The sequence below is a fragment of the Bufo bufo genome, chromosome 6 (assembly GCF_905171765.1).
Source record: "Bufo bufo chromosome 6, aBufBuf1.1, whole genome shotgun sequence".
NCBI lineage: Eukaryota > Metazoa > Chordata > Amphibia > Anura > Bufonidae > Bufo > Bufo bufo.
Window position 1 is genome coordinate 316,297,108 of NC_053394.1, and position 72,089 is coordinate 316,369,196.

Here is a 72,089-nt window from a genome sequence, read left to right on the forward strand (position 1 = left end):
TATGCCTAAATTTGCATAAGATAAAGAATCTACAAAAAAAACCTTGTCGAAAAGCCAGCTTGCTCCCTGAGGAGGCAGAAAGAAAGTACATGGAGAAATCATTGGCTAGATCCACTCATCCATTGATTTTAATGCCCAACCAATCTCTGGGGCAAAGCTAAACAACAACAAAAGTATTGACTTGCAGGCACTATGCTGTAACCCATTTAGTTTGTAAGCAAAGCATATGGTATTAGTACACAAAAAAAGTTCTGTACAGACTTCTAGTTTTTTACTATTTAGAAAACCCGCTAACACTGAAAAGGCCAGTTACCAGATGTTTTGGCTACTTTAGACTTATAATCACCCTTATCCAATCGCTTCTCCTTATCTACCATCACCAATTCAGAAAACATTAGGAACCACGTGAAAATGAATTTGTTACTACAGTATATCAATTTTTATTGACTTCTGAAGTCAAATGCATGCCCAAACCATACATACCATACGAGTCTTAAGCATATGTTAGGAAGACAGATAGTCTGCCAGATCATCGCTATCGAGCAAACGTAGTAACGCTTGCTAGCGATGATCTGGCAGTGTTATACTGTCGCCGTTTACTCAATTTATCAGCATTCATGAGCTCATTCATCGCGCAACTGGAATCATCAGGTTTAAAAATCATCATTTGCCGGCTACAGATTGTGCTGTGTAATCACAATCTGCTGCTGGCAAACAGTTATCAGTATGGGGAAAAGAGATGGCATAAGCGATCACTACTCCCTATACTGTGGAGGAGATTGCTGCATATAATAGCAGCGGCCTCCTCCGCTAACGAGCAACAGGATTACCAGGAAGACACACTTCTCTCCGGACAGTTGCCTGCTAATCTGAAGGTCTACTAAAGCCTTTAGAATAATGTAGCCTATGGTCCAACCAAACTGATTATCTCAGGTTGGGATTGAGAACTACCTGAGGAATTACCCGAGACCTTACATATAACACGTAACACTTTACTAATGTTCTCATAAACAAATTCTGTTGGCTGGGATTGAGAACCACTTGGGAACACCACGTCTGATTTATTATGTTTAGCAGGTCCAATATCAGACACATTTTGTGACCAAGCCTGAAAACAAGAAGACTCACCATCTAGTAGAATCTGTGGAACTAAGGAATCCATGGAGCTCGCTCTGATCACAGTTGATGATGTTGGTATCTGTGTAGAAAGCACATGGACATCCTGAACTAGACTGCATATAACTTTGTCACATTTGCAATGCCGGTGTCCTCCTTGCCATCTACCAGATTTATCCGAGTCGCTGTAGGATCTGGAATGTCTAAAAAAGGATCTACAGGAGGACTTCAGATTGTAATGGGAATGCTGGTGAGGTGCAATTGCTTAAAGGGCATTTGTCAGCAGATTTGTAGCTATGAAACTGGCTGACCTGTTACATGTGCACTTGGCAGCTGAAGGCATCTGTGTTGGTCCCATGTTCAAATGTGCCTGCAATACTCTCTCAATACTAAGTCTTAATATATGCAAATGAACCTCTAGGAGCAATAGGCTCAGATCTCTCTTCAATAGCAATGCCCCCTATTGATCCTAGAGGCTCATATGCATATATTCCCCTTTAAAGGGGAAATCAGTCTTAAATGGTCACTAAATTTTCTAACAACTTTGCATAAATCAACAGTACAAGCGACCATAAGAAACGTTGAAATATGTTATATCAGTGATTAATGTCTACAGTAGTTCTCCTGTTATCAGCTGTTATTTGTATGTCACCAGAGTGATTGAACAATTTGATACCATTTCAGAGATCAATGGAACTTTTACACAGGCTGACAATCTGGCCAAATATCGGAGATGAGCGTTTGTTGAAACACTCATTTCCAATAATTGACTTATGTAAACCCTATCAATGGCAAACACTCGTTCATCATGTCTTTTGGCCAGCACCTAAAATTATTTCTTCTGTGCAGGAGATCACCCTGTGGAACTGTATGAGGATTAGTGATTGCTGCAGCAATTGCTAATCCCTATACAGAGGAGAGGATTGCTGCATGTAAATGCAGCTCTCATCTCCCTGATGATCAGGTTATTATCGTAAGTGTTTTGTTCATTTTCGATAACTACCTGCGAAATCGGTCTGTCCAAAAGGACGTTAAAAATGTAAAGATGTATTGTACCCACTTCCAACATCCGGAGCCACACTTCATCAATACCGTCATGTTGCGACCTTGCATATAGAAGACTAAGTCATCTGTGTGCAAATGGTATCAATTCCTTCTACTGAACATCAACATGCCCACTTGTATTAGACTTGGAGATGAACTGCCATCATGGAATCAAATCAAACTTCACAGCCTAAGGGCTCATGCACACGACCGTATGTACTTTGTGGTCCGAAAAAAAACAGATCTGCAAAAAATACGGATGATGTCTGTGTGCATTCCGTATTTTGTGGAACGGAACAGCTGGCCCCTAATGGAACAGTACTATACTTGTCCATAATGCGAACAATAATAGGACATGTTCTATTTATTTGCAGAACAGACATACGGAATCTGAATTCACACTGAGTAACTTCAGTTTTTTTTGCGGACCCATTGAAATAAATGGTTCCGCATACGGTCAGCAAAAAAAATAGAACAGACACGGAAAGAAAATACTTTTGTGTGCATGAGCCCTAAATAACAAAATCTCTCACAATTACCTCTCAGACAGAGCTTGCACCTAAAAAGTCTGGTTAAACCAAGAAATTGATAAGACAATGGCCACACAACCTGAACCCAGGGAACCACAGCAGATTTACCATTATTTTTTTGCTTTACCAAATGTACAGAATGTGATATCTGAATTGATACAAACCATCCCGGACTTGTTTAGGAAACAGATGATTAGATAAATCTGTTTGTACTGGTTTGGCTTAGGCATAAGACTTTGATAAATCGGCCTCTCTGCTCCCTAATATTTAACACAGATGGCGAGGCGAAGCCATGACAGTATCCGACAAGGTTACGTTGAACTGTTATAAACGCCTGGTGCAGAAAGACCCCTTTTTCTTTTTTTTTTGGTTTGCACGTCACGTCATATATGTTCAGTGACGGGTCTCCCGGTGGGAGGTCTGTTTCTAAGGCTGTGCTGAGTAATCTCATTATTTACACAAATTCTGTATTTGTGCAGGAAAAGGCTCCGCTTCCTGAAATCCTGTTCTCGCTTAATTCCCACTCAGCTGCTTGTGCTGTTTTAATAAAAGCTCAGCGAGAGGATGGAGAGTACGATTCTGTGCATGCTCACAAGCACGCTGTGTCTGTTCACTTGGGGTAAGCTTGTTTGTCCTGCTATGTCTCCTCTTTCATTTAGACATAGATTGGTCAGCACATCTGTTTAGCGTAACCTTTTCTTTCTTTTTTTTTTTTGCGTTACTTCCTTGAGAGTCAGTTTCTAGAAAAAAATATATCTAAGTGCAAAACTTTAGGGAAGCATCTTTGCATTGCTATGCATTGTCTTACACAAGCATGTTGCAGCCTTCTTCTTCCATTGTAATACTTCACCTTGAAACGAGCAACTTTCTCCAGAATGAGCTGCAATTCAAATGAGTCTCATGCCACTATTATCCTGTGATTAACACTTCTGCTGCTGTTGGAGAAGGTAAGCACCATACTATATGGTTTAGAAAAAAAAAAGTGCTGAACTATTGGAAAGTGTCATTCTTGCTCCAGGGGATTTTTCTTGTAGGAAGCGGCTTTCTTGTTCTCTCAAGCTGGTAATCTCTTGCAAAAGAATCACAGAGCTGCTTCTCATTAGAGCTGTTTGAAGACCATGTTTTCTTGTTTGCATGAACTTGTGTACAATACATGGATGAGTGCATGACATTTCTATGGTCCTGTCTTGTGCTTGCAGCCCTGTTCAATCGTGTAAGGTAATGTTTCCTCCAAAAAGTGAGTCTAGCAACATTTGGAGGAGTGTTACGTTTGAGATATATGGGTGGTTTCACGCTACGTTTAAAAAAAATATATATTGTATTTTTTTCGTCTGCATTTGTTTTTGGACCAAAAAATACTGCAGTCAGATGTTACATGTAGGCCCCAAAGGAAATTAGAAAGTGCCCTACAAACAATGCGTATTTTGTAGTGGTATTTTTAAGACAGTTTCCAAGCAACTTTGGTCACTGCATTTTTTTTCAAATCACCATATGTTCTGCATGTGGTGTTTTTTTTTTTTCAGGTGTTTTCTCATAGCCTTCTCTATAGGAAAAAGTAAAATACGTGTGGCAAAAAAAACCACCACCCCAAAAAAGCCCTTGTAAAAATGAATTTAATGAAAAAAAAAACCACCCTATTAGATTTAATGAAAAGTTGCTCAGTGCCTTCCCAATTATATCATTAAGAGCCAAATTTCCATGTCGAACTGTGCAGTGATTGATAGATCGACTGTGTAAAGAAATACAAACACCTACAACTTTCTGCTAATCAGTAAATGTAAGCGTGCGACCACACGGCGCGGCTTGATATTGAAGGTGCAGCTGCGGTCTTCATTAGTTTAGAGCCCGCTGCACCCATACTGCAGCACAGTAACCACAGCATGCCCACAACACGCCATAGCAATTTAACTGATTGTTACCTGTAGAGTGAACACTGCAGTGAATAAGATTGTATAAGTCAATTTGGATTACACTGTCAAAATCAGTTAAAAGTGCTACAAAAGTCTAGGTGTACCTTCAGCCTACAAGTCTTTGAGGGTCAGACGCCTCAGGTGTAGTATTTTATTATTGCTCATCGCCATCATATTGCATATTTTACAGAGGCAGTGTGGATCTAATAAATAGGATGGGAATGTATTGAGCTCTGTTCACACTAGTGTCATGGTTTCACGTATAATAATAGGGTGCTTATAATGGGATCCTTCATGTTTCTGTTTGAGTTTCAGGGCAAGAGTTTGAGTTTTAAAGGGCAAGAATAGTCCTGTCATTAAAACTAGGCACATTTTTGACAGAATGGCCAATAAGGCATAGTGTACAGAGCCATATTTTCTACACTGTATGGTATTGAAAACTATTACTATATTATTACATTCCGTATACTTTTACTTTATTATCGCAACTATAATCTTCAATGTAAAAAAAAAAATAGCTGAACCCACCAGATAACAAGATAAGGGAAGGTTTTACTGTATTGTGGTTTCGAATTACCTGTTAATCCATATGATCCTAGAAAGAAGCTATAAAATAGTATATCATGCACCACTTTATATTAGCATCAAGTTGTATTCTCCATGAACCACAACAGTTTAGGTAACAGCACCACCAATGAGACCAGGTGAGTGAGGCGATTGCCTCAGGCAGTGCTAGGTAGGGGCAAGAGGGGGGACAGCCGAAGGGAGAAGGGCTGAAGGAAAGAGGTTAGGTTAGAAATTGGCATTAGGAAGGGGGGGGGGGCACGTTGTTTCAGTTTTCGCCTCAGGCAGCAGAAAGGCTAGGTGCACCCCTGGGTAGCAGACATAAAATGGCAGAAACGGAATTAGACTTTTCCAGCCAGGGCAAAAATTCTAGTCCTGTATTCAAATACCCTGTCCAAGCAAAAGTGACTTGTTGGCACCCCCCACCAGGCACAGGGCATGCAAGGCATAAGCCCCAGTTGCACCTCTCTAACTATATACCTGTATAATGGGGCATCATTTGCTTTTAAAACAGAGTCTATCAACCTGGATGTAAAGAAGCTAAATTAAGATAGAAAGTGACAAAGCCACCAGGTGAATATTCTCTAGGTACCTATATAAGCTGCTATAAGTAGTTTCCACGTATTTTCTTTCCATGTCCTTTCCGTTTTGCGGACTGTATTCGGAACCATTCATTTCAATGGGTCCGCAAAAAGAACAGACGTTACTCCGTGTTAGAGATTAGCAAATTTTTCTAAAATTCGATTTGGCCGGTTCACCGAATTCTCTGAAAAAATTTGGTTCAATCCGAATTTATTCGTTGCGAATTGCGTTAAAAAACTGCTATTTCCTGGCTGCAGAGAGCCTTTATAGTGGTGTAGAACACTGTGCCTTGCAGTAACACGCATAGGGAGTCTGCTGTGGTAGTGAAACAATACTGTGAGTCAGTATGACATGCAGATGACAGGCGTCACTCTTAGAATCAATGCACACTTCACTTATTTGGGCAGTCACGGGGCCACAGCTGACCAAATAACTCATGTGAACTCAGCCTTACATGTCGATGTTGGCGTCAAGAAGAAGTGCACTCCTTTTACACCATCGTCAGCTGATTCCACATAGATGTCTACAGAACCTGTTCTATGAAAAAAGGTTATACAAGTAGAGCCCCCCCACAGAGTGGAGAGGGTATCAGCAGTAAGGTTGTGTTGATGTCACTGATTATTTTGCCCTTCCTCTGATCGGCCAGAACAATAATCCCCCAAAAACGGATCCTGTCTGTGGAGTATCCGCCTTCATTCGGTCAGCATTTGGTCAGTAATCCATCAGTATTGCTAATGCCCAAAAAAAAACAGGAATGGATCCAAAACAGAGATGACACGTGAATGGAATATTTGCATGTCTTCTGTCTTTTGTTGTACCCACTCCTGCTTTTGGCTACCAAATCACAAGCCAATTCTGATGGGACCATACAGGCCTTACAGCTGCTACACAGACAGGATCCGTTGTGCGTCTCATTTTTCCTTCCTTCTGACAGATCAGAAGAAGGATCAAATAATTGATGATGTCAGCCAGGCCGAAAGGCAAAATAGTGTCCTAGTCATAAAGTGGGGAGAGTGGCACAATGACAGAGTGTGGAGGTGGCGGCAGCAGCATCAGGAGGAGGCCACAGAGTGGTACAGTGTGGGGAGGGTGGGAACAGCATGAGAAGTCAACAGAGTGACAGTGTGGAGGTGGCGGTAGCATCAGGAGGCCACAGAGTGGCAAGGTGACAGTGTGGAGGTGGCAGCAGCATGAGACCATAGAGTGGCAAGGTAACATAGTGTGGATGTGGCAGCAGCATCAGGAGGGCACAGAGTGGCAAGGTGATATAGTGTGGAGGTGGCAGAAGAATGAGGAGACCACAGAATGACCCACCTACCCACAGAGTGGGTAGGTGGGTTGCTATAAAGAGACCTGCTGAAGATGTAAGAAGGAGCACTTGGCATCAGATGTGTGGCATCAGGCGGATGGCAGCATCAGATTAGTAGCTGAGGCAGGTAGCCAGAAGAAACCGGACTCTTTTGTCAAAGTGATGGTGTGGTACCATGGATGATCTAGTTTTATGCATCAGGCATTGGGGGGTGGAAATCCTGGCTGATCCACGCCTGATTCAGCTTGACAAAAGTCAGTCTCTCCACATTTTGGGTGGACAGGCGAGTTCTTCTTGGGGTAACTATGGCCCCCGCCGCACTAAACACCCGCTCTGATACCACACTACTGGCCGGGCAGGACAGCTTTTCCAGGGCAAACTCTGCCAGTTGCGGCCACAAATCCAGTTTGGCTGCCCAGTAGTCCAGTGGATCTTCAATGACGGCTGGCAGGGTGTACTCCAAGTATGCCACCACCTGCTGGTTCAGGTTCTACTCTATGTCTATCTCTAGACTCAGGCTGCTGCTGAAGGAGCTGGCACTGTTCCTGCCACCACACCCCTCCCCAGCAGCCATGGCAGTGGAGCGTGAGGGCCCTTCTGGTCAGACCTGTGAGAGGGTGGATGATGGCACAGATAGGCAGCGGCCAATTAAATACATAGAATGTCTCTATAGTAGTTCAGTTTGTCCTCCCTCTCAGCGGGTGTAAAAAAAAAAGGAACCCATTTTGGACCGGTAGCGAGGGTCCAACAAGTTGGATAGCCAGAAGTCATCTCTCTGCTGAATGGTGACAATTCGGCTGTCACTACGCAAGCAAGTGAGCATGCAGCGGGCCATTTGCGCAAGTGACTCGGGGGGACTTCCTGCCTCCATCTCCACTGCATACTGCCACGGTGTGCCTGGGTCATCTGCCTCGTCTTCCTCATCTCCCTCTTGCTCCTCCGGCTGCTCCTGCTCCTCCTCTCCTGTCACCTGTGTATAAAAACCACCCATTTCCCTACACATTGCTTGTGCTCCACTGTCCTCTTCCTCCTCCAGTTCAGCTCCCACAGGGCTCATGTGGCTGTGAGATCTAGGCGCCAGTTAGGGGGTCATGCTGCACAGTCTGACACTGGCCGCACTGATTGAGCTGTGTCAGACTGTGCAGGGACACACTCCCAAGTGGTAACACCCAGCTGTACCTTTATTGATAAACTTGTAGCAGGAATTATAGAGGCATGGTACAACATAGAGCCACAAGAATAGATGCCCCGGTGTTGTTATTTCAAGGGAGTGCAATTATTTACTTAAAGGGGTTGTCCAGGTTCAGAGCTGAACCCGGACATACCTCAATTTTCAGCCCGGCAGCCCCCCGGACTTGAGCATCAGAGCAGATCATGCTCCGATGCTCTCCTTTGCCCTGCGCTAAATCGCGCAGGGCAAAGGCATTTTTTGGAGATCCGGTGACGTACCGGGGCTCTCCATGGGGCTGCCAGGAAGCCCGGTGACGTCACCGGCACTGATGGGTGGGATTTAGCGCTGTCCAGTAAAATGGCTAGAGCAGCACTAAAGCCCACCCATCAAAGCCGGTGACGTCACCGAACGCACTGCCGGGCGTGTTATAAAAAAAAAAGAGACCTTGCCCTGCGCGATTTAGCTCCAATGCTAGCCTCAGGGGGTTGCCTTGGTGAAAATAAGGGTATGTCCAGGTTCAGCTCTGAACCCGGACAACCCCTTTAAACAGACATATCTGTAGCGGTGATGGGTCCTCTGTAAACAGACATGGCTTCCATAAAAAACACAACATATTTTCTGTCACGATTTGGTTTGTAAATGGTCCCCAACTGCACCTGAAAAAGGTCTGCTCACAGACATCTCAACGGGAGGTGCATGGAGAAGATAGTATGGGCATCCTGCCAACATAGGTTTAGATCTTCACACACAATCAGTGCCCCTGCAGATCTCAGGCTATATCTCAGCTTAATGTTTAGGGGATAAGTGTGTGTTCATTTTATGTTATTTTGTATTTGTTTATCTGCTCCTGTATAAGATGCCTGAAGAAGGCAGCCGCCGGTAGTTTAAGTAAGGCTACATTCGCATCTCCATTTGGTCAGACCCGGCAGGCTGTTCTGGCCGAGAGCAGTCTGCTGAAGTTTACCTGATTCAGCAGTGCTGGATACTACCGTTCACCAACGGACCCCAGATGATATAATGGGGTCTGGCGGGGATCTGACCGCTCTCCAGGATGAGTGGCGAGTTTCGGCTGGACACGTGAACGTAGCCTAACCCACCCCTTTTGTTACACTTCGCATAATACACTAAGGATTGGTTGCTTCTCTATAGACATATGCACTTTGGCGGGTCATTTATTATAGTTATTTGTCGCATATTTTGTCGTAAAGTGGTTTTGCAGCAAAATCTTTGACTTTCCCCTGCTCACACCACTTTTCTGAGGTAGCAGAAAAAAGGGTTATGGCATGGGCAGGGAAGAGGATCCGTCTCATTCATCATTTTTCACCCCAGTTTTAGTGTGAAAAATGGTCTTAAACTACGCCAGCAAGGGAGCTGACATAGTAATGGCCTGTGCCTGTTCATAACATAGGCGCATCTGCCGCAAGCGCATGGGGATTAAGACCAGCGTTTAAATCACTGAACCTAATAAATGACCCCCTATGTTTCTTCTTACATATTAACAGTAGCAGGATAGCCAATATAGTACTGACACATTAAAACTGTTGCACTGGGCAGCATACAAATTGAGGTAGTACTAAACTATCACTATCGATTGCTGGGAGGGAACGATTCCCTCACAAAAATCGCTTGTTGATCTGCCTGGTGATCGCTGAATGCTTCGCTGATGAGCAGGCAATTATCGGGAAGGAACGCTTTCTTCTCTATAATTTGCAGCTCGTCTGGCACGTGTAAAGTGCTTTAAAGGGTATCCCACGTCCCACGAAAAATATTCAGCAGTTTTTAAACCAGCAACAGGATCTGAATATTTTTGTAATTGCATGTAATAACATAAAATCAATCTGAAATTAGAGGATGTGCCGGTGCTTCATAACCTGGCCATTTTATAGCACTGCCAGCTGCATATGTGGCAGAACCCCCCCCCCCCCCCCCCCCCCCCCCCTGTCCACTGGTAACACCCAATTAGAAATTCATTAATAAACTTCTAGTATCAATAACAGAGGAGCAGAACATATATAAAAATATGCTCCAGAATCATTATTGCATGAGGAACGTAAGCGGTTACTAAAACATGCATGTCAAGAGAGGTGACAGGTCCCTGATAACATGTCTATACATGCAGATGCAAATGTTTGCATTGTGTATAAGTTATTGTAATAGCATTTTACAAGAAATTCAGTTCTAATGAATTTCTAAAGGTATCTGTTCACTTTGCTGTTACATTATAATCTTAATGCTAACTCGAATTTAGTGTAATAACTAGCATTTTGGGGATACCAGTACATTAAAAGAGAATACCCTTTAAATAATTATTTGATTAGCATTTGTTAGGGTACTATTAAATGTGCTGTTTAAGCCACAGTTACCGCTAATTGCTGAGCAGCACCTGGTCTTGCCACTTAAAACATAGGCGTAGTCCAGGTACACCTGCCAGGTGCGTACATAAGTAATTAATGTACATCTGGCCATTATTTGACTTGTAGCTGGCATTTTTTGAGCAGAGATTTTCCTCTTCAGGTTCCATCTCTCAGTTCTATCTGATGTAGCAGGTAAGGCTAGCTGTTATGATGTCTCCCATAGATTGCATATGAAGAAACCAGGATATTCAGTTTCCTAACTCTCCCTAATTCGCTCAGATAAAATTATTTTTACCCCTCTAAACAGCAGATTATCAGTACTGTCTTTTCACATTGTGTCTGCAGTGTATATTTACTGTGCATATATTAAATGAGGTCAAAAGACTGTTATTTTGGCCCCCATACGGCTAGTATCATAAAGGAACACTGACTTTTACTGTATATAGAGGCATCCAGTTTATTTTTTTAAGTATGCGATATATAATTTTTTTTTTATGTGGCCATGGGGGTCAGATGCCATTCAGTGGCATCCATATTTCCAAGTTTTCCATCTGGAAGTACTCTGAAAGGAAACCTTGGATGGACACTACAGATGAAAATGTTGCAGACATTGAAAAGAGCCAAAGAAAAGGTATGAAGATCAAAATGATGGTGTTGACAAGCCCAAAACAATAACCCTAAGGAAAACTTTGAAAACAAATTTAGCATGAAAAGGTCAGGGCTAAGGGTAGTATTCAGGTCAAAAACAGCTAAGGGAGTGAAATACAGATTGCCAGGACACAAAAAACGTGGTCTTTGTGTAATTTATTCATCACCATTCTTTACAATGGTCAATAAAAATACAAGAATTTAGCTCACATGCATTGTATACCGGTAGGTATAAAACCACCAATAATTAAGCAACGAATCATTTCAAAAATTGCATAAAAATAGCAGAATTAACAAACACAAGCCATCAAATAAATACTTCAAGTATGATAAAAGAAAAGCCATTCAGAATGTAGACTGGTGAAACCTGGAATGAGTATTAGCTTGCAGACAGTGTTTTGAAGACAGAAATTGTTGAATTCTCTTTATAAGGCTAGGGCTGCACGGCTACAGCTGGATTGCAGAGTAGCAGTGATCCCATAGAAATGAATAGGATCACAGCGTGAGGCGCAAAAAATAATCCGACAGTGTCACCATGTAGCCCTAGCCTAAATGAGGTCCTGAGCTGCAACATGTTTACATTGTACTTTGTGAGATCCCTCAGTAAGCAGGTGAAGGTCCAAACGAGGAAGATTACCTATGTAGACGGTGTACCGAAGTGGGCTCCCCAGGATACAGTGAAGTAATGAACAAGGAAAGCAATCCCAACACCAGCTTTTGCCAAAACAGAATTTTACATAAACGTGGTAATGAACACAACCACAAATTCGGGAAACCTCCAATAGATTTACATACACCTAGCCCGAAGGCTGAGACCCCTTGTGCCGCACAGCGTGGCGCCTTCCGATGGAGTCCTTGCAATGAACAATAGCAACAATTGTGGCGTGACGCAAACAGAGACCTTATCTAACTAACTACAGGCCTGGTCTCAGTCTCTAGGTGCCAACACTGTAATTAGGTGCGTGCACGATCTTACCGACCCGAGTCTGCTCTGCCTCCGCTGGTGACTCTGAACCAAACAAATGCCTCTCCAACAAGCATGCGGTACCGCAATGTATGTAGCTTTGCTCCTCAGTTCTCATCAGCGTTCCTGGAAGCAATCCTCGCTCCTCTGGTCAGGATCAGGGTCTTGGACAGGATCAGCTTCACTTAGCTGTTGTTCTGGTCACTGAGGGATGCTCTCACACCTGGATGCCGTCGGATCCTCTGCTGACACAGTTGCTCAGTCTCAGCTTCCTCTAAGATGGCTGCTTCCTTTCTCTTCCTGTCCAGGCTCTATGTAACTCATGAATAGGAAAATATATGCAGTCTGTAGCTGTGTTTAGGAAACAGCGGCATCTTGTGGCCAAACAGAAGAATGTCAGTCCAGATCATTTAATTTAATCTACACAAACAGTGTTCATACAAGGAGAGCTGTTTCCTCATCTCAGACCTACAAATAAGGCCTCATGCACACAACGGTTGTTTTGGTCCGGATCCGAGCTGCATTTTTGGCAGCTCGGATGCGGACCCTTTTACTTCAATAGGGCCGTGTGCTGTCTGCATCCGTTGCTCCGTTCTGTGGCCCCGCAAAGAAAAAAAAACATAGAACGTGTCCTATTCTTGTCCGTTTTGTGAGCAGCCCGTTCCTTTCCGCAAATAGCGGAACGCACACAGCCTGCAGCCTTTGTCTTTACAGGCAAAACATGTTAAAATCTGCAAGTTACAACTACTTGTGAATATAGCCTTTGGGCCTATTCACATGGGCTGATACACAGGGCAATAAACTGTTCATTCTCGATCATTGCTTACTTGTGTGAGCTGCATTTTCATGTAACAATTACCGTCTCTATATTTTACTGTGACCTATGTATCCTCACACAGATTGTTTGTCGACAGCATATTTCTGTATACACAGTGTGGTGTGCTGTCAACAAACAGTGTTAGGTGATGCATAAATCATAGATTACCTGACAAACGGTGACCAGCAGCAATTGTTAAGAATGAGCAGTTGTAGGAATGTTTTTTTCCAACAATAGTCCAGATAATCGGCCCATGTGAATGATCCCTCAAGGAAATATCAGTGTAGATATAGGCATCCTTACTATGGAGGCAGGACATGCAACTGCTATGGGGCCTAAAGGGAGGGTCAGCACTGAAGTCCTTCTCCCAACATATATTCACTGCTTTTTCTGGCAACCACCACTTGAAAGAGCTCAGCGCAAAGAAATGATATATATACAGCTTCCATTCAACTGAATAAATTCCTATGCACTGAGCTCCCCCTAGTGGTGGCTGCAGGCAGACCGTTTTATTATATACTGTGTGAAGGGATATTTATCAGTGTGTTTATAACAGTTGTTTATTGTAAATACATTGGTGTTCAGTATCAGTTTATTTATCAAGCACCTGTTCTACATTTTTCTGGCATACACGGAGGGCAAATTTTTTTTTATGACATTTTTTTCTGTTACAAATTTCTTCCACTTAATAAAAGAAAAATCACAAATTTGTCAGAAATCTGGAAAGCAGTATTTTGTGTTCCATGTTCCCTGTGAGTATATATGACGCATAAGTACTAGGAGACTGGATGGAGCAGGCGATACATACTAGGTTTTGCTAAGGGGCCCTAAGAGATGTGTGTATCTTTTAATCACTACACTAACCCAGCTCCTCCAAAATGTGGCTGTCTAGTGAACCACAAAGATGTTACAGTTCATATCTGGGTGTTCTCACCATTTAAAAATAATAGGCAGGTTTACTGGTGCCAGAACTCTGACACCAATGCTTTTTGTTACAATGGCGGTTCATGGCCACCACTGTCCCATGTGCATAGGTGCCAGCTTCCTGTGTGTGAATTAGGGCTATTGCTCATTGTATGTCTCCTCAGTTGCAGCACTGCAAGGGTTAACCTTCTCTTGCTCTGTGCGCTGCTGCTAGGCTGATTCCAATTGCCCATCAGCCTGGGCTATATAATTTGTGCTATTTCTCTTACTCCTTGCCTGAGATTTAGGTCTTTTTAGATCTTGCTAGGTCTCCCTAGCTTGCTAGAGACTGTAAAAGAGCTATAATCCATTTGTCTGCCTGCATACTGACTTCTGCCTACTCCGCGGATTCTGACTCTCTGCCGCCTGACCTTACTCATGCCTGTTCACCGTACCGTCCCTGTGCCACCTGCCCTGACCTTTGGACTGTTTTACATATTTGCACAAACTCTGCCTGCCCTGACATCTGCCTGTTTCTGACTATGAATTTGCCTGTTCCCTCAGTGCCATGCACCAGTGTCTCTGACCCTCATGGGTCAGCAGCCAACTATACAGAGATTGCTCCTGGAGGTAGAAGCCTGGTCCTGGAGGTAGAAGCCTGGTGTTTTCCCTGGAGTAAAGACCAGAACCCTGTATAGCGGTTAAAGAGTGAATAAAAGTGAGCCACCAGGATAATGCCCTTAGGTTTAACCGTAAGCCAAATCCAGGGGCTGTCACGGTGGTTCCACAATCATTATCCATAACACTTGCACTAGATTTATTAAGGGCTTTAAACACTTCTTTGCTTCATGGGAAATGGGACTGTCACGGGGTTCCAAAGGTGCACTCGGTCCCCCATTGCCCGCAGACCTGTTGCTTAGCTTTGGGAATGAGGATTTGTGCTTGACCTCATTCCCAGGGCGGCTTTGCTGGCTGGGTGGCTCCCTGCTCCTAGTCTGCCTTGAGCGCCGAGCTGATCACTCGGTGCTCGACTGGTTGGCCTGTTGGTCATGTGACGCTGGCCACGTCACATGACCCTCACTCCCCACTATAAATACAGGCAGTCTGCTGGCCACAGGTTGCCTGTTAATTTCTAGGTTCCTGGCTATTTGTTGGACTACTGAATACTTACCTGATCCTGTTCCCTGACGATCCTCTGCCTGCTCCTCCTGTACTGCGGATCCATCCTGGTATTGTGACCTCGGCTACCACCTGACTACTCTCTTAGGACTCCTCTTGTACTTCGCTACTCTCCTGGTATTTGACCCCAGCTTCTCCTGACCATTCTTTGCTTAATCCGTTGTACTGCGTAGCTCTCTTGGTTCTGACCCGGTCCGTTCATGTTCCGTATTTTGTCTTGTCTGTCTTCCCTGCACATATCCTAAGTTAGGGACTGCCGTCCAGTTGTCCCCTGTCATCAGGACTCGTGAGGCAAGTAGGCAGGGCCAGGGGTGAGGGTGGAGCGCAGTGGTCACTACCCTTCCCCCTGTGTGTGTGTGTGTGTGTACGCGACCGTTACAGGGACATGACTTCTTATGTGACACAATCCCCCATTATGTGCCAGAATTCTGGGGTAAAATTCTGGCATGAAGTAAGGCAACTAATAGGTGGCATACATTTAGACTAGAGGTGCACCAGATTTATTGCCTAGAATCAGTCACTATGATATATCTGGTGCATTTTTAGATTGTACAGTTTAACTGAGGTGAGTGAATTTCACAAAATTCATTTCGGACCCCATTTGGTCAAATCTGTGGAAATTCTATTTGGTCCAAATAAATATTTGGTCCAAATTGAGAGTGCCTTGATTGCCCTGCATACCCTTTTCAAATTCTTTAATGCCAAGACAGCATTAGTAATGTCAAAGTGACAGCAACATACAGAATACAGCTATGGGTAAATAACTGGTAGCCAACTGGGAACTCCCTGCAATGCAGGATTTTTTATTTATTTTTTATTAAGAAATAGTCCAAAAATTATACCTTTTGGCGGGCAGATGCCTTCTTCTCTGCCTTCTAAAATGGTGGCCCCCATTTTTAGCGGTTTGTGAGGGACGAATCCCAAAAGTTGTGCATTTGCCAAAATTATAATTTTTTAGGAAATTTGCAACAAATTTGATTTGTGTGGAACTGATTAGCTCATCTCTAATAAGTACTAATATGAAAAGATTTTTACACAGATTAATATAAATTAAAAACAGAACTAACCCACCAGTTTTTCCATTACTTCTGACATCCAAATTATACATGTTTGCTACAAAACTTAGAAACTTAGAAACTCTACCCACTTAGAAATACCATACATATCTCTATTATTTAAAAACTGTACTTACTGTGCTTTACTAATGCACCTTCTGAAAAGGTTTCAGAATGGGCTAAAGCAAATCAAGTGTAACCTCCGGAACATGCCAGATTTGGCATTAGAGGCCCTTTAAAATGATAAATTCAAGTTTCTAGTATAATCAAATTCACTTGGCAATGTAATTACTTCACAAATAAGGAGCAGATGAATAAAAAAAATATACATATCAGAATTTTAAGGTTTTTAAAATTAGAAACATGATTATCTACAAGATGAAATATATTCCATGGACTGCCAAGCTCAATAGCTCTAAGTGAGTTAATTATACGTTCAGGTTTGTAATTTTTTCGTTGATAAGAATCACTAAAGAGGGTTCTCCTGAAATATACACACAGTAGGAAGACAAGGGGGGAGATTTGTCATCTCCCTACTCCACTTTTCTCTCCAAAAAAAGTTGCAGACCCTGTATTTCTGAATTTTTAAACACCATTGTGACAAAATATTGTTGCAACAGGTGTTTATACGCCACCCTCACCACTTTCTGAAAAGGTGTGGTGGGGGAGGAGGGTAGGCCAGCGGGCCCAGGACATTTATCTTTTTACACTAGTTTTCTTGCGTAAATGAAGACTGAAATCTACAGAAGCTAAGAGCTGCCATAGATTTTACTATAGTATACTCTTGATCCCGGCCACTCATATCATCAATAGGGGGTTGTAACCATGGTTGCCAACCAGAATTGTAATTTTTTCTGGACAACTTATACCAAAATCGTGCATGGTGAACATTTTATATGGACAAATTAGAAAACCATAATGAATGATAAACATTCTAAGTCATACATGTCTATAGCTCAATATAATGATAGTAACTCATTACCAGCTTTTACTGAGTGCTATAAAATGATGATAATTACCACCACATTAATCTAGTCTAGTACCACCAGCCACAAAGAAATCACGGGCACATCTATTTTTTTTCACGGACTCAACTGTTCAAAAATTTCTGGACGGTTGGCAACCCTGGTTGTAACACCAGAAACAGCAAAGGTAATGTTGTCATTACTCCTAGAGGCTCAGCTCTCTCTGCAACTGCTGCGCCCTCTCCATTTTGATAGGGCCAAGTAGTATAAATATCATTGTGCCTGGCCCTGTCAAAGTGCAGGGAGAGCAGAGCCTCTAGGTGTAATGGCAAGGCCCCATTGCTCCTATAGGCTCATATGGACATGGGACCAACACAGATGCCTTCAGCTGCCAAGCGCACATGCAACAGGTCAGCCAGTTTCATGGGCACAAATCTATGGACAGATGCCATTTAAATTTGGAGATTTACTAAGCTAAATGTGCTACAATTTTGGATCAATTTGCACCCAAAAAGGGGTATACATACCTGGCAAAACATTTATTAGACTCTTGCAATTCCTTAGACAAAGTGGCATGGCTTAGAGGAACTATTTTGTTTCAGCACCATGCCAAAAATCCTACAAAAACTGTGGCCAAGTCTGTTTACTTTATACATTCAGTATCCCATTGGAGGTCCATGTACATAGAAGAGCAAACAATAATGAACACCGTTGTGTCTGCAATTATACTCGTTATTAGAAAATTTAGAACAAATTTAATATGTATGAGTGGAGGTGGATGGGAGTTTAAGCGACTTTTTTTTTTTTTTTTTTATATTGCTTATCCTTGAATGTATGAACAATGCTGTTAGCAAAAGGAATTACAGGAACAGATGATTTGGCAACTGATTGCTGAGACACTGCTATTATGTATCCCGGAACAATGACCATCTTAAATTAACACTATAGTGCATGTATCTCCGGGTGAACTGGCAAGGTGGGGAGACTTCTCAAAACCCATCCTTTGATGGCAATAAACATGCGAGTCTTGAAATATGTATACATCTTTAAAAAAAAAAAAAAAAAGATACTACATAATTATGGTCCAGAAGAATGACAACATCACACTTCTTTATGGCTTGGCATTGCACAGCTCTCCTTTCTTTATGAGTTTCTGAAGAATAGATCATCGTATCTGCACAAGGCCCCATTTTATTTTGAAAAGGATGTTCCCATTTGTCTGAATGACACGGAAAGGATGTTTGAAATTGAAAATAATAGTTACATCCTCTGTGTGCTAGACAAAGTGATACAGACATCCTTCCTACACTGTCATATAATGCTGACTTCTACGTTCTCTGTTTGCAGGGGATATGTCATCAGATTTGTATAAAAGGGTAATGGCGCAGAGTGATGGGTATAGTGAGACAATGCTAAATGTCGGTCTAAAGAGAGTGCAGCACAGGAAACATTTTCTCATATGTTTTACTCATGTACATTATTAATAATAATAATAATAATAATAATCTTTATATGAGACCAACATATTCCACAGCACTTTACAAAAAGAGAGGGAACATGTACAGCAAAACCAGAATGAGGAATGAGGGTCCTGTTCAATCTGTGAGGAGATAGGTTTCTTTTGTATAAGGGCTCATTCACACGACCATATTTTTTTCAGTTTCTGCTCCAATTTTTTCTGGACCGTATGCAGAACCATTCATTTCAATGGTTCCGCAAAAAAAAACGGAAGTTACTACATGTGCATTGCATTTCCGTATGTCCGTATTTCCGTTCCGCAAAAAAATAGAACATGTCCTATTATTGTCCGCATTCTGGACTAGGATAGTACTGTTCTATGAAGGGCCAGCTGTTCCGTTCCGCAAAATACAGAATGCACATGGATGTCATCCGTATTTTTTGCGGATCCATTTTTTTCAGACCGCAAAATACATAAGGTCATGTGAATGAGCCCTAATGGTCCAGCCATCATTTATAAAACAGGGAAGTATACAGTAAACAAAGCCACAGGAGCTAGTCACCAGCGAGTATTTGTGTATGTCAAGATATGAAGGGCATTAGGCTGCATGGGTTGCAGAGGTATTGCTGAATGAATTGATCAGGTTTTGATTAATAATGTAGAGGGGGTAAAAGGAGAAGAGTTATGTTAAAAAGAGTGAGAGGTCTATCTAAAAAGATGTGTCTTTAAAATGAGCTTAAAACTGTGGATGATGAGAATAAGGCCTCCTGCACACGACCGTATGGCTTTTTCAGTGTTTTGCGGTCCGTTTTTCCGTTCCGTTTTTCCGTATGGCATATACAGTAATTACATAGATAAAATTGGGCTCGGCATAACACTTTCAATAGATGGTTCCGCAAAAAACGGAACGGAAACGGAAGACATACGGATGCATTTCCGTATGTGTTCCTTTTTTTGCGGACCCATTGACTTGAATGGAGCCATATACGGACCGTATACGTAACGCAAAAAACGGCCAGTAAACGGGGAAAAAAAGCGGTCGTGTGCAGGAGGCCTTAAGCACATTGCAGAGAACTGGTGCAGCACAGGCAAAGTCTTGGAGACCATAGGAGGTAGTTAGTATTAGATCAGTGGCAGAATGGAGAACATGGGTAGGGTGTGTAAGGGATCGCTTTCTCCGAGAGGGTCGCAATCACAAACTTCTCCTCTGACAACGAGGTTCAAGTACAAAAGGTGCTTTATTTTGGCACTTCAGCACCATCACACTCATAAACATCGAAAATAAACACCTGCTCGTCTGGGCTCTACCTCATACACGTGTTGTCTCTACCTCACCTATAGGGCGCCGTTCGCACACAGGATTATATCCGGCTTCCTCTACCATATACAGGGAGTGCAGAATTATTAGGCAAGTTGTATTTTTGAGGATTAATTTTATTATTGAACAACAACCATGTTCTCAATGAACCCAAAAAACTCATTAATATCAAAGCTGAATATTTTTGGAAGTAGTTTTTAGTTTGTTTTTAGTTTTAGCTATTTTAGGGGGATATCTGTGTGTGCAGGTGACTATTACTGTGCATAATTATTAGGCAACTTAACAAAAAACAAATATATACCCATTTCAATTATTTATTTTTACCAGTGAAACCAATATAACATCTCAACATTCACAAATATACATTTCTGACATTCAAAAAAACAAAAAAAACAAATCAGTGACCAATATAGCCACCTTTCTTTGCAAGGACACTCAAAAGCCTGCCATCCATGGATTCTGTCAGTGTTTTGATCTGTTCACCATCAACATAGCGTGCAGCAGCAACCACAGCCTCCCAGACACTGTTCAGAGAGGTGTACTGTTTTCCCTCCTTGTAAATCTCACATTTGATGATGGACCACAGGTTCTCAATGGGGTTCAGTTCAGGTGAACAAGGAGGCCATGTCATTAGATTTTCTTCTTTTATACCCTTTCTTGCCAGCCACACTGTGGAGTACTTGGACGCGTGTGATGGAGCATTGTCCTGCATGAAAATCATGTTTTTCTTGAAGGATGCAGACTTCTACCTGTACCACTGCTTGAAGAAGGTGTCTTCCAGAAACTGGCAGTAGGACTGGGAGTTGTGCTTGACTCCATCCACAACCCGAAAAGGCCCCACAAGCTCATCTTTGATGATACCAGCCCAAACCAGTACTCCACCTCCACCTTGCTGGCGTCTGAGTCGGACTAGAGCTCTCTGCCCTTTACCAATCCAGCCACGGGCCCATCCATCTGGCCCATCAAGACTCACTCTCATTTCATCAGTCCATAAAACCTTAGAAAAATCTGTCTTGACGTTTCAGCTTGTGTGTCTTGTTCAGTGGTGGTCGTCTTTCAGCCTTTCTTACCTTGGCCATGTCTCTGAGTATTGCAGACCCTGTGCTTTTCGGCACTCCAGTGATGTTGTAGCTCTGAAATATGGCCAAACTGGTGGCAAGTGGCATCTCGGCAGCTGCACGCTTGACTTTTCTCAGTTCATGGGCAGTTATTTTGCTCCTTGGTTTTTCCACACGCTTCTTGCGACCCTGTTGACTATTTTGAATGAAACGCTTGATTGTTCGATGATCACGCTTCAGAAGCTTTGCAATTTTAAGAGTGCTGCATCCCTCTGCAAGATATCTCACTATTTTTGACTTTTCTGAGCCTGTCAAGTCCTTCTTTTGACCCATTTTGCCAAAGGAAAGGAAGTTGCCTAATAATTATGCACACCTAATATAGGGTGTTGATGTCATTAGACCACACCCCTTCTCATTACAGAGATGCACATCACCTAATATGCTTAATTGGTAGTAGGCTTTCGAGCCTATACAGCTTGGAGTAAGACAACATGCATAAAGAGGATGATGTGGTCAAAATACTCATTTGCCTAATAAATCTGCACGCAGTGTATACGGTCCAGCAGCCTTGAGGCTCTGACCACACCAGCACCCTTGGGGGAGATGGTCCAGAAGTCCTCCTGCCTCTAACTGTGCGACCCTCTTTCCATTGGCATCGCTGGGCCCCCAAACTTCAGGCTTTACACAGCCTCATGGTCCCTCAGCCCTCCTGGCTGAGACCACACAGAGCCTCTCGGGCTCCCCTCTCTCTCAGGCTTCCTCAGCCTTTCTTCCCTCCAAGTCATACACAGAGGGTTGTTTTATTCCTCCTTGGTTACAGCAGCAGGCCTCTCCTGCGATCACCTCCAGCAAAAGACAATACATGTAGCGGAAGCATGTGGACTGGCAGATCCCACTGCCAAACCTATCCCCAGTCGACATGAAATCCAGCCCAGAACAACATCTAGAGAACTGTCTCAGCAAACTCTACTTTGATGAAACCACTGCAGCCAGGGGCGTACATAAAAATCATTGGGCCCCATAGCAAGAATCAGAATTGGGCCCCCTAACTCCACCTATTACCCAGCCCTGGCTCCTTCTCTGCCACACCCATTTGCTATTAAATAAAGAAATACAATATATAAACAACCTTTTGAAACCGTTACGGATAAATCATTTTTTTTTTATTAGAGGGAACTGTATTCCTCTGCCTTCACTCACAGGTGCCGCGATCTGCATTGATCGTTGCATCTGAGGGGCTAAATGATGGGGGTGGTGCACTGTCCAGAGACATTTACATGATATGTGACCGATATCAGACGCTCCTCTCATAACGCTCCAGCACTCATATAACCTCCAGAGACATTACATCATACGTGGGGGATGAGGGCTGGGAAAATTGGGAAAATGTGAAATGCCACTGATGGGGGAGGGGGGGGAGTCACTGTGAGACATAACTTCTTAGCTCTGTATGAAGTATAGGTGAGATAGTCAGTGGGCAGAGGTCAGTGAGGGGCTGAAACAACAGGGACACAAGATGTGCAGGGGCAGCAGTTTCAGGACTCTAACTTCCCTCCCACAGTAATTTATCCAATTGCTGCTTTGTAGGAGGACCAGTGAGGGACTGAACTTTATACTGGAGGCACAGTGACACAGGAGGTCAGAAGGTGCAGCGTCTCCATTATCTCCTGCTGCTGCCTTGGCTCCTCTGGCTCCGCCCCTCCTCACATGAAGGAATATCACACTGCAGAGAGGAGGGGGGCTGTCTGCTCATGTCGGGTCGGTGAAGTTTACTTTGGAGAAAGGAACAAGCGCTGCAAGGTACTGTGCTGTCCCTTTTAACCAAAGTAAAATTAAATGCAGTCCAGCAGCAGAGAAGAGCGGGTGGTGGTAACTGGGTGCCGGCCCTTGCTTCCTTGCAGGCAGGCCGCCCTGACAGTATAGTAACTGGGAGGATGGGCCTGTAGTGTGATCAGTGTGTTATATCGCAACCTGCCTGCCCTGCTGCACTCTCTCACTACTATCATAGTGAGAGCGCAGCAGGGCGGCAGTCTAATCAGATGGGGGGGGGGGGTTGGGGAAGCAGGGCCTGCACGAGCCCCAGATAGGGACTGCCCGGCGATAATAAATACATAACTGCAGAGCAGATGTAGGGGGCGGGGCCTTTCATGCACTCTGGACTCCCCCCTCCCACGGGCCCCATAGCAGCTGCGTGGTCTGCCTATATTGGCGGTACGCCACTGAATGCAGCTTTCTGGATCTCCGTTATCTCACCCAGCTGAGGTATCTGGGTGGGATATTCACGTCTTCCAGCACTTAGGCTACTTTCACACCACTGAGGAAGGGACAAGAATTCGTCCCGAAACGCGTTTGGTACAGAGAAACAGTGAGGAATACAGTGAGGACCATCAATACCGGGACAACCATTGAATATCAAAATTATTTATCAAGAAGAACGACACAAAGCGAAAAAAGTTAAATCGCAGTGTCCTGCAAAACATCGTAACCAAGAAAACAACCTATCAGGAATCCCGGATTGAGTGACGCACACGCCCCGCCAGAATCCCGTGGGACGCCACATGATATAGCATAAGACCACGTGGGACGCCGCGTAAGGTCCTTGCAGGACAAAGCAATACAACAACCGGCGAGGAGTGGTAACGTACCCAAATATCTCATGGTAGTTGAACTTATACTACCAAGTGTAATTATAATATATCTATATATACACGTTATCCAGCTGTCATCTTCCCCACAAAGTGGGAACATTTATGACCAAAATCCTATTGAACATCAAGTCAGAATTAAGGTGGCGTCAACACTAAACGTCCCATCGAAGTCACATTCTTAGTTCATATATGTCCACATGACATTTTACTTTGTTGGCCTGGACATTATTTCAGTGAACCGGATTTTTATGCACATTATATCTTATGGTCTTTTTTAATTCAAATACCTTTATGCACATTGATGAACTTACAACTGTAAATTTACAACTACAGTACAGACCACAAGTTTGGACACACCTTCTCATTCAAAGAGTTTTCTTTATTTTCATGACTATGAAAATTGTAGATTCACACTGAAGGCATCAAAACTATGAATTAACACATGTGGCATTATATACATAACAAACAAGTGTGAAACAACTGAAAATATGTCATATTCTAGGTTCTTCAAAGTAGCCACCTTTTGCTTTGATTACTGCTTTGCACACTCTTGGCATTCTCTTGATGAGCTTCAAGAGGTAGTCCCCTGAAATGGTTTTCACTTCACAGGTGTGCCCTGTCAGGTTTAATAAGTAGGATTTCTTGCCTTATAAATGGGGTTGGGACCATCAGTTGCGTTAAGGAGAAGTCAGGTGGATACACAGCTGATAGTCCTACTGAATAGACTGTTAGAATTTGTATTATGGCAAGAAAAAAGCAGCTAAGTAAAGAAAAACAAGTGGCCATCATTACTTTAAGAAATTAAGGTCAGTCAGTCAGCCAGCCGAAAAATTGGGAAAACTTTGAAAGTAAGGGCTATTTGACCATGAAGGAGAGTGATGGGGTGCTGCGCCAGATGACCTGGCTTCCACAGTCACCGGACCTGAACCCAATCGAGATGGTTTGGGGTGAGCTGGACTGCAGAGTGAAGGCAAAAGGGCCAACAAGTGCTAAGCATCTCTGGGAACTCCTTCAAGACTGTTGGAAGACCATTTCAGGGGACTACCTCTTGAAGCTCATCAAGAGAATGCGAAGAGTGTGCAAAGCAGTAATACAAGCAAAAGGTGGCTACTTTGAAGAACCTAGAATATGACATATTTTCAGTTGTTTCACACTTGTTTGTTATGTATATAATTCCACATGTGTTAATTCATAGTTTTGATGCCTTCATAGTCATGAAAATAAAGAAAACTCTTTGAATGAGGTGGTGTGTCCAAACTTTTGGTCTGTACTGTATATCCAGCCCACATATAACATATTGTAATCAACAATAAAACCAATCAATCAACCATTTTGTTTTTATACCAAAAATATAAATAAATACGTTTTTAAACTAACAACCTATTTCAATTTATACCAGATGAAAGTGTGCCATCACAACTATATTTCTCCTACTTGTACACTCGTGTTTTGGCTTTCCGTTTCTGAGATCCGTTCAGGGCTCTCACAAGAGGTCCAAAACGGATCAGTTTTGCCCTAATGCATTCTGAATGGAAAAGGATCTGCTCAGAATGCATCAGTTTGCCTCCGATCAGTCACCATTCCGCTCTGGAGGCGGACACCAAATTGCTGCCTGCAGCGTTTTGGTGTCCGTCTGATCAAACTGAGCCACAAACCTGTGATGTGTACAGTATATGGCTACTTTCACACTCACGTTTTGGGCGGATCCGTCATGGATCTGCAAAAACGGATCTGTTACAATAATACAACCGCATGCATCCATCATGAACGGATGTATTATCTGTAACATAGCCAAGACGGATCCGTCATGAACTCCATTGAAAGTCAATGGGAGACGGATCAGTTTTCTATTGTCCCAGTGAAAACGGATCCGTCCCCATTGACTTACATTGTGTTCCAGGACGGATCCGTTTTCACTGGGACAATAGAAAACGGATCCGTCTCCCATTGACTTTCAATGGAGTTCATGACGGATCCATCTTGGCTATGTTACAGATAATACAATCGTTCATGATGGATGCATGCGGTTGTATTATTGTAACAGATCCGTTTTTGCAGATCCATGACGGATCCGCCCAAAACGTGAGTGTGAAAGTAGCCATATACTGTACACATCACCACAGGTGGTAGACACAGATGAGGGAGTACATGTTGGGAGGTGAAGCATTGTAGAGAGCTTTGTGGATGAGAAGATTAAATAGGACATTTCACCTGGATATCCTTAATCGAATTATTATCCTACCTTATAGTTCGACCCCCACTGATGTCTTGGCACTTATTTTTTTTTCTTTCTAAAGAACCCCCCCCGTTCGTCCGCTGTGGTCCCCGTATCTTTTGGCGCCTCGTATGCTAATGAGGCGACTCGGTTATACTAGGCGTTTTTTTTTATTTCTCCTGGGCGCGGTTATCTTCTCCCTGGCTGCGAGCGCATCTAATCAGAGCGCCCCACTCTTAGCCAGGGAGAAGGAGCTCAAGTTCTCACGAGAATCGCAGCTCCTTTTCCTGCGAGAACTTGAGCTCCTTCTCCCTGGCTAAGAGTGGGGCGCTCTGATTGGATGCGCTCGCAGCCAGGAAGAAGATAACCGCGCCCAGGAGAAACACAAGTTCACGCCTAGTATAACCAAGTTGCCTCATTAGCATATGAGGCGCCCAAAGATATGGGGACCACAGCGGACGAAGAAAAAAGTGGCAAGACATCAGTGGGGGCCGCACTATAAGGCAGGATAATAATTAGATTAAGGATATCCAGGTGAAAGGTCCTCTTTAAATTTAAATTCTATTGGTGACCAGTGACTGGCAGAGGATGTTGGTGCAATGGCTTAATGGTTGGTGAGAAAGATGAGCCTGGCTGCTGTGCTCCAGATAAACTCGGGAGGGGAGAGTTTGGAGAGGGGAAGACAGATTACTAATGACTTGCAGAAATCAAGATGAGGATTAATCAGAACAATCATAGATTTGGCCGTTTCTACAGTAAGAAAAGTGTGGATTCTGGAGATGCTTTTGAAGTACAATTGGCACAGACAGACGATGACCACTAATTAGTTATTGTTGTAATTTACTGAAAAATGTGCATGAAATACATTACTGGAGAGCAGGATTTAGCCTGCTTTTATGCAGGTGCACTATAGCGCTTATACAGCAGCAGCAACACCCAGATCTCCAGCAGTTCAACTGAATCAAACTTTGATCACCCTCTAGGGCTATACAGTGATGTAAGGTGCATGAGGTAGAAGCTGCACTATGTGCTTTAACTATTTGTTTATTTTTTATTTATTTTATGCACTTATATAGCGCTACTATATTCCACAACTATAGTCTGCCTTTCAGATGTCATGTTGGAAATATGAACAGTTCTAGCATGTGCAGACAAGGGGGCACTAGCAAATGAGGGCTACTGCTACTTGGACAGAAGGGAGCTCTATTATTATTGTTTTACATTGCATGGTAGGGGCTGCGCTAGTGATTTCTCTTCATGGCTCACAATCATTTTTCTATCGTCTGAAAAAGTGCTGGTCCATGTCTTGTGTTTGGTACTGGGCTGAGTTACAATAGCAAACAAATCAATAGGAGAAGGACCACTCCCAGGACTCCTAAGCATAGAACTTAACTGAATAAAATCCGTTATACTGAATATTCACTTCATACTGCTTTATCATATGCTGCCCACAGATTGGACTGTGTATTCATTGTGATGGGTTCCCTTTTAAAGTGGTAGCTTCAGGTAGATTGAATTTTATCAGTATGTCTATACAGGGTTTTTAAAAGGAATGTGTCATCAGAAAATGACCTGCTGTCTAAATCGCTTTTTTATGTTTTACATATTTTTAAATAATTTTTGATAATTTAAATTTTTCATGTCACTTTTTATAGTTAAACTAAAACCAAAAATCCTGCAGTTTTCCCACTGGCCACTATGTCCAATATTTGTCGCCACTTCTTGGATTGTACAGATCACTTTACTGCCTTACTCATTCTAATCCTGACTGTAATGATATCACTTCTGTGTAAAGATAAGACAGGATCCACCATTCACAATAGGTGATTGTCAAAGCTTATCTATTCTTTCCTTGTACAATGACCTCTGCACACTCAAAGTATGTCTAGAAAACTCTCCCATAGAAGTCAATTAGGTCCCCTGCTGTCTATTGTGTCTCTGGCCCATGGGGCTGCCGTAAAGCAATTTTTTTTTAATACTTTGTAAATGCTGTTAATAACAGCTCAGGCAAGATGGCTGCCCCCATAATCATGTTCAGAAGATTGAATAAAAAAAATCTACAATCAGGAAATAAAAAAAGGAGATGTGTTACTATCTGGTAATAACTGGCAGAAAAAAAGAATTGGGTGACACATTTCCTTTTAAAGCTCTGTAAAAAGCAGAGCTTTAGCGCTATTAAGATGAATTAGGAAATATTAAGAAATCTATCAGCACAGACATAAAAATAATATGGGGTCACATTTAGCTAAGCCAAAAAACTCCATAATAAGAGCTAAAGTTTGAAAAATAAACCAAATATTTCTCTTTTTATCAAGAGAATAGCTATGTCCTGCCATACATTATACACCACACATATACAGTCATAAAAAAACATTATTACTATATACAAGGGCCATGTTGATCCTGAACAAATGAGAAGTGCAAGGGTAAAGTGACTTTCCCAAAAGGAACATGTAATTGCAAACATATGAAGTGTCTTGGAGAAACACATTTGCAAATGTTGCAATAAAGTCAAAGAAGATGTTTCATTTCAGCTATATTTTATCCAGGGAGACTATGGTGTTCTCAGCAGTTGGGCTGCAGCAGAAGAAAACCTTTGAGGAGGGCCTCATCCGCTTCATTCAGCTAAATAATGTGTCAAAACTCCAGCTTCAAAACAAAGCCTAATCACAAGCTGGACTTCATTCATACTCTTGTAAATATCAGAAGTAATGAGGTCTGGAGAAAAACAAAGTATAGCGCTTTCCCCCCCGAGACCAAATTTCATCTGTAAAGTTAAACATGAGGGCCATTACTCCTAGAACACGTGTTAAACAGTGACGCTGCCAGCCTTGTTTCTCCACTGCCAGTAGAACATCCCACCCACCAGTAGTGACAAGATAGTGGGACAAGCAGCATTCAGGAGCCCCTCACAGTCTGGCTGCAACTGTTCTCTTGGAATTGATGCCGAGAGCAATAAAATCAATGCTCTGCAGCTGTTTTGTCTGCATGAGGTTGTAAATGATATGGGGAAAAAGAGGCCTCAGTGACTGGCCAAGAAATGTAGAAGAACACCATAGATGATTGTCACGGATGATGTTGCAGATAGCTGGAACTTATGATTAAACGTCCGACTGGCTTGATCCCAAACAAAGGAGCATATAGGTGAGCCCTATAAAACCCTAAGAGCTCTCCCTGACTGCTATGCCCATGCAAGGGTCTCAATGGTAGACGATTGCATGCCCACGTACCTAAGACTGTGTGACACCTGAAAACTCTATAATAGTGAGGGGACATGACCACCGGCTCCCTGCACTTAATACGGACAGAGTCAGGGTCACCTAGAATCAAGCCAGCAAGGAAACACAATACATGAAAAGACTTATCTGAGCAAACAGCAGCAGCAGCCTCCAGCAGTGAAGACTTCATCCAGGAAGTAGTATAAACCGCAAAGTGAGGCAGTATGGGATGGAATATAAAGGAAGACGATTAGTTTAAATAGGTGACACCTGGGAGAAGGAAAGGAGATGACAAAGTGAAACCAAAACAAAGAACGTCATGCAAGAGGTAGAGAAGGACGTCTGCCAGACCTTCTCACAGAACTGGCGATAACAATGATATTATAGGGCATCTATTACTGCTGTATGAAAAGAACTCTTAAAGGGAATCTGTCACCAATGTCCTCCCTATCAAACTGTTTGCACAGAAACATAGCTGTAGTTCACCTAATTAAAATGATGTTTTCCTTTGGTTAATCCGAGGCTCCATTCCTGAGTTTATGATACTTTTCTTAATTTACAATTAAGACTGGGAACCAATGGTCAGGGGGCCAGAAAAAGGGGGAAAAGCCTCACCTCTTTAAAGCATTTCAGGTCCAGTGCCGAGGTTCTGTCTCCGCCGCTTCTGATCCCAGCTGGACCAGAAGTATAACTTGCTGTGGGGCCAATTATTGACCTCAGTGGGGATCTGTGCAGAAATGGAACATGACCGCCCAGTCTCAGGAAACCCCTTCAAAGAGGTTGTGCAAGAATGGAGGTCTGGGGGGGGTTAAATCCCCCCAATTGGCCAGACCTGTAAAAGGAAGCTTACTTACTTGCCTCCTGGCACTGGCTCCCCACAGCTTCTCCTCCAGGCCTGAGAGGTTCCGTTGGGCTCCCTTGCTGAAAACATCTGGTTTGACATTGCTTGCAGCCAATCACTGGCCGTATCAGTGACCAGATCCCCTTGCATCATGTGACCTTTTGTCATGATGTAAAGGGGAGTCGGTCACCACCGAGGCCAGTGATTGGCTGTGACGATGTCGAACCAGATGTTTTCAGTTAGAGAGCCCAGTGGAGCATCGCAGGCCTGAAGGAGAAGGAATGGGGAGCCAGCATCAGAAAGCATGTAAATAAGGTTCTCTTTACAGGTCTGGGTACGTGGGTGGGGTGGGATTATCAAAAATAAAATGGGGGGATTCTTGCGCAACCTCTTTAATGTATACACTTTCAATAGCTGTTGGCCGTAGTCTATCCAGTAGTCAACCGCTATCTCTCTGGACTTCACATACACACCGAGACAAACTATATATACACTCACCTAAAGAATTATTAGGAACACCATACCAATACGGTGTTGGACCCCCTTTTGCCTTCAGAACTGCCTTAATTCTCCTTGGCATTGATTCAACAAGGTGCTGATAGCATTTTTTAGAAATGTTGGCCCATATTGATAGGATAGCATCTTGCAGTTGATGGAGATTTGAGGGATGCACATCCAGGGCACGAAGCTCCCGTTCCACAACATCCCAAAGATGCTCTATTGGGTTGAGATCTGGTGACTGTGGGGGCCATTTTAGTACAGTGAACTCATTGTCATGTTCAAGAAACCAATTTGAAATGATTCGAGCTTTGTGACATGGTGCATTATCCTGCTGGAAGTAGCCATCAGAGGCTGGATACATGTTCTCATTCTGTTTACGCCAAATTCGGACTCTACCATTTGAATTTCCCAACAGAAATCGAGACTCATCAGACCAGGCAAGATTTTTCCAGTCTTCAACAGTCCAATTTTGGTGAGCTCGTGCAAATTGTAGCCTCTTTTTCCTATTTGTAATGGAGATGAGTGGTACCTGGTGGGGTCTTCTGCTGTTGTAGCCCATCCGCCTCAAGGTTGTGCGTGTTGTGGCTTCACAAATGCTTTGCTGCATACCTCGGTTGTAACGAGTGGCTATTTCAGTCAACATTGCTCTTCTATCAGCTTGAATCAGTCGGCCCATTCTCCTCTGACCTCTAGCATCCACAAGGCATTTTTGCCCACAGGACTGCCGCATACTAGATGTTTTTCCCTTTTCACACCATTCTTTGTAAACCCTAGAAATGGTTGTGCGTGAAAATCCCAGTAACTGAGCAGATTGTGAAATACTCAGACTGGCCCGTCTGGCACCAACAACCATGCCACGCTCAAAATTGCTTAAATCACCTTTCTTTCCCATTCTGACATTCAGTTTGGAGTTCAGGAGATTGTCTTGACCAGGAGCACACCCCTAAATCCATTGAAGCAACTGCCATGTGATTGGTTGACTAGATAATTGCATTAATGAGAAATAGAACAGGTGTTCCTAATAATTCTTTAGGTGAGTGTATGTGTATATGAGTGAAAGAGGGAAAACTCACTGCAAAGACACCTCTGGTGGTGGATTATCTCCTGAAATTCAATGTGCCTGATCCATCTCTTCCCCAACATTATCTATCTGGGAAGAGTTGAGAACGCCTAATACACATAAGATTGTCGACCTTGCCAATTAAAAATAAGGGTGGTCATTTACTAAAACTAATGTTTTAGACGTTAGTCTTAATAATCCCTGAGCTGGGGCACCACCCTCTACATATCTTCAGTGTATCCGCCGCTGGTCTAAAGGTAAGCCAGCTTCCTTGCTGGCTTAAATATATACAATTTACTACATCTAAAACAGACGTAGAAAATGATAAATGAGACGGGCCTGCTGGCCCATCCCCTTCCCCGCCCACACTACGCCACCTTTTTTTTTAGATCTGGCGTGATCAGAGAAAAGAAACAGATTGCAGCGCAAATAACCTTTGCGTCGCAATCTGCGACAGATATACACCAGAAAACTGGCGTTTGTGTTAGTAAATGGCCACCAATGGGTCTAGCTGACAATACTCGAATGTGTACGTGACTTCACCATATTTGTGTTTGGGGGGGGGGGGGGGGGGGTGTCACTGGATCTTACGGCTCCCAATTGGTAAGGCTCCCAAGGGTATTAAGATTAATCTGTAATAGGTTAAACAAAAACAAAAAAAGCCTCGCTTGTTCAAAGCATTGCAGGTCAAGCACCAAACTTCTCAGTCTCCGCCACTTCTGATGCCAACTGGACCAGACGTGTGATGTCCTGCCAGCCAATTATTGGTCTTAGTGGTAACCTATGCAGAAATGGAACGGTACCGCCCAGTCTCAGAAAACCCTTTTAAGGTGTCTATGCACCTTCAATAACTGTTGCCCGTAGACTATAGTACAGACCTTTTAATACAGATCATCTATAAGATGTTTATAGTAAATAAGAATTAGGATTAAATTATAGTGGCTCAACCAATCGAGATAGCAATGATAAGGTGCTCAACCACCGACTATCCCTAGTCGGATGAAAATATGATTGCAGGCTGGGTAAAGGAGACTGGGGGCACTCGACTATCTGGCGTCAAATGGACACAGATCACATAGATTAAAAATATTGATTTATTCCCAATACATAAAACAAATTGATGTATCACTATACCAGCCCGAATGCATTAATTGCTACAGTCAGGTCCATAAATATTGGGACATTAACACAATTCTAAAATTTTTGGCTCTATACACCACCACAATGGATTTGAAATGGAACAAACAAGATGTGCTTTAACTGCAGACTGTCAGCTTTAATTTGAGGGTATTTACATCTAAATAAGGTGAACGGTGTAGGAATTACAACAGTTTGCATATGTGCCTCCCACTTGTTAAGGAACCAAAAGTAATGGGACAGAATAATAATCATAAATCAAACTATCACTTTTTAATACTTGGTTGCAAATTCTTTGCCGTCAATTACAGTCTGAAGTCTGGAACACATAGACATCACCAGATGCTGGGTTTCATCCCTGGTGATGCTCTGCCAGGCCTCTACTGCAACTGTCTTCAGTTCCTGCTTGTTCTTGGGGCATATTCCCTTCAGTTTTGTCTTCAGCAAGTGAAATGCATGCTCAATAGGATTCAGGTCAGATGATTGACTTGGCCATTGCATAACATTCCACTTCTTTCCCTTAAAAAAACTCTTTGGTTGCTTTTGCAGTATGCTTTGGGTCATTGTCCATCTGCACTGTGAAGCGCCGTCCAATCAGTTCTAAAGCATTTGGCTGAATATGAGCAGATAATATTGCCCGAAACACTAAAGAAATTATCCTGCTGCTTTTGTCAGCAGTCACATCATCAATAAATACAAGAGAACCAGTTCCATTGGCAGCCATACATGCCCACGCCATGACACTACCACCACCATGCTACACTGATGAGGTGGTATGCTTAGGATCATGAGCAGTTCCTTTTCTTCTCCATACTCTTCTCTTCCCATCACTCTGGTACAAGTTGATCTTGGTCTCAGCTGTCCATAGGATGTTGTTCCAGAACTGTAAAGGCTTTTTTAGATGTCGTTTGGCAAACTTGAATCTGGCCTTCCTGTTTTTGAGGCTCACAAATGGTTTACATCTAGTGGTGAACCCTCTTTGTTCCCTCTGGTGAAGTCTTCTCTTGATTGTTGACTTTGAAACACATGAACCTACCTCCTGGAGAGTGTTCTTGATCTGGCCAACTGTTGTGAAGGGTGTTTTCTTCACCAGGGAACAAATTCTTCGGTCATCCACCACAGTTGTTTTCCGTGGTCTTCCGGGTCTTTTGGTGTTGCTGAGCTCACCGGTGCGTTCCTTCTTTTTAAGAATGTTCCAAACTGTTGTTTTGGCCACTCCTAATGTTTTTGCTATCTCTCTGATGGATTTGTTGTGTTTTTTCAGCCTAATGATGGCTAGCTTCACTGATAGTGACAGCTCTTTGGATCTCATCTTGAGAGTTGACAGCAACAGATTCCAAATGCAAATAGCACACTTGAAATGAACTCTGGACCTTTTATCTGCTCATTGTAATTGGGATAATGAGGGAATAACCCGCACCAAGCCATGGAACAGCTGAGAAGCCAATTGTCCCATTACTTTTTGTTCCTTAACAAGTGGGAGGCACATATGCAAACTGTTGTAATTCATACACCGTTTACCTGATTAGGATGTAAATACCCTCAAATTAAAGCTGACAGTCTGCTATTTTTTATTTTTATCCATTGTGGTGGTGTATAGAGCCAAAAATGTTAGTGTCGATGTCCCAATATTTATGGACCTGACTGTATATGACATGATGATACATAAGACACTGTATAAGAATATATAAGATAAAAAAAAAAAAAAAATAGCACCAAAAAAAGTATTTAAATCACCGGTGAAAAACACATTGAGAAAAACACATTAATAAAAATCCAGATGGGATGATCACATGGGGGTTATGGATATAGTCTCAGATTTTTGTATCAAATGTCAGGGCAATAGAGATCCAAATTGAGTCAATATAAGCGTGGTTGGACCCGTTGTTTAGTCCATTAAATATCTCTAGTGTCCCGAAGTGGAGGAAAACTGGACATGTACAGTTGCAAGAAAAAGTATGTGAACCCTTTGGAATGATATGGATTTCTGCACAAATTGGTCCTAAAATGTGATCTGATCTTCATCTAAGTCACAACAATAGACAATCACAGTCTGCTTAAACTAATGACACACAAAGAATTAAATGTTACCATATTTTTTATTGAACACACCATGTAAACATTCACAGTGCAGGTGGGAAAAGTATGTGAACCCCTAGACTAATGAGATCTCCAAGAGCTAATTGGAGTGAGGTGTCAGCCAACTGGAGTCCAATCAATGACATGATATAGGAGGTGTTGGTTACAGCTGCCCTGCCCTGCCCTATAAAAAACACACACACCAGTTCTGGGTTTGCTTTTCACAAGAAGTATTGCCTGATGTGAATGATGCCTCGCACAAAAGAGCTCTCAGAAGACCTATGATTAAGAATTGTTGACTTGCATAAAGCTGGAAAGGGTTATAAAAGTATCTCCAAAAGCCTTGCTGTTCATCAGTCCACAGTAAGACAAATTGTCTATAAATGGAGAAAGTTCAGCACTGCTGCTACTCTCCCTAGAAGTGGCCGTCCTGTAAAGATGACTGCAAGAGCACAGCGCAGACTGCTCAATGAGGTGAAGAAGAATCCTAGAGTGTCAGCTAAAGACTTACAAAAGTCTCTGGCATATGCTAACATCCCTGTTAGCGAATCTACGATAGGTAAAACACTAAACAAGAATGGATTTCATGGGAGGATACCACAGAGGAAGCCACTGCTGTCCAAAAAAAACATTGCTGCACGTTTACAGTTTGCACAAGAGCACCTGGATGTTCCACAGCAGTACTGGCAAAATATTCTGTGGACAGATGAAACCAAAGTTGAGTTGTTTGGAAGAAACACACAACACTATGTGTGGAGAAAAAGAGGCACAGCACACCAACATCAAAACCTCATCCCAACTGTGAAGTATGGTGGTGGGGGCATCATGGTTTAGGGCTGCTTTGCTGCGCCAGGGCCTGGACGGATTGCTATCATCGAAGGAAAAATGAATCAAGACATTTTGCAGGAGAACTTAAGGCCATCTGTCCACCAGCTGAAGCTCAACTGAAGATGGGTGTTGCAACAGGACAACGACCCAAAGCATAGAAGTAAATCAACAACAGAATGGCTTAAACAGAAGAAAATACACCTTCTGGAGTGGCCCAGTCAGAGTCCTGACCTCAACCCGATTGAGATGCTGTGGCATGACCTCAAGAAAGCGATTCCCACCAGACATCCCAAGAATATTGCTGAACTGAAACAGTTCTGTAAAGAGGAATGGTCAAGAATTACTCCTGACCGTTGTGCACGTCTGATCTGCAACTACAGGAAACGTTTCGTTTGAAGTTATTGCTGCCAAAGGAGGTTCAACCAGTTATTAAATCCAAGGGTTCGCATACTTTTTCCACCTGCACTGTGAATGTTTACATGGTGTGTTCAATAAAAACATGGTAACATTTAATTCTTTGTGTGTTATTAGTTTAAGCAGACTGTGATTGCCTATTATTGTGACTTAGATGAAGATCAGATCACATTTTATGACCAATTTGTGCAGAAATCCATATCATTCCAAAGGGTTCACATACTTTTTCTTGCAACTGTATATACGCACAGCACACAGTTAGTAAGGAATGTTAGCACGTTGCTTTATATAGCTGAATGATATTCGCGTTGAGTAGGCTGTAATTGCTGCAATATTCTACATTAGGTTGGTATAATCTACATCAACTAAGTTTTTATTTGACTCAGACAACCCCTTTAAGGGACAATTCAAACTTCAGTGTTCGTCCAAAATGTTGCGCACTAATCTCTTTCTGATGTGAAGCGGGAACCACCCAACACATGCTCTATATAGGTCAGCTACTTGAATATTCCTGGAATATATAAATACAGCTCAATTTACAGAACATTAAATTAGCCGTAATTTCCTATAACAATTATATCATAATTGAGTCTGAGTTTATGAGGAACAGGGGCCCATAATCTGAGGACACATAGGCACATAGAAACGGAAAAGACAAAACACAATCCCCACTGGCAGCTTCTATGCAGCTTCAGATGGTAAACTGGAGCCTATATTGAACCTTGTAGTTTTGGATACCTTTAACCACTTCCCATCTGGGCCATTTGCCCCCTTCCTGACCAGGCCAAATTTTGCAAAACTGACATATCTCACTTTATGTGGTAATAACTTTGGAACACCTTTATTTATCCAAGTCATTCAGAGATTGTTTTCTCGTGACACATTGTACTTCATGATAATCATAAATTTGAGTCAAAATATTTCACCTTTATTTATGAAAAAATCCCAAATTTACCCAAAAATTAGAAAAATTCGCAATTTTCTAAATTTCAATTTCTCTGCTTTTAAAACAGAAAGTGATACCTCATAAAATATTTATTATTTAACATTCCCCATATGTCTACTTTATGTTGGCATCATTTTGGAAATGTCATTTTATTTTTTTAGGACGTTAGAAGGCTTAGAAGTTTAGAAGCAATTCTTCAAATTTATAAGAAAATTGCCAAAACCCACTTTATAAGGACCAGTTCAGGTCTGAAGTCACTTTGTGGGGCTTACATAGTGGATACCCCCATAAATGACCCCATTGTAGAAACTACACCCCTCAAGGTATTCAAAACCGATTTTACAAACTTTGTTAACCCTTTAGGCGTTCCACAAGAATTAAAGGAAAATGGAGATCAAATTTTTAAATTTCACTTTTTGGGCAGATTTTCCATTTTAATCCAATTTTTTCTTTAACACATCGATGGTTAACAGCCAAACAAAACTCAATATTTATTACCCAGATTCTGCGGTTTACAGAAACACCCCACATGTGGTCATAAACTGCTGTATGGGCACACGGCAGGGCGCAGAAGAAAAGGAACTCCACATGGTTTTTAGATGCCATGTCCCATTTGAAGCCCCCTGATGCACCCTTACAGTAGAAATTCCCAAGAAGTGACCCCATTTTGGAAACTAGGGGATAAGTTGCCAGTTTTATTAGTACTATTTTTGGGTACATATGATTTTTTGATCATTCATTATAACACTTTATGGGGCAAGGTGACCAAAAAATTGGTTGTTTTAGCACAGTTTCTATTTATTTATTTTTACAGCGTTCACCTGAGGGGTTCAGTCAAGTGACATTTTTATAGAGCAGATCGTTACGGACGTGGCGATACCTAATATGTATACTTTTTCTCATTTATTAAAGTTTTACACAATAATAGCATTTTTGAAACAAAAAAATTATGTTTTAATGTGTCCATGTTCTGAGAGCTATAGTTTTTTTATTTTTTGAGAGATTTTCTTATGTAGGGGCTCATTTTTTGAAGGATGAGGTGACGGTTTTATTGGTACCATTTTGTGGGACATACGCGTTTTTGATCACTTGGTGTTGCACCTTTTGTGATGCAAGGTGACAAAAATTGCTTGTTTTGACACAGTTTTTTTTTTTTTTTTTATGGTGTTCACCCGAGGGGTTAGGTCATGTGATATTTTTATAGAGCTGGTTTTTACGGACGCGGCAATACCTAATATGTATACTTTTTTTTATTTGTTTCACTTTAACACAATAATAGCATTTTTGAAACCAAAAAAATGATGTTTTAGTGTCTCCATGTTCTAAGAGCTATAGTTTTTTTATTTTTTGAGAGATTTTCTTATGTAGGGGCTCATTTTTTGCGGGATGAGGTGACGGTTTTATTGGTACTATTTTGTGGGACATACGCGTTTTTGATCACTTGGTGTTGCACTTTTTGTGATGCAAGGTGACAAAAATTGCTTGTTTTGACAGTTTTTTTTTTACGGTGTTCATCCGAGGGGTTAGGTCATGTGATATTTTTATAGAGCTGGTTTTTACGGACGCCGAAATACCTAATAATATGTATACTTTTTTTTTATTTTTTCTATTTTTAATTTTTTTTTTTCATTCCTTACTTGGGGACTTTTTTTTTTTTTTACATGTGAAACTTTTTTTTATTTTTTTATTTTCAACCTTTTATTTTTATTTTTTTTATTTTACACTTTTCGTCCCCCATAAGGTCATACAAGACCTCTGGGGGACATTTACTTCACTTTTTTTTTTTTTTTTTCACAGTTGATTTCTCCTGTAACTGGGGCTGACATAGTAGCCCCAGTTACAGGACAAATACACCCCTATAGAGGCTGTACAGCAGCAATCCAGCGCTGTACAGCCTCACAGCAGGGCTGATCGAGGTCTCTGAGAGACATCACACAGCTCCTGCATACTCCGGTCACGGCGGTCACATGACCGCCGGGCCGGAACAGGAAGCGCACAGCGCTTCCTTCTCTGCAGACACAGCGCTCGGTGAGCGCTGTGTCTGCAGCGATCTAGAAGGCAGGGACACCTGGGCACTGTCCCTGCCTTGTCTTAGGGTTGCCCTGCTGTCACTGACAGCGGGCAACCCGATCAGCAGCTGCACGATTAGCGTGCAGCTGCACTTTCTGAACGGACGTTCTGGAACGTCCGTTCAGAAATAGACGTCCACCCATAGGACGTTTATATCCTATGGGCGGACGTGAAGCGGTTAAGATCCCTTTACATTACCTTAAAGATCTACTGTAAATGGTGAAATTTAAGGGAATTTTAACTTGCCCACAAAAAACTCTGAACTTGCTTCAGTTAAGAACATTAATGTTTGCAGTGGTGTCATTGTTACCGTATAAAGTAACAAAAAGACCTCGCCCATGTGGTGTTTTTTGCCTGCAGAATTTGGTGCAGATTCCACGGACATGCTGCCATTTGTGTAGCCGCAGTTTATTTCTGCGATCTCACCATGAAAAGAGATGCCCTATCTCGGCAGTGTGCAGTGGTGTGTGCTCGCAGTTTAGCTCCTTGCAATGGGCTTAATTTGTGAGCTGATCCACTGGATTCATATTGAAAAAAACATTCTGGAAACCATATGGTTTCTGCCATGGACCCAGCAGCGGATTTTGACATAAATGCATCCATAGCCTGAAACTTCAGTCTGTTAATGCAACTGTTCCTTCCTCTTTCCCTTAACTCCAAGTATGTTGTATAATGACTTTCATTGCTACTATAGCAGGGATGGCCAACCTGCGGCTCTCCAGCTGTTGCAAAACTACAACTCCCAGCATGCACAGACAGCCTACAGCTATCAGCCTACAGCAGGGCATGGAGGGAATTGTAGTTTTGCAACAGCTGGAGGGCCTCAGGTTGGCCAGCCCTGTACTATAGAATCATTTACTAGCATTTCAACTGCTTTCAATACTCATTAATAACTCATCACTGAGAAGTTTTATACTTTGTGTAATAAATCTTATCATGGGTTCAGCAGCCGGCTGTGCAATATGTGTGGTTTGGGGGTTGAGCAAACTGAGAACCTGTAACATGGAGAGCTGCTGCATTACTTGGATGTTCTATTGTACAGATGTTATTTTTTTTTTAACCAGCATAGTTTACGCAGCAGATGTAACACCATTTGTCTTTTAAAAACAATGACAGGCCAGGCTCGCTAACTGTTGCAGAACCTCATGAGCCATTCATGTTTTAAGAGTGTTGGTTGATTTAGGCTACTTTCACACTTGCGGCAGAGAGATCCGGCAAGCAGTTCCGTCGCCGGAACTGCCTGCCGGATCAGGCAAAATGTATGCTAACTGATGGCATTAGTAAGACTGATCAGGATCCTGATCAGTCTTAAAAATGCCTGATCAGTCGAAAAAATGCATTGAAATGCCGGATCCGTCTTTCCGGTGTCATCCGGCAAAAACGGATCCGGCATTTATTTTTTCACCTTTTTTTCAGTCTGCGCATGCGCATACCGGAAGGACGGATCCAGCATTCCGGTATTCTGAATGCCGGATCCGGCACTAATACATTCCTATGGGGAAAAATGCCTGATCCGGCATTCAGGCAAGTCTTCAGTTTTTTTAGCCGGAGATAAAACCGTAGCATGCTACGGTTTTCTCTTTTGCCTGATCAGTCAAAACGACTGAACTGAAGACATACTGATGCAAACTGAACGGATTACTCTCCATTCAGAATGCATGGGGACATACCTGATCAGTTCTTTTCCGGTATAGAGCCCCTGTGACGGAACTCAGTGCCGGAAAAGAACAACGCAAGTGTGAAAGTAGCCTTAAAGGGGTTCATGCAATCTGTGAAATCAGTAAGGCTGCGTTCACACAGGCGAGATTTCCGCGCGGGTGCAATGCGGTAGGTGAACCCATTGCACCCGCACTGAATCTGGACCCATTCATTTCAATGGGGCTGTTCAGATGAGCGATGATTTTCACGCATCACTTATGCGTTGCGTGAAAATCGCAGGATGCTCTATATTCAGCGTTTTTCACGCAACGCAGGCCCCATAGAAGTGAATGGGGTTGCGTGAAAATCGCATGCATCCGCAAGCAAGTGCGGATGCGGTGCGATTTTCACGCACGGTTGCTAGGTGACTGTCTATACACTGTATTATTTTCCCTTATAACATGGTTATAAGGGAAAATAATAGCATTCTGAATACAGAATGCTTAGTAGGTGATCAATTGAGGGTTAAAAAATAAAAAAAATTAACTCACCTTGTCCTCTTGTTCGCGTAGTTCTCCCGGTCTTTAGTTCTTTAAAAAGATGAACTATGGGCTAAAGGACCTTTGGTGACGTCAGATCACATGCTCCAATCACAGGGTCCATCACCGCGGTAGAATATCTTATCAAAAACATGGGATTAATAATTGTCTGTGTGTTTGCAGAGAATTTCTACACACTCTCCTTTGTTGTGCCCTTCAGTATGTAGCCCAGTACTACAGGAGAGAGGTTTGCTGGCAATTCTCCTCTGTACTGCTCAGGGTACTGAAGTGCATGGCAAAGGTGTGAGACTAGGAGAAGTCAGGGCCAGTCGTGATGACATTTACACTGCTTGGTCCTGTCAACCAAAGTGCAGGGGGTATGGCAGCAGCAGGAAGAACAGAGCCTCTCGGAGTAACAGTAACACTCCTGCTGCTCATAGAGGCTCATTTGCGTATATTAAAAGCTCCGTTTTCTCAGAAATAAAGCCACAGATGGGAATGAGACCAAGGCAGCTAGCTTCTGCTGACATACACACATTGATTTATTCTGTTGACAGAAGCCCTTTAAAATGGGGAAATATTTTACAAGCAGAGGGACTTTCTGCTTGCTCCTTTATCCTTTGCAAATAGAGTTTACTATCTGTTTGGAAATGCCACTAACTGCATACACCAAGTTCTCAGAATATTGTCTAACCTACAAGCTTGCTACCTTCACTTATTACATTTAAAGGAGTTATGCAACTTTTGAAAAAAAATAATCAGCGGCCTCATCAGTCACGTGCCATACTACTTGAATCATAGCCCCATTACTGAGTGATGATTCCAGAAGCAGGACCTGTGACTGCTGAAGCCAGTGATTGGCTGCAGGGTAGAGTGGGGGGGCTGGAGCTTCTGTGCTAAATCAGCAGGGGGACAGTTTTTTTTTTTTTTTTACTTTTTGTTATTTTGTAACATTTGCTGATATTTGTTACAAAAATATCTAATACTAGAATGCTCTGTAGATTCCACTAATACAGAACTGCTGCATAACATATCAAGGATACCAGTTACTAAATCAACGCATTCAGTAACAATATAAAAGAATCCATTTATGAAGAGTCTTCATGTTTAAACCAAGCTTATTGTAATTTCCCATGCTAATATATGAATTATGGAAAGTTATCTGGTAAAATAATATTTTTGCCTGTTATCGTCCAGAGGTACAGGGTCCTTTTTCCTGTAGAGCACCAGAAGGGGTTTTGATATAAAGCTGCATTTGATGACTGGAAGCCTTCTAGAATAGCAGCTGGAATACATTTCTTGGATAGAAATGTATCAAAACATAAATTAATGGAGAGTTGCATTTCCCTGGTTTTCATACTGAACTTTGGCATCATTTGTCAAATTCTGCTGAGAGAAGCAACCAAAGTCCTTGACTAAATAACCCACTAAAAAACCCAAAGTAAATTGCTTGCCCATGTTTGTTAGCGTGTATAGTCTAAAGACCCATGTAATAGGTAATGTGGCAGATCATATTTGTATTATTTTCTAAAGACCCTAAAGACCAACATTTCACATGCTGATTTTAGTAAAACACCACAAGGTGCATGCCTCTTAAAGGGGTTGTCCAGGCTTTTAATATTGATGACCGACACCCAGCACCCCCGCCGATCATCTGTATGAGGAGACGGCACACGTAGTGTGCACATGCCATCTCCTTTCTCTCTTCCTGCTGCTGCTATGATGCGCGTGCCATCTCCTGATACAGCTGATCGGCGGGGGTGCCGGGTGTCGGACCCTCTCCCATCTGATATTGATGACCTGTCCTGAGGATATATCATCAATTTTAAAAGCCCAGACAACCCATTTGAGAAATTTGTTGCATCTTTTGCTGTCACACTTATGGTGTCATGTGCAGCACTAATCTGGCGCACATGTTGTTAAATGAGTCAAGCTGCGGAGCTCCCATCCAAGGCCCACATCTTCCCAACGACAGCCCACTCACTTTTTGGAAAAGTGGCAAGGGTGTTTGAAAACACTACAAAGTTGCAATTTTTTTTGCAAACTGGCACTTGCAACAAATTTGCAATTTTTATCTATGCCAAGAAATTGGAGTAGAATGTTAGTATATGACCCCCAATGTGTTCTGATCTCATAAACATGTGGACTGTAGAAATTAGCTTTGTAGCAATCAGCAAAATGGGATCAAATGCAGTCAGAGACAGCAACGTCTCCTTTTTTTTTATTTTGTTGCACAAAATAAACGTATTTCTTTTGCATTCAGGCCCAAAAATCACAACCACTGCTCGGCTGAGTGCAAAACATGTTTCACTGACTACTCTTTGCTAGTGATACTCAGCTTTCCTGGATTCCTTATAGTTCATCCAGCTTTCCTTGGAAGTAATATATACCTCCTGGAGCCTAGTACATATTTGAGAGGAATCTTGGGGAAATATCACAAACCCTGGTAACTATTTTTGTCAATGTCTTACACTGGTTTATTATATTGTAGTGCTTAGAATAATATCAGAATAGTGTCTAAAAACTGTCATGCCAGTATGATAAAGTGCTTGAATAATTCGACATTTCGTTAAATGACAGTAGCTGGTAAGGTTAGAAGTTCAATGTAGATGATGGGCACTTGTCTGACACCAAATATAGTCTTATTATTGTACCAATGTGACAGTATAGTGCAATAGCATGTCCAGCGTTGGACTGGCCCACCAAAGTACCAGAGTATCCTTTGGTGGACACAGGTTCTGATATCACAGTGTGCCCCAAACAGGGGAGGACTGGCCATAAACTTCACAAGGAAATTTCTGGGTGGGCTTATGCCCATGGGGGCTGTCTGAGCCCTCCTCATGGCCACTGACCAGGTACATAATGATGTGACACTCTCTGTGTTAATTAAGACTGGAAGCATATTGTTGCTATAATGATGCCAGTGAATGAGTTCAATAAGACTGGTGAACAGAAAATCTAAAACCTTAAGACTTCCCTTCCCCCCCCCCCCCCCCCCCCCCCAACTAGCTAACCTGGCTTCCTCAGGGGTTTTGGGCAGCATCAAACCCCTGCCCAAAACCCCTGAGGAAGCCAGGTTAGCTGGCAAAACATGTCGGGGGGCAGTCCTTAGGTTTTAGATTTTCTGTTCACCAGTCTTATTGAGCTCAGTCACTGGCATCATTATAGCAACAATGATCTGCATTATAGCAATATTGATCTGCAGGAGCTTCACACTATAACCAGTGCAGCAACTGGAACGTGTGTGATATGCTATCAGTCCGTCAGTGCCTGTAGTAGGGAGAGTGCACGCCCCTGCTGGCACAAAGTAACAAAAAACGCACACAATAGCCAATATAGACAGAGAAATGTTTATTTTAAATTCCTTTTTGGTTTAGCTCACCCAATTTAGTTGAAGAGTGATGATTAAAAGCTATGTTTTACTAATACATCATTATCTGGGTAAAGCTGGTATTTTGTTTGTCAGGACTTTTCTGTATATGTTGTAAAAATATACCTATACCCAGATAGGGTCAGTCTGTGTTGAATGCACATTCTGAGCATAGGGAGAGACGTGACAAGAAACTCATGCACTAGGGACAGTGTTGCTGCAAACTCTTAACAGAGCATGTGGGACAGTATTGGAGACGAAGAGTGCAAGGAGACTGCAGGGAAAGTAGAGAGAGAGAGCGTAAGAGACTGCTGAACTACAGACTCTGCTACAATTTATCACAGTGTACATAACTGTGCAGTGCACCAAGAACCCCAAGAATCATAGCTAATCTATTCTGTTAGCTGTAGAGTTACTGGGCTGTCAGTATTATAGGCACGTCTAATTTATCGCTGTGTACATAAGTAAGCAGTGCACCAATATTCATAGTTAAGGCTACTTTCACACTAGCGTTCGGGGCTCCGCTTGTGAGCTCCCTTTGAAGGGGCTCACAAGCGGCCCCGAACGGATCCGTCCAGCCCTAATGCATTCTGAGTGGATGCGTATCCGCTGAGAATGCATCAGTCTGGCTCCGTTTGTCCTCCGCTCAGCAGGCGGACACCTGAACGCAGCTTGCAGCGTTCGGGTGTCCGCCTGGCCGTGCGGAGGCAAACGGATCCGTCCAGACTTACAATGTAAGTCAATGGGGACGGATCCGTTTGAAGATGACACAGTATGGCTCAATTTTCAAACGGATCCGTCCCCCATTGACTTTCAATGTAAAGTCAAAACGGATCCGTTTGCATTATCATGAACAAAAAAAAAAAAAAAAAAAAAAAAAAAAAAAAAAAAATATATATATATATATATATATATATATATATATTTTTTTTTTTTTTTTTCATGGTTATGCAAACGGATCCGTTCTGAACGGATGCAAGCGTTTGCATTATAGGAGCGGATCTGTCTGTGCAGACACCAGACGGATCCGCTCCTAACGCAAGTGTGAAAGTAGCCTAATCCGTTCTGTTAGCTGTAGAGTTATTATGCATCAGTATTGCAGGCCACTGTTACTTTTAGGCAGATTGGCCTGGGTATACCTGATTTATAGCAATTCATGATTAATTAATTCGTAATAAATCAAATTTCTTGTTGCACTTTGGCAAAGCTGCTGAATTGAATTTTTCTAAACTTCGCTCATTTCTAATTGGAACTTTTCAAACACCATTGCAACAATATTTTGGTGTTACTTTGCCACCAACACATCTTTACAAAAAGGCAGCGTGATGAGAGCAGGGAGGGGCATGGCCAGTCGTAGATTTCTGTTTAGGCGCACAGACTACTAGAGGATGCACCTAATTTATGACGAAGCCTGCGATTCGTCATAAATTAGGAGCATCCTCCGGCAGCACAGGATATATCCTAGACCAGCTTAAAACACCAGTCTATGATAAATCTCAGTGGATCTTTCAATCTAATGCCTTACTTCATTTATTATAGAGGTTACCGACGGTCTGTATGCCACCAGGGTACTGGAGAACAGTTGCGACTTTTTGGGATGACTTCTGACTTTTTGATCAAAAAGTCACAATAATAAATCCAGCTGATAAAATCTGTCCATAAAACATCTGTCCATCCCTTAGTAAATGCAATTTTCCCATAAATGGTGCAAATGCATCATAAACAGGATCAGCCAAAATCCCTTCAATTTTCTGGCGCTGCGCACTTGATACATTTTCCCCTAGGTTTACACCATCTAAATATTAGACATGATTATTTAATCTGCCCCAGTCATTCTGAAGTATGAAATCCTCACTGCCAAAAGTTTTGTTTTATGCAGTTTTGCCAGCCATACTGGTTTCTACTGAAGCCCAAATAGGAGGAAAAACAATTTATTTCATCCCTCTTCAACTATATTGAAAAAAAAATAAAAACACCACCTGAACTTAATGGACTACATCATTTAATGGACTACGTCATGTGCTGTACTTACCAGCTCCCTCCACTACACAACGGACTTAGGTGTGTAGTTCTGGCGCTGATCGGTTTGGGAGTGAGATGTCACTATCCTGGAGATGGGCAATTAATATCAAAGTTCAGGACAACCCCTATAACGTGTTTCATAAATTCATAATTGTTTCACTGTTACCTAATTTACTAACATTTAACATTAATAAAAGTGTTCACAATTGTTTTTTTTTTTATCCTATAACGCTAGACATTTCCACTTCAGAACTAGCCAGGCTTTAAAAGTGCATACTTTGTTTTCATCTGATTTATATAAATTTGTACTGTATCAACAGAAAGTCATAATCATGATAATAATGTGATGTGATCTCCCCTTGCTTGAATCTAATTTCCTATTGCACCAGGGGAGCTGATAATACAAACCACATTGATTGTTTGCAATGTTACAGACCACTGTCTATGTTCTTTTAAAGGCACTAATGCATTACATATGCTCCACAGCTCCTAACAGTGCATTGGCTTACTTGGTGCTCCCCTTGTGAGTTTAGCCTTCCTTTGCTTTCCTGCCAAAGGAAAGGAGAGACCTTGCAAGAAATCTCCGTAGTTTTTATTTGGCATTCGCTCTGTATGCCCTCACAGGAAAAATGGGCCTTTATGAAAAATGAATTGTGTAACTGCAAACGACAAGAGGAATATGGAATATTACAAGGTGGAGAAACTTTGAGAGAGGAAAGGGTGAATTATAAAAATAAGCCTTGCGGGGGTAAAAGGAGTGGGGAGGTGACAGGAACATTCACATACATTAATGGAAAGGAAGGAAGTAAAGCTCGGGAAAGGAGGTGTCAAAACAAGGTCATGCTCTAAAACTGAAGGCTGGGAGGTTCAGGGGAAATGTGTTTTAGTATCAGATAGAAAAGATCCAGTACATTACAGTGGGAATTCAAGGTACCTAGTAGTTGAATTGAACTTATTTGGGGCTGAACATTTCCAATTGGTTTATTTGTTTATCTTCTGCAGCCTTCGGGTTTTAGTAACTCTACTGTTTTTGATCCTTACCGAAATCTATAGAAGACAAACAGTAGAAATTTTTTAGTAAGGTCCAATAGGAACAGTTTTTATTTTAAAAATGCCCTCACAGTTGTCCAAATCCTTATATTTAAAGGGGTTCTCTGAAGCTCTGAACCCATACATATCCTCGTTTTCACCCAGGCAGGCCCTCTGATATGAGCATAGGAGCATGCTCTCCTTTGCCCTGCGCTGAATCGCACAAGGCAAAGGCTTTTTCTGGAGATCTGGTAATGCACCGGGCTCTCCATGGGTAAAGCTAGGCGGCGGATTCCACCTTGCAGTGAGCCCAGTGATGTCACCATCACTAATGTGCGGGCTTTAGTGCTGCCCTAGCCTGTAAAACGGCTAGGGTAGCGCTAAAGCCTCTCCATCAGTGCCAGTGATGTCACCGGAAAACCTGCTAGGCGGAGGCCTCCACTTAGCAGTGTAAAAATATAAACAGACAAACGATCCAGCACAGGGCAAGGGAGAGCATCGGAGCATGAAATGCTATGATGCTCATATCAGAGGGCTTGCCTGAGCTCTAAACCCGTACAATCCCTTTAAGAACATCTTGAAGATGCCACTGTTAAGGAGGACCTTTGACTTCTCCTGACATGTTTGTTTTAGCCACCACATGCATTCCCAATGTAATAATTCTGGAGCATCTATTCTTATGACTCTATATTGTGCCATTTGTTTATTATACCTTGTAGCAGTTAGGAATGAATTGCTAGCGATCTGCAGTGGAGGTATACATAGGATATGTTTAATGAAGACTAAGGGTGGGTTCACACTAGCATTAGGGATTCCGTTATGGCTTTCCGTTATAACATGGTTATAACAGAAAATAACGGAATCCATAAGACGGAAGGACGGATCCGTTCTTCTGCCCATAGACTTTAATTTTATTTTATTATCCGTCTGGGTCCCGTTATGCAAGACGGAAAACAAAGTCCTGTCGACAAGACTTTGTTTTCCGTCTTGCATAACGGGACCCAGACAGATCCATTATGCTTTCCCATAGACTTCTATTAGGACGGAAAGCAAACAGCTTCCTTTTGCATTGTGTCTGGGCATTCCGTTATTTTCCGTTATAACGGAAAGCCATAACGGAATCCCTAACGCTGGTGTGAACCCACCCTAATCAAGATATATTAGCCTAATAATGGTTGCAAAGGCAAACAATGCATTTTAGTATTTTAAATATGTGGTATATGATCCTAACCGAGCTCAGAGTAACTAGGCCCCCAGATGGCTTATTGACATACTTTTAATAAGTGATTTTTTTTTTAACAGCTTTCAGCTCAATGGCAGCAGTGGAGAATGTAACACACCCTACAAACAACGTGTCAAATTTCAATTTGGCAATAGCCAACATGCCAAATTCAACAGTGTACCCAACATATGTCCCTCGTAAGTATAGAATGTGATGTTTTTCAATAATACAACAAGCAATTGTCAAATTTTCTTTAAAGGGGTTGTCCCTAAAAATAATGGTTCCTGTGTTCCACTGTATGAATATTGCAGTGGTTGAGCATGTGTGCTGGCATGCTATTATTCTCTATGGGACTATTAGAACTGGTTGAACACTGTACTCAGAGTCAGCTATCTCCAGCAGTCCCATACAGAAGGCATGCTTTACCACTGTTGAATTCATATTTGGGGACACAGGACATCAATCTAATCATCGACTTATCTCCTATCCTGTTGAGAGGAGATAGGTTTACATCTTGGCGGTGGCGTTGCTAGGGTCTGAAAAGATCCGGTGCCCAAGCCCCAATGCATGTGGCTCAATTCTCTAAGTCGACCCCCTGCCCCCCTCCCCGCATACTCTAGCACTGAAGACATTTTACTGTACCTGCTAAACAGCTATACAGCAGCACATACTTCTCGCATCCAGGGCCTCCCATGTGATGTCTCCTCTGATGTAGATCTTCTCTGTCATCATCTTCTTCTCCATTCGGTCTGGACAACTTCTTTCAGCTGCACCTCGTCTCTGCAGAGTTTGATACACAGATATCTTAGGTTCCTTACTTGTCTATCATCATCCCCCAACCTTGAGTCCCAATAGTGTCCTAATATCCTGCTGCTCGCTGTGCTCCCCAATATGCCCAAATACTGAAGAAATATTAGTGCCACACAGATATACAGTAATGGTGCTCCTCCAAGTCCCACCAATATGAATTCCCTTCTAGAGTGCCCTCATTAGTAATACTGCCCCCTACAGTGATAATGCTCCCCAAGAATGCCTTTATTATTAGAAGAGCCCTCCAGTATCAATAATGCCTTCACCGATCCCCCAGTAAAAATAAGGCCCCCCTATTGTTCCCCCAGTGGTAATAAAGCTCTCTACAGACCCCTCAGTAAAAATAAGGCCCCCCATAGTGCTCTTAGTAGAAATAAGGCGGATCTATAAGTCACTCCTATAAAGCCCCCTGTAGTAATAAGAACGCCTATAATGTCCCCAAAGTGCCCCAAGTATTTATATCACCCCCTACTGTTATAATACTCATCCTGAAGTGCCCCCAGTATTTATAATGCCCCATGCAGTGCCCTACAAAATACAGTCCCATGTAAATACCAACACCCTGCCACAGCCATCTCCAACATACAATCCCATGTAAATAACATCCCTCCACCCCACTCCAACATACAGTCCCATGTAAATAACATCACTCCCTTCAGCCCTAACATACAGTTAAATAACCACAACTCCCAGCATTACTCTGCCTATCCCTTCACTTACCTCTCCTTCTGTAGCAGACCTCACCACAGCTTCTTCCCCAGGACTTCTTTTCCCTGCTGAGTGCCATCATCTCCTTCACTGGTCACATGATGGTGACTGACATCATTGTAGGTCCTTCTCAACCACTGCCTTCAGCACTGATCACATGGACTATGATGTCATCACAGGTCCTTCAGCTCCTCCAGCACATTATATTCATTTGTATTGCCATCCTGAGGACAGCAATACAGTTGTATCTATCAGGCAGGCAATACATTCGGGACCTGGGACAAAACATCAGATGCCCAGGACCCAAATGTTTTAACCTAGCAACACCTCTGCATCTTAGGACAATCCTTTTAAGCAGAATATGACATGAACATGTTTATTGTGTGTAAATGTGGAAGTGAAACAATATGCTTCAGTAGCCTATCAGTCATATTTTTGTCCATTTTGGAACTGGATATTTCAATAATCCAATAAGACTAGCATTGCTTCAAGAAACACTATGGGTGTGCTGTGTGAACACAGGAGCAGTATCTTTTGCTCCTCCAGGTGCAATGGTATAAGCCCGAGCTGACTGTTTTTATTTTCTATATTTGCAGAAATGTCATATGACAGAATTGTTGAGATGTGCTGGAAAGAATTTAATGATTCAATGTTTCACATTAATCAGGAATACTGGTGCAGCTGGGAGCACATTCTCAGGTATAGTTTCTGAAGCAAATGCATACTTAACTCAATGTAGTAGATTTACTAATACGTAGGCAGTGTAAACGTAGACTAAACAGTCTAAATATGCACAAATTCATCAAAGTGAATTGCATGTCTAGACACTTTATACCACCTATTGGTTGGCTTACTGTGCACTCAATTTGCACACCAAAATTTTGCTGATGCATTTTAAGGGTACTTTCACGCTTGCATTGCTGGATTCCGGCAGGCAGTTCCGTCACATCTGTATGCAAACGGATACCATTTGTAGACGGATCCGGATGCGGATCCATCTCACAAATGCATTGCAATACCGGATCCGTCTCTCCGGTTGTCATCTGGAAAAAACGGATCCGGTATTTATCTTTTTCACATTTTTTCCAGAACACTTGCCGGAATGCCGGATCCGGCATTATTTTACATTGAAATGCATTAATGCCGGATCCGTTTTTCCGGAACACTTTTGTCCGGATCCGGCATTAATGCATTTCAATGTAAAATAATGCCGAATCCGGCATTCCAGCAAGTGTTCCGGAATTTTGGACGGAGAAAATACCGCAGCATGCTGCGGTATTTTCTCCGTCCAAAAACCGTACGGTGACTGAACTGAAAACATCCTGATGCATACTGAACGGATTGCTTTCCATTCAGAATGCATTAGGATAAAACTGATCAGTTTTTTCTGGTATTGAGCCCCATGGACGGAAATCAATACCGGAAAAGTTTAACGCAAGTGTAAAAGTACCCTGCCATATAATAAATGTGGTAAATGCAAGTACAGCAATTTTTATGCGAGAGCTCTGGCACATTTAGTAAATTACCCCAATGTGTATGTTTGGGTCTTTTTTTTTTACACATCTTGTCACACAGTAATCTGTAATTGACAGTTCAGTTACAACAAAAACATAGAGATGTGCTCACAATCTGCATCAAAACTGATCACCAGAGATGTGGGCCCAATACCTCAAGACACAAGTTATTGACTAAGACAGTAGAGAATTGCCAGCACTCTATGTCAGTTACAGTAGGATTAAAATCTTTGCTTTTTTTTAAAGGGGTTATCCGAGTGTCTAAGGGTGGGTTCACATAACATTTTATGCCTCCGTTTGACATATACGTGACATATACATTACAAAAAAAGGATACAAAAACGCAGGACACCACGTTCTTGTATCCTGCACAGTCCAGTCAAAAAAAGTATACGTTTTTTTTTTTTTTACTATGGTATTCTTTTTTTCAATGGAACTCTATGGTGAATGGATGCCACTGTATGGCATCAATCTGAGGCATCTGTTTAAGTATACATTTTTTGTATACGTTAAACGGAGGGGAAAACATGATGTGAACCCAGCCTTATACTAATGATCTATCCTCAGTATCTGATTGATAAGGGTCCGACACCTGTCACCATTACCAATCAGCTGCAGTGAGCACGACGGGTTCTTCCTAGGCCAGTGACATCATGTTCGTCGGTCACATGGCCTAGGCACAGCTGAGTCCCATTCAATTGAATGGGGCTCAGCTGCAATACCAAGCTCAGCCGCTATCCAATGGACAGAGCTGTTATTGGTGAACTGAGAGGAGGCTGCAGCACTCACAGTAGTGCCTCAACCACTTTATACAGCTGATCAGCAGTGATGTCGAGTGTCAGACCCCAACTGATCAGCACCCCAACCAATAAACATGCTGAGAAACCCTTTAAGGACAAACAACACTTGATACCTTCTCCATATAGCAATTGCTATGACTAAAATTGTTGAGATTGATACGTGTAAGCAGAGTTACATGAAGAAGGTTTCAAGTGTTATTTGTCTTTATTAAAGCTACAAAGATTTCAATCCCACCCAACACTGAGGGCTGGTAATTTCTGCTGTCTTTGTGAAGTGGAGCTATCTCAGGCTGCCTTGCACATGGGGGAGAAGTTTGTAGGGGCATGGTGATCTGATAAATCCTTTTATTCTATTACATTGAAATCACTGGAGTTTTAAACCTCCTGCACCCATTACTGACTGTGGTAACAAACTATTGGGCACCAAGGACAGACTTGGGTAGAAAATTAAAGGACACCAGGGAATGACTAAGGTTATCAGGGCATCAAACCACTGCAAATTCTGCAATGGATGTAATGGAAAATCTGTTATGATGTATACTTATACTTTTTAACAGTGCGCCTATTGTCCTTTAGAGTACAACTTTATCACTCATATATACCTTTATCCAAACCCTTTGATTTTTTTAATACAACCATATCAGCTTATGACATGACATACAGAATATACATGTGGGAGATGGATAGAATGGCTGCCTGTCCTGGTCTGAGAGCACTATCGTGACTAGCCACAGGAGTAAGGGTTGTACAGGAGTAGGGGGATCCTGGAGGGTAGAGGGCCCATTTAAAAAGTTACTGTGAGGCCCAGTCAGTTCTAGTTTCGCTACTTCACTCAGCTGTATTTTGGTTTCTCACAGCCTCTAAGCTGTACAGAATAATACAACACCCATAGAATTCTTAGGGGCCACACTGTGCTCTCCTTCTGATGAAGAATTGCAGAGTTATTCTCCCTTAAGCAACTTTCACTTGGCAGTATTTTGGTCAGTATTTTTCATTAGCATTTGTAAGCCAAAACCAGGAGAAGAAAAAGTATAATGGAAAGATATGTGCCTCTTCTGTGTTTTGGTCTCATTCCTAGTTTTGGCTTACAAATGTTGATGCAAAATACTGACTAAAGTACTGCTGTGTGAAAAGGTAGTTCTTCTAGGAGAAATTATCTCCAAAACACAATGTTGTACGGATATATGGCTCTGTATGCCAAGTGCATGAGGTCTACAATGATAATCGTTCAAATTGTCAAAAACATTAAAAAGTGAAACTTATTTTTAAGTTTTTGGAATATGTCACCAATTATTTTTGTTTCTCCACTACAGCGCATACAACTTGTTGCAATTATGCTTGGAATTCCACGCCGAACTTCTTTATATTGCCTTCCCAAATGAATTAGCACATGACGCAATTCTGAAAGCCCACATGTATCATTTTAAAAATTGCAGTCTTTTGTCTGAAGAGCTCCTAGACCCTCCGGAGAATATTCTATTAGGATTAATTTTTGCCCCCATCTGCATAATACCTTTTCTGGTCACACTTGTTGTATACAAGAGCAACACTAGCAAAGCACAGACTTAAGTACTACTACTACTGACATTACTAGATAATGTGATTGCGTTTTCTAACTGCTTATATTAGCAGAAGGCTTTTGACAGTCTTTGGTCAATTTTATGACCGTGCCTGATCCTTAATGCTCACCTACATTTTAGAATCCACTTCCAGCTTGGAAAGACTACAACCTCTAACTTCACTGACCTTCCGATTATGGTGATATGAAATTGGACCTCATCATGTAAGAAGCTTTTAATCTGTCATCATGTGACTTCACTGGAAGATTGACATTCCAAGTGTATCAACAATTAAAATATGTCAAATAAAATGTGAAGCAAGAAGACCATCATCTCTCTTCTCCATCACAGAAATGAGTTTACTGTACAATATTCTGGAATATTCTTCAAAACTGTTCCCCGGATATTTTCCAGTCAACACTTCACTTTAAATTGACACATGTTTCCTCCTAAGAAAGAGCCATCTACATGTGAGAACAACATAGTTGAGAACAATGAGCATTGTGGCATTATTTTAATGCCTTGTTTAATTGTAAAAATATCTTGTCTATGTGTAGACGCCCCTATGATGGAATACTGGAAGCTTTTAATATGTTATATTTTTCTGCTTTATCTGTTTGATAATATTTATAAGAATGTGTTTGTATTTCAAAAATTATGTGGAACGAAAGGCTTGTCTTCAGCCCGAGGGATTGGACATGTAATGTTGAATTATATTACTGAGAGTGAAATTGTGTATGTATCTGTGTGTGGAGTGCAAAATCTGAACATTTAGTACAGAAAAAAATAAATAAAAATTAATTGAAAACTGACTTTACAGGAAGCAAACATTAACAAGGCACATCAAAACCATTTGGGTTTCATCATACATAACACTTTTTGAAAATTTTGTACATAAACTATTGAGTCAGCTATGTTTATCTATACCAGATATGTTCACTGAAGCATTTAGACCTTGTTTACACAAGGCAGTTTGGTGCGGTTGTTGATTGTTTTTCTAGCCAAAGCTAGCAGTGGACCCTAAGGGTATGGCATCACAATAAAGTGTCTTGCTGTCGTTTTAGTAGCAAAAACCAGGACTGAATTAACCCGCTAGTGACCTGCCTTTTTTGGACCTTACTGAATAAGCGTTCTTCCTTTTTTCATTGTCGCCTTCCAAGAGCTATAACTTTTTTTATTTTTCCATCTATGTAGCTCTATGAGGCCTTGTTTTTTACAGGACAAAATGTAGTTTTTAATAGGGTCAATTTGGGGTACACATAACTTTCTGATTAACTTTATCTAACTCTTTGTGGGAGGGAGATGGGAAAAAACGGTAATACTGCCACTGAGTTTTTGGGTCAGTACAATTACAGCGATACCACATTTTATGTTTTGTGCAATAAAACCCCCCTTTTTTTTCAAAGGAAGAAAATATTTTTACATCGCCGCTTCCCAAGCCCCTAACTTTTTAATGTCTCCTTTTATGGAGTTGTGTGAGGACTTGATGTTTGCGGGACGATTTGTAGTTTTCATTTGTATCATTTCGGAGTAAATTACGATTTTTATAAAAAAAAATCATGATCAATTTAGCCTTTTTTTTTAATTTTTTTACGCCATTCACCGTAGGGGATAATTAAAATTATATTTGTGTAGTGTGGGTCGTTACGGACACGACGATACCAAACGTGGGGGAGATTTTATTTTTGCTATTATTTTCATTGAAAAGGGTATTTTCAATGGGAAAAAGCCAGACAGGGGCAGCCTGCTGGAAAAAACTCAAGGCAGGCTTGGGGCCTATACCAGGTCCCAGCCAGCCTTTACACACAAAGGCACCCAGTGTTCACATTTGCTGGGTGCCGATGGGAGACAGAGGGAGTCTGCTCCCTCTGTCACCGCTTACATGCGGCGGCCGCTATTACCCACAGAATGTAAGAGATTAAACAGCCCGAATCAGCGCTCCTGTTGGTCCAGCCTGTTAGAGTAGGAGCGCGGCTCTCTCAAGTGGCCGCCGTAAGAAGGCGTATTGGTGGTCACAAAGGGGTTAACAAAACGATGAGAAGTCTTATCTGTCCTTTATGCTTTCTCTCCTTTTATAATCCACTTCTGTTTTTGGTTTCCAAAAGAAATCTGAACAAGTGCCCATACCCTAAGGGAGAGTGAAACGATTGTTGCCTGAAGACATAGGGGGTCATTTATCAAACTGGTGTAAAGTAGAACTAGCTTAGTTGTCATAGCAGCCAATAAGATTCCACCTTTCATTTTGGACAGCTCCTTTGGAAAATGAAAGGAAGAATCTGAATCTGAAAAGTAGAATCTGCCAGCTTTACTTTACACCAGTTTGATAACTGACCCTCATAGGGCCTAATTTATCATAAATATAGACCAGTTTTCTGGCATGAAAAAGTCACCAACTGCCTTTTCCCAACTTTTTCAACACCACTTGTGCAAAAATGCTTGCGCAAGTGGTGTTTCTCTGCCGCCTTTACCACCTTCCTGAAAAGGGGGCATGGCAAGGTTAGGGAGGGAGCAGCGCCCCCTCCACATTTCTCTTTTACTCCAGTTTTCTGGCGTAGATATCAGCACAGAATCACAAACTACCAGATGCTGTGCCTAATTTATTACATGGTATTTGCCTGGTTATTATAGACCGGTGTATGCCACCGGTCTATGATAAATCTGCTCCTTGCTGTATACAACTCCTTCTCTTAATGTTTTCTCGAGAGGAAGTAGCAGGAAAAAAAATATTCAAACTGCATGAAAATGGACAAGGTCTTCTAGCTGGAATGTGATAACTTTGGATACTTCATTATAAGCTTAGCTATAAAAGCTGAATACATCAATGTAACTCATTTGCATCTTACAGGTTTTAACATTTCTGAAAAACATTGAGTGCTCAATTTAACATTACCTACACAATGCACGTCAACTGTGACAGCAAGGCCATATAAAAATGATTTTGGTCATCAATATGTGAGACTCCACTTGTTGTAGGTCTCCATCCTGTGGCTCTCAAGCTGTTGTGACAGAACTATGCCCAGGTTCATATAATTTGAAATTACGACTGAAGGTATGTATATGTCCTACAGTTGAACAAATGACGGATTGTATCAATAACCGGTCTTTAGAAATGATAACTCGAAATAAAATCTAATATTTTTTTAAAAAAGACTTATGAAAATTCTTCTCTTGTGACCATCAATATCACAAATCTTTAAATGGCAAAATAGACAGCCAATTTAGGGAGAATAGTATTTGATTGTGCTACAATTAAAATGGATTATGCTTGTATCAAAATGGTTCCCTTTGTTGCACGATTTCTCTACAGAATTCTAAACTTAGTTTTAGGCATACCTATTGTTACTGGTAATTTTGTGACCAATATCACTTATAAAAATAGCTACAGAAATTTCCAAAATAAGAATTGTTGAAAACAAATTATTTGAATTGATGGTAAAATATGACTAAGAGAGCTCACCAAGGTCCCCTAAGAATATCCCAATATGTCCAATTTGGCAAATAACCTCATAGGGTCTCCAAAGGTCCTGAAATGTTTATTTAATGCTATTGGTGCAACAGGGGACAATAAGAAACATAAAACAAAACCAGTACAGTAATAATGTAAAAATTACAGCTCACTTAACACTAAGAAGTATACATCCATGGTATAGGATATAATAACGCTGGGTAACCACTGATAAGTGTAATGATTAGAAGGGGCTGCTGGCATCAAGCAGATGTACGTCATCTCAATCCATGGACCATTGGAAAATAACATTTAAACAGCTTCAGTACAATAGGATGAGTGTTTCTCGTCTTACAACACCAAATATGAAGCATTTTCTGGACCTTATATGACCAATTATTAATCTTATGGACATTATTTGGTCTAATTGTGGGTAGATTGTGTTAATAGAGCTGTAATCTTTACATTATTACCGTACTGGTTTCTGTCCTTTATTGTCCCCTCTGATGCACCAGCAGCATTGGGGAAAAGCATCAGGACCTTTGGAGACCGCATGACGTTATGTGCCGAATTGGCAATACTGGGATCTTCTTAGAGGACCTTGGTGATCTCTCCGGGTCATCAGTATGAATTTTTATGTGCACAATATCACTGGGGTAGTGTTTTTGCGTGTGCGTTGCCTGATCACTATTAAATTATAGCTTATTTCTCAGGATACCTCTGTGGTTTGCTTTCTCTGCTATGTGTGCCATTCTCTAGAGCAGACTTTATTTGTATGGATACAATATACTGTTTAGTATTTAGCTTATATGCTTCATTTATGTAAACATTAACATACCAACAATTGAAATAATTAGTTTTTAGCGATTTATTTTAATTTTGTGACCAAGTCAGCAATACAAATAAACATATGAAACTTTATAACATATTCTATCAAAGGAAAGTTGCATCTTCCTCACCTTCCAACGACCTATCCTTTCCCTACTGGCTCTTTTTAAATGCTTAAAAACCTTTTCAGTCACTAAAAATGAATCTGGTGTAAAACACTAAACAGCAGATGAGTAGATAGAGGAGGGGTATGCAGCTGCATTTTCTCTCCATATTTCTGTAATAAAGCATGGGAAATGACATCTGATTGGCTCAGAGCACGCAAAAAGCTCTTATATCACACAGGGGACAGTCCGTCCACTCAGGAAGCATGGAGAGTGAAACTGTGAATTTGCAGAAATCAGAAGAGGGAAGGAACAAGGCCCAGACTATGCCATTTAGAAACATTTGTGGCTGCATATATATACAGCTTTTTAGTAACAAAAAAGTAACATATTCTTGGAACCTGGACTCCAGCATCATAATGTGTAAATGGTCTCACAACATAATGATAAAACCTGTAGCTTTTCCTGCTCGATATAAGTAAATAAAGTTACAGTAGAAAAGAATAGCTTTTTTTTTCCCATCTGCTGGTTAAACGGTAATGTATTCACTGCGGGGAACTTGTTTATGAGATCTATGGTTACTTTGATTTATAGCCAACACACTACTGAAAACTTCCTACTATCTTTTTGAACATACGGTAGGAATATCTTAAATTTGCTAGCGCAAACTAGTGTTTGAACGCGAATATGCTAATCGCGAATATTGGCACTTGGAGAATTCACGAATATCTAGAATATAGTGCTATATCTTTGCAATCGCGAATATTCTAGATTTTTTCCCGTCAGTACCCAGGATCCCTCACTGCTTCTTGCTTGTGGGCCAATGAGAAGGCTGCAATATCTTTGACTTTAGGAGTAGTGTTTATCGCAAATTTTTGTATTGCGAATTTTGAATCACAAATTTTATATGGCAAATTTTCCGATTGCCGAAATAATGACTGGAGATCACGAATTTGCAAATTCGCAAATATATGATGAATATTTGCCCAAATATTCGCGAAATATCGAATATTGCCCCTGCCGCTCATCACTGGCGCAAACATGTCCAACTGAATTATAGGTGGAGCAGCAGTCTTTTTTAATTTTTACAAATGCCATAAATTACAGCTGTGTTAAGGTCAAAAACCCTGCCAAATGTGACTCGAATTCGGGATTGCGCAATATGATGTCTGAAATCTAATAAACCACAAGCAATGATTTCTTTAAAGAGTAGTTATCAGGTCAATTAACATGTCTCTTTTAGTGAATACCTGTATTCCCTATGAAATAACAATTGTGCAGCAACGTTTGTCAGAACTGTACATTGTGGCCTTCCTCTGCTATTCCTCTTATACATGTATGAATAAATTGACAACTGGGTGTTAATAGTGTGGGTGTGTCTCTATACAATCTGAAAGCATCCAATCCCAACTGACAGAGTTATGCAAGATAAGGACACTCCCCTTTGACGAGGGAAATGGTAATGCTTGGTTGTCCATTTTTTTTATAAATGACTGAATGAATAACAGAGAAACATCACAATACAGAGTTCTAAAAAAAGATGAGCCAGGATTGTTATTTTAAGGGGAATACAGGCAATTACTAAACAGGCATGTCAGGAGAGCTGATTGGTCTTAACAAAATAACTGATCTGGTATATTTATGCCAATGGTCCATGGGCAGTCAAACATATTCTATATATGTAACAGACCTGTTTTCATATCAAAGGACACGATTTCAATCTCAACAAAGCCAATATGATAGGTAAAAAAAATCCCAATTATATTGTCAAAGTGGTATAAGGCATGGACAGTGCAGACCCATAAAGATGAATGGAGTGGGGGTGCATAAGCTCGACCAGCACTCCTTTCATTTTGAAGTACAGGGCCCCTCATTCTTATGACCGGTGAGGGTTTCTCATTCAGAACTCCCACTTCTTCCTCTAATAGAGCTAAAGAGTTAAATAATACAATTTTGTCTGTCTGCAGTTGGCACTACATGGAGGTTACTAAACAATCTGTTACATAAATTCCTCCTAATGGCAGCTGCAGGCCACCAGTATTTTAGAATTTACATCAGAGACAGTATAAAGGGAACATGAAGACTTAGAACTCCGTAGCAGTTTAATAAAATATATAGGAAATCAAGTTCATAGTTGGAAGTACACTTTAATAAAAAAGGAAAGTTCAGTTCAAAATATTTGATTTGACAATAAATGAGTATGGTCTACTTGAGATCTTCTTTTGGCCACAATGCAGGGCAGCTGTCATTTGGATGGACTCTGTGTATTTTCATGGTTGCCAATGTATTAGAATAGGCAGCAAGCAATGCAGCAGCTGCAGGAAAAACGTGACTGGATGCAGCTTCCTCCAGCAATATGAGCTCCCCCGGGTTTTCAGCCGCACCAAATAGCTGATAATAAACTTCCATTCAGAAAGGTTAAGACAACAAAAGTGGCTGTGCAGTGGGATTATATTGATGACCTATCAGGATAGGTAATCAGTATCAGATTGGCGGGGATCTGACCCCTGGAACCCCTGCCGATCACCGGTTTGAAGAAGATGAGTCACTCATGCGAGTGCTGCTTCCCAGTCAAGTGCTCGCCCCAGTCCAGTGTAGCCAGTACCTGCCGTTACAAGTGAGACGACGTGCAGGCAGTCTTGAAGAGAAGGCAGCGCTCACACAAGCAGCACCTACTCTTCAAACAGCTAATCATAGGGGGTGCCAGGAGTCAGACCCCACTGATCTGATATTGATGACCTATCCTGAGATTTACTGTGTGAATATACAGTACTTTCCCATCTAGCCTGACATTTGCACTTGGTGGCAGGAATTATCACCTGCTGACCTATTGGAAACTGTAGACAATGTTGAAATGTTTGTTATATGATTGTGCAAAACTGCTTCTTTGTGCAATGCTTTGCAAAAGATTTGTCCTGTATTGACAAATAAACAATCTCATTTTGCTGTGCTTAGTTTTTTCAATATAATCATGTGAACCTTTTCTTCACAATACATAAAAAAACTGTAGAAAGCTGGTTAACAGATAAGACACTTTTGTTGCACACAGTTTGCCAGTATAATTATATTACTTTATGTGATCTGATGTCAATTCTAAACCTACGTTCACCATGTTACATATAGATTTACTTTACATAAAATGTAACCAAAAGTTGAAAAACGTAGGGGGGCACTTACCGTTCAGAAATACGCCTATGTTATGCGTATTTCTGGCACAAAGATTATTTGCGCCGCAATGTGTGACTTTTCCCGCTCACTCAAGGTCTAAAAAAAGGGAGCATGTTGTGGGTGGGAAGTAGTCAGACCGGTAGGACCGTCTTATTCATAATTTTCTACGCTTGTTTTAGGCATAGAAAATGGTCTAAATATAAGCCAGCAAGGGAGCTGTCTTACATTTTGACTGGGGCTGGATACGCCAAAGTTATGTAGAGGCCTGCACCTTTACATAACTTTGGCGAATCCACCACCAGCTATAGGGGTTATTAAGACCAGCATCTAAAATATCGGTCTTAATAAATGACCCCCTAAATATATCTTAACTCTCCCCACTGATCCTTTGACTCTCTTGTTCCGCTTCCCAGGTCTCGAGGGCCCTCTCTACACATGGGCTATGACCAATCAAGTTACTGGCCAAAAAATCTCTTTAAAGGGGTTTTCCAATATTTGTTCCCTTCTTAAATTGGCCCCCTAGTGTGTGGTCCCTAAGGAAAAGATCATGCTCACCTGTTGCATGTGACCCAACAGTGATGTACCACTTCAGGACTTGTCAGACCAGTCATTGGCTGCAGAGGTGAATGTAACCCTGTCCATACCAAAGGCGAAAGCAGGATTCTCCTCTTAGGTACCACACGCTAGGCGGTCTACCTGAAAAAAAGAACCATATCCTGGAAACGCCATTTAAAGGGCTTCTGTCACCCCACAAAACTCTTTTTTTTTTTTTTTGGATAGTTATATTCCTTATAGCGCGATATAGGAGAATATAATAGTCTTACTTACTTTCATGCGGCCGATTCTTTAGAAAACGAAGTTTTATAATATGCAAATCAGGGCTCTACCAGCAAGTAGGGCATCTACTTGCTGGTAGCCGCAGCAGAAATCCGCCCCCTCCTCTTGTTGATTGACAGGGCCAGCCGTGATCTCCTCCTCCGGCCGGCCCTGTCAGTATTTCAAAAATCGCGCGCCTCTGGTCATTCGCCGCAGGCGCTCTGAGATGAGGAGGCTCGTCTCCTCAGCACTCCCTCAGTGCGCCTGCGCCGATGACGTCTTCTCTTTCGGTGATGTCATTGGCGCAGGCGCACTGAGGGAGTGCTGAGGAGACAAGCATCCTCATCTCAGAGCGCCTGCGCCGAATGACCAGAGGCGCGCGATTTTTGAAATACTGACAGGGTCGGCTGGAGGAGGAGATCACGGCTGGCCCTGTCAATCAACAAGAGGAGGGGGCGGATTTCTGCTGCGGCTACCAGCAAGTAGACGCCCTACTTGCTGGTAGAGCCCTGATTTGCATATTATAAAACTTCGTTTTCTAAAGAATCGGCCGCATGAAAGTAAGTAAGACTATTATATTCTCCTATATCGCGCTATAAGGAATATAACTATCCAAAAAAAAAAAAATGAGTTTTGTGGGGTGACAGAAACCCTTTAATGCATCAAAGATGAAATATCCTATAAACATCGTATTTTCAAAATTACTTAAAGGGGTTGTCTAGCAGTCAATATTGATGACCTATCATCAGAATAGGTCATCAATATCAGAGCGGCAGGAGTCTGACACCCGGTACCCTCGCTGATCAGCTGTTTGAAGAGGAGTATCGAGAGCACTCCTCCCTTTATTACACTGCACTTCATCTCAGAAATGCAGTGTAATACAAGTACTTGCCCCATAACTGGAGTGAGTAATTGTGATTACACTACACCACCGGTCCACAAGAGACGAGGTGTAATGTAATGAATAGTGATGAGCGAGCACCAAAGTATTCGGGTGTTCGGCCCGAACACATTGCTATATTGAGTATAATGGAACACATTGAGTATAATGGAAGTCAATGGGAGACAACCAGGCACCCCCTGCTCGGAAGAGAAAAGGGTGTCTGGTTCATAAAAAAAGGTTAGAAATTGATGGAAAAATTTGAAAGTTTGATGAGGAGGCGGCACTCCATGCGAGTGCTGCTTCCTGTTCATTACCAGTGCGGAACGAGCATGCTCGGCCGAACTGCTGTTCGGCTCGAGCATCGCTATGCTCGGCAGATCCGAGTGCTCGGCCGAATAATTCGGGTGCTCGAATACAATTTATCACAATGAAAGTCATAGGGAGAACCCCAGGCACCCCCTGCTCGGAAGAGAAGAGGGTGTCTGGTTCATAAAAAAAGGTTAGAAATTGATGGAAACCCAATCAAAATGGTTTGGAAACAGCAAAGGTTAGCTGGATGCGTCTTACACTCCTATTATGTACGACATACAATAGACAACCACACAAAGGCATTATGCCAAAAGCCAGGTAAGTGCAAGCCATCAAACTATCCATGAGACAGATGACAGACTTAGCATACCTTACAATGGCAGCCTTGTGCACCATGAGATATTCCAAACCAGCTCTCATCTGACTGAGAACCAGTAAACCTCAAAGTTTATGCAAATGAGTTTTTACATGACAAAACTGTATAGAAAGGTTATTGAATATTATGTTAGGACAATCAGTAAACTTTTTGTCGCCCTAATGATATTGATCTAGGTGTGCAGGTCCACCCAAGCCATCCAACAGATGTAAAATAAGTTTGAGGTTTACTAGTTCTCAGTCAGATGAGAGCTGGTTTGGAATATCTCATAGTGCATGAGGCAGCCATTGTAAGGTTTACTGGCTGTTCTCTGTCTCATGGATAGATTGATGGCTTGTACATACCTAGCTTTTAGCATATAGCCTTTGTGTGGTTGTCTATTGTATGTCGTACATAATAGGAGTCTAAGACACATCCAGCTATCCTCTTAATGCTGTTGCCAAACCATTTTGATGGGGTTTCCATCAATTTCTAACCTTTTTTTATGAACCAGACACCCTCTTCTCTTCCGAGCAGGGGGTGCCTGTATAAAATTGTATTCGAGCACCCAAATTATTCGGCCGAGCACTCGGATCTGCCGAGCATAGCGATGCTCGAGCCGAACAGCAGTTCGGCCGTGCATGCTCGCTCATCACTAGTAATGAACAGGAAGCAGCACTCGCATGGAGTGCCGCCTCCTCATCAAACAGCTGATAAGCGGGGTGCCGAGTTTTGGACCCCCATCGATCAAATATTGATGACCTATCCTGATGATAGGCTATCAATATTAACGGCTGGATAACCCCTTTAATTTTTTGTGTAGACTACGGTCTGATTGTCTGAGAGACACCATGTTACCATATCCATGGTAATGTACCTTTATTCTAAAGCTGCTGTGGATGAAGTTAACTGGTAGCGAGGCGCACTTTAAGTTATGTACAGTGGCAGATTGTGATCTTTCCTTTAGGATACTGAATGGAACCAAACATTGGGAAGCAAATTGTTCATATGCTAACATCATGTTCACATTTGCTTTGCTCTAACAAAAGCATTCTTTAACTAGAAAAGCTACAATTTATGGGGAAATTGTGTGAAGTGTTCTTACCTCCACCAGTAGTCTACAACTGGAGTGGGCAGAGTAGCTTGAGTAACTTTTGTGTGGTTGGAGTGGCTGGAGTAACTGTGGAAAGGCTGGACTGGGCAGAGTAACTTTATGGAGTGGGCAGAGTAATTATGTGGAGTGTTTGGTGTGAGTAAAGATAGTAAACATTACACTAACCAATTTATTGATCAAATTTAAAAAGTGCACATGGCAAGCTTGATAGAGTGAGAAATGCATTTCAACTTTTATTTATTTATATAGCACATTTAATTGCAATGTTGTTGCCCAAAGTGTTTCACAGTTACATTAAAACATACATTTATAAAAACATTAGCAGCATTATCAAGCCTATCAGATGAAGGTATGACCACATGCATTTGGGGGGTCTCAGCATCTTGATGTAGAATGGAGGTGAAGGTGTGCTATCTGATGATAATCAGTGTTCACAACCACTGTTTCCTGGCAACGCTCATGCCCCGTTTATGCAGGCTCTAAGCGTGTGACACCACATCACTATGTACCTCCTGGGCACATTTACTGTCATAAACCTCCATTTCCACTATGCTGCTGTGGGGCTCCGGATCCCGAGTGTCACAAACCTCCATTTCCACTATGCTGCTGTGGGGCAAGAACACTTAATGATGCAGATGATTTAGATCGAGTCAGAATTCACTGAATTGCAAAGAAATTTGTAGCATAGAAACAGTGCTGCCAAACTAAAAGAAAAATTGAAAGTATTTTTTTGTTTGTTCATCAATTACTCTCACAGTGAATGTTCCTGTGGTGTAATGAGTTCTTCTTAATGCGTAACACTTTTCCTCCTCTATCCCCCCCCCCCTTCTGTTTCCAAGACATTGGATGATGTGACATCTACTCACTACCCACCATTAACCTCACCCGCTATGTTCACCGGAAATCAGTCTGCTCTTGTATCCCTGACTACTGCCGAACAACAGTATGAAGTGCTCTCTAATAATTAAGTGTTCTTGCATGGCAAGACCACTTACAGTTATCTCACATATATATTCTTATTATAACTAAATTTACCACCCTAACTCCTCCCACAGTTTTTACACTACATAGACAGTAATATACCGAAACGTGCGGATTGTTCCCGATTGATGTGCTATTATTTTGTGGAACGTTTTGCCGAATGGTTCACGAAAAAATTCATGGCAAAATTGGTCCCATAGGAATGAATGGCAGAATGTTCAAAACTAGAGTGGGAGCTGAGAAAAGCTAGAGTGTGAGCTGAAAAATCAGGACATGATTTCTAAACTGCCACCACCCTAAGCCATACCTGCTGCCACTAAAAATGTCCACGGCTAAGCCATAGTCCTGATAGTTTTCACAATATGACCATTTGTTTGCATCTCATGCCGCCCACTCCACTCTAGCCACCTAGACTGTGCCTTCATTTTTTATATTTCAGAGACATACTATGCATCAAAATGTAGGACTGGGTCTTACAATATAAAGCTCTTCGCTGTAGGATTTATAATTTTTAAACTACAACCGTTTGAAGATGGCAACCGCCAGTGAAGTGACCTCTCTGTACTGCTAGGACTGGGGTGTGCTTTCTATTGCTGTGTCTGTACAGAAGTCTGAGGGGCTCTTGTCTCTATAGGAACAGAGGTGGGCGGGGATGTCATGTGACTACTTCTCTGAAGATGCTTGCTGCAATGCATGCTGGGATATTTACTTTCACTTTACAGCTGCTCCGCCCACACAGCCTGTCTGAGGAAGCTCCTCAGGGGAACATGTCATGGTGAACAGATTAGAAAAATTACATATAGCCAGCACATTTAGCATGATATAAATACTTCATAGTTTGGGCACTTTGGATTTTTGATACTTAGGGTGGCCAACCCTTTTAAAAGTTTGGAAATAAGTTTTATACCTTAGAGAGTATTTGAGGTGTTTCAACTAGCTACATTTACGAAAAGAAATTAGAGCTGTGTGAATATCATCATGCCATCTAAAGGAAAGAGATCTAAAGCTGCAAAGATACACTGGACTAAACTGGATCCGGAGCCCCACAGCAGCATAGTTGAAATGGAGGTTTGTAACATTCGGGATCCGGAGCCCCACAGCAGCATAGTGAAAATCGAGGTTTGTTAGTGAATGTGACAAGGAGGTACATAGTGATGTGGTGTCACACGCTTAGAGGCTGCATAAACGGGGCATGAGCATTGCCAGGAAACAGTGGTTGTGAACGCTGATTATCATCAAACAGATAGCACACCTTCGCCTTAATTCTAGTCCATCCAGTCCAGCCTTTCCACAGTTACTCCAGCCACTTCAACCACACAACAGTTACTCAAGACACTCCACCCAGTTACTCTGCCCACTCCAGTTGTAGACTACTGGTGGAGGCAAGAACACTTCACACAATTTCCCCATAAATTGTAGATTTTCTAGTGACCATATGACATCTACTCCAGACGTAACTATGAGCATGCACTGGGAGCCACTTCTGAAACAAGATGGTGGATAGATTCGGCACAGAAAATTTCTGAAACCGCTGTATGAATTGGAAATTTGGAAGTGAAGTCCAGAGGTGTCCACCCTTAACTTAGCTTGAATTTGGATAAGGACTCAAATTTCTCACAAAACTAATTTAAACACAATATGACATGCTAGGAAAACCCATGACAGACTGCAATTCAGAAAACAGAAGACACTCATTAGAAGCTTGCGTCAATAGGTTTGCTTTATTTTACACACAATGAAATGAGGTGCAGAATATTATACATTATAATAATATTTAGCCACTCATGAATAGGGATATTTTGTTTGCTATTATATCCACATCTTTTCTGTCTGACACTTATAGTTCTTTGTAAGCATACATTCTTATGTGCAGGACTCAGTATTCCACTTTTAATTATTCCATGTCTGATGGCTCATAATTATATATACAGGACTTAGGTTACTGCTGTCATTTATTCTATGCCTGCTTTAGTCTAGCCATGGGTAGAGATTGGTTTGAAAATCAAGTTACATATTAATATGTTTTTTTTCCTGGCAGTTTACCGTAGACACTCATTGTCCTTTTTGATGTTTATACCCTTTTCTACAGGATTAAGAACATTATTAATTTGGCATATTGGGTCATTATATACTGTATATCACATTGGTTATGGGATAGGAACACGTGTTCATTTTTTGGATAATTATGTGATCCAGTGGAGCAATATCATTTATAACTTTTCATATACTGAGGAAGTTCATATAAGACCGAAAAGTGGCTATATACTATTATAATATGTAATATTCTGAACATCACTGGATTGTGTGTAAAATAAAACAAACCTATTGACATAAGCTTATATCAAATGTCGTGGTATCTTCTAATTTTGATTGTTTGGCCTTACAAGCCCTCCACCTGGAACCACCTAATACTCTGAGTGCAGATAACACTGTGTACAATGAGACTGCAATTCACCACACATTTAATTTGTGGCCATACACATATAGGATAGGCATCTTGTGACACAATATCACAAAATCATGTTGTTGTTTTTTTTTTAAGGTGGTCATCCTGCACCACATATCTTGGGATACACTGATCCATGAGGAAAAGTAAGGAAGGACATATCTGTAAGAATGTATTATTATGATGTCCTTTCCTATGCAAACTTCAATACTGAAAAAAGCATAGTGCTTCTTTAACATGAAAACAAAAGTATATAAGCATGTCTTGTAAAACCTGTAACTGTTTGCATATGTCGAAAAGAAAAAACATGAAAGGATGCATAAACATATGGTATACTTCTGCATAAAAGTTCAAGTGGATTGAACTTAAATAGCATGAACAATAACAATACTTCAGAATGAACAAACACTATGAGTTCTCCCTGATGGAGAACTGCCAAGTTCATCATCTTGGGAGTGAACCGATCAACCCAATGGTTGAATTTATATATCTGGCTCTGCTACAAGCAGGATTATGGCCAATATTGAAACAATCAAAATACTTAACTATCAAAACCACCAGAGGTTTTTTTGCTAGTATTTCTATAGAATACGTATGTATGCTCTACCTCCAGGATTGCTGTAGTCATTTGTAAACTGTACAGGCATCCATTGCCAAAGCTATATATCATTCTGGCCTAGCTGGTGAACACTGAATATATTATTAATAATTTGTTCTCTAAGGGAAATAGCAGACAGAACAACCACAGCCAGAAAGATGGCTAATAAGATTCATATTAAATTGCATTTGATATGTGGCAGCTCCATGGTTATTCATTAGGTTCCTTAATCTATTTTTCTTGCCCCTCTGAGACCACATGTTCAGTTTCAATTCTTTTAACATCTGCTTTCAGTGGAGCGAACACTTTCCTGGCCTAACTGAAAATAAATGTAATAATAACAATTTGCAAATTATTGTTCGTGGCACTTGTATGGTCTTCTGTCAAAATCAACAGCCTCCTTCAATGAAAGTGGCTTGACCGTTCCCTTATTGTTTTCAGTGATGCATCTCTGGAATGGCTGATGGCAAAAAGTACCATGAGATAACTATTAAAATATTAGGACAAACAGAAATCTGATGTGTTCTTTTTATGAAGGTCATAAGAAACACTATGGGCGGGATAAGTTCTGTTCTCGAACTCAAGTGCTCTTATGTTACAATGTGGTAAAAAATATGGAAATACACAAGAGTCTTTGGATAATTTGGGTATTGTGCACGCTGCGAAACTTACAGTGAAGTAAGAGAACCTTTCCAGTAATTTGTAATGACCAGATTTTTGCTTTTGTTGCATTGGTATAGAAAATTAGATGTCTGATGAAATGATTTTCGATAATTGAATTACTTAACTGTAAAATAGATTTTCATATGTTAAAAATAAGGTACAGTTTATCTGATTGTTCACGAAGGCATACCAACAACTATAGCAATTCTACTAAAAATCCAGAAATGAGCTCTCCATCTTAAAAGTGTAAAAGTTAGACCATTTTGCATGGACCCTTTCTGTACTGCAATTAGATAAAAGCTTGGTCTACAATAAGCAGAGTAAAACATTTCTGGGACAGCCACATGAACAGCTGTTGACTACAATGGAAAGACTATGTGGCCTCTAAAGAAAGATGAGCCGCGCTGCCAGCAGTTGTGGCATTGTGCTTTCCTACTACCGCTGCCAGTTAGTTCTAGTGATCAGCAGCAATCACCATGGTTGCACTCTAGCAATCGGATATTAAATATTGAAATGAAAAAGGCAATTTCATCACACTGGCAGCGACACAGGTCACGTTCACAGTATATGCATATTTCACTTCAATATTCAGATTTAGCTTGACAAAAGTCTTACTATACAGGGTGGGCCATTTATATGGATACACCTTAATAAAATGGGAATGGTTGGTGATATTAACTTCCTGTTTGTGGCACATTAGTATATGTGAGGGGGGAAACTTTTCAAGATGGGTGGTGACCATGGCGGCCATTTTGAAGTTGGCCATTTTGAATCCAACTTTAGTTTTTTCAATAGGAAGAGGGTCATGTGACACATCAAACTTATTGGGAATTTCACAAGAAAAACAATGGTGTGCTTGGTTTTAACGTAACTTTATTCTTTCATGAGTTATTTACAAGTTTCTGACCACTTATAAAATGTGTTCAATGTGCTGCCCATTGTGTTGGATTGTCAATGCAACCCTCTTCTCCAACTCTTCACACACTGATAGCAACACCTCAGGAGAAATGCTAGCACAGGCTTCCAGTATCCGTAGTTTCAGGTGCTGCACATCTTGTATCTTCACAGCATAGACAATTGCCTTCAGATGACCCCAAAGATAAAAGTCTAAGGGAGTCAGATCAGGAGACCTTGGGGGCCATTCAACTGGCCCACGACGACCGATCCACTTTCCAGGAAACTGTTCATCTAGGAATGCTCGGACCTGACACCCATAATGTGGTGGTGCACCATCTTGCTGGAAAAACTCAGGGAACGTGCCATCTTCAGTGCATAAAGAGGGAAACACATCATCATGTAGAAATTTTGCATATCCAGTGGCCTTGAGCTTTCCATTGATGAAGAATGGCCCCACTATCTTTGTATCCCATATACCACACCATACCATCAATTTTTTTGTTCCAACAGTCTTGGAGGGATCTATCCAATGTGGGTTAGTGTCAGACCAATAGCGGTGGTTTTGTTTGTTAACTTCACCATTCACATAAAAGTTTGCCTCATCACTGAACAAAATCTTCTGCGTAAACTGAGGGTCCTGTTCCAGTTTTTGTTTTGCCCATTCTGCAAATTCAGTGCGCCGATCTGGGTCATCCTCGATGAGATGCTGCAGTAGCTGGAGTTTGTAAGGGTGCCATTTGTGAGTAGCTAATATCCGCCGAAGGGATGTTCGACTAATGCCACTCTCCAGTGACATGCGGCGAGTGCTACGCTGTGGGCTCTTGCTGAATGAAGCTAGGACAGCCACTGATGTTTCTTCATTGGAGACAGATTTCATGCGTCCACATTTTGGCAAATCCAACACTGAACCAGTTTCACGAAACTTAGCAAGCAGTTTGCTAACTGTAGCATGGGAGATGGGTGGTCTCGTAGGGTGTCTTGCATTGAAATCTGCTGCAATGACCCGGTTACTGCGTTCACCAGACATCAACACAATTTCTATCCGCTCCTCACGTGTTAACCTCGGCAACATGTCAATGGCTGTAAACAAAGATAAACTTGTAAATAACTCATGAAAGAATAAAGTTACGTTAAAACCAAGCACACCATTGTTTTCCTTGTGAAATTCCCAATAAGTTTGATGTGTCACATGACCCTCTTCCTATTGAAAAAACAAAAGTTGGATTTAAAATGGCCGACTTCAAAATGGCCACCATGGTCACCACCCATCTTAAAAAGTTTCCCCCTACACATATACTAATGTGCCACAAACAGGAAGTTAATATCACCAACCATTCCCATTTTATTAAGGGGTATCCATATAAATGG

General features: G+C 41.7%; 1 protein-coding gene across 3 annotated transcripts; it reads left to right on the plus strand.

Annotated features, from left to right (window-relative positions):
* The first annotated feature begins 3,174 nt into the window (after positions 1-3,174).
* On the plus strand, positions 3,175-54,926 carry RAMP2 (receptor activity modifying protein 2). Of its 3 annotated transcripts, none has more exons than XM_040436640.1 (4): positions 3,175-3,309; positions 48,804-48,924; positions 50,845-50,940; positions 53,869-54,926. In XM_040436640.1, exons 1-4 carry the CDS (start codon positions 3,255-3,257, stop codon positions 54,122-54,124), a joined length of 528 nt encoding a protein of 175 aa, XP_040292574.1. In that variant the 5' UTR covers positions 3,175-3,254; the 3' UTR covers positions 54,125-54,926. The 3 variants fall into 3 exon arrangements, with proteins under 3 accessions (XP_040292574.1, XP_040292573.1, XP_040292575.1); XM_040436639.1 differs by having other exon boundaries at positions 48,804-48,920; positions 50,838-50,940; XM_040436641.1 differs by lacking the exon at positions 3,175-3,309 and adding an exon at positions 3,324-3,637 and having other exon boundaries at positions 48,804-48,920; positions 50,838-50,940.
* The last annotated feature ends 17,163 nt before the right edge of the window (positions 54,927-72,089 follow it).

Bases quoted from the DNA above. Each gene is read 5' to 3' on its own strand.
- RAMP2 (XM_040436639.1), top strand. From the start codon at position 3,255: ATGGAGAGTACGATTCTGTGCATGCTCACAAGCACGCTGTGTCTGTTC. The intron at 3,310-48,803 runs GTAAGCTTGTTT...TTTTTTTAACAG, and splicing joins GCTGTGTCTGTTCACTTGGG to CTTTCAGCTCAATGGCAGCA. The intron at 48,921-50,837 runs GTAAGTATAGAA...CTATATTTGCAG, and splicing joins GTACCCAACATATGTCCCTC to AAATGTCATATGACAGAATT.